The sequence below is a fragment of the Silurus meridionalis genome, chromosome 7 (genome assembly GCF_014805685.1).
Source record: "Silurus meridionalis isolate SWU-2019-XX chromosome 7, ASM1480568v1, whole genome shotgun sequence".
NCBI lineage: Eukaryota > Metazoa > Chordata > Actinopteri > Siluriformes > Siluridae > Silurus > Silurus meridionalis.
The window spans coordinates 15,827,796-15,899,884 of record NC_060890.1 but is presented as its reverse complement, the minus strand read 5'-3'; the positions used below and the strand labels follow the sequence as shown (position 1 = coordinate 15,899,884).

The following is a 72,089-nucleotide window of genomic DNA, read 5'->3' as shown; positions in this document are numbered from 1 at the left end:
GTGTAAGTTTGTCCCCCTTTTTCAAATGCTGAAGAGAGAATATTGAACACAATGCAAGTTACAAAATCAATGTTTTTTAACATATGCAGAAATATGTTGGTGATGATATTATATATGATTTGAGGGATGGAAAAAAATCTAAACTGATTTAATTAGATTGGAATTTCAATGTAGCATAGTTTACATTCACAAAGATTAAAATGTGTGTTTGAATAATGTAAGCATACAGTGTTTCCTCAAAATAGCAAACATTCTGCATCAATGCTGACTTCAGAGACCACACAAAACCTACCGGCTCTCAGTTGTCTTTTTGTTTTAATAAGTATTTTAATTACACAATGTTTTCTTGGTATAATTATTTCTAATTCCTCTATTAAAGGCAAAGAAAGCAGTGCTAGAAAAAAGAACCACCCTGTTCAAGTTTATTAAAGATCTATTGCATTTCATGTGCACCTTCTCAATCACAGCTGATTATATTTTCAAATATGTGTCAGCAAAGTGACTTGAAATAAATTATCCCCAGTGTGAACAAGTGTAAGCCCTCAAAACAACTGTCAGAGAAGATGTGTGAATCTACAGAATTCAGTGATGCTATTTCTCTTGGTTCCTCAAAATGTAAAAAAGCAATCCACTTTAAATAATTTGTCTACAGAAAATAAGACAAAATTATTGCCAAAAACTAACCCTAATATTATCCTAAAAAAAAAAGGGAGGGCCATTTAAAGCAGCTAGCCCTGTGTGCATGGAAACTGATGTCAACTGTAGCTGCTTGCTTTTGGATCAGTGACATATAAGCACTTACCTACACTATAAGGCATTGGGACACAGAGTAATCCGGTGCTGTATGTGCCAGTTTCTGGACAGGGCATTACATTTAACATAAAGAGGATTACAGAGTTCCACAAAAAGCAGAATTAAAAACACATTGTTGTGCTTTCATTCAAAGAGAAATAATTCTTGAGTGAACGTTTATTATCTTCAGAAGCTGCATGAAAGTTTTGAGATGTTATTATTTTTTATCATTTTTGAAATAATTGATTATCTCTAAATGGAACTGGAGTAAACATTGGTGCTATAGATCGAAAAGATTCCTCCAGTATTTAGAGAGAAAATCATGGATTTTGTCCCCTAGACATCTCCAATTGAGATTTGGCATCCAACAGATAAAATTTGATTTGAATAAGATTTAAAAAAGTGTGAAAACATCAACCCTGATATTTCAAAATTGTGAAAGTGATTTCTTCCCCCCTTTCATGGTTCTGAAATATACACTACATACAATATACATATGATGAGAATTCTGTTTAACATCAACATTGTTTTTTTTATAAACCCAGATTAGAGCAAATAAATAATGAAATAAAAAATTCATGAATTAAATCTACATAGTGCAGTAAAACGTCTTTCTGCCTTACTCTTCATGCCTACGTGTTCATGTGTTATCAATAATTGAGCATTCAGCAACGTGCATAAACAAATCCTGAAAATCACTTGACATTTCATTACTACTAAAGAAAGAGCAACGTTTTTGTTCTCCCCCTTTTTTTTTTATTCTTTCTAAATAACACATGAGAAAGCTCCCCAGTCTTCAACTCATCATGGTAGAGAACACCTCACGCATCAATCACAGTGCTGGCAGTGCCGGCACTGCACACTGAGCTCTGGCTGTGTAAACCACAGCTCATTGATGCCAGATCTGGCAGGGGAGCACTAGAGCAGCGCCAACATGTGGTTCTGATAGAGGTAGAACTGATATGAATTACACACCGTCTCATCTCCCTTTTTGGAAGGGGTCAAAGGCTAGGACCTATCGTGGACTTTTGTAATGAACGTTAATTGAGGATTAGAGTGGTCTGATGTAAGGGCTTTAGCCTTTTCCAAGTCCCAGAGCTTAGTACATAACTCTAAATGATAGAGAGATCTAAGCTAGTTTTTTTTTTACTTCTACATTTACCTTAAGTTCTCTGTAAGGTAGATTGCATCATAAGTTAGTAGTTCCTCACTGCTGTTGGATTCTTCATTTTGATTGGTTAGAAGGTGCTGATTACATTTTCCAACCACATGGCTTGGACTCATGGGTTCATATTAACATACTTTGTGTAATACATCATTCTGTTTAAAGTAACATCACATGCACTTAACTGTATGGTATCCATGTGAAAAGACTATGAGATACATTTTTTTGTGATACACTGTTTATAGGTTGTTTTTATTTTGTTTTTTTTCAGTGTTTTTCAAAACTGGAACATCTTCAGCACAGTAGATTAATACCTACAGTAGATTAATAGTTTCTCTGCAAGTTGATTTTTTTGTCCTATTAACTTTGGAGGAGATGTTTTAGTAGCACTGAGGTTATATATTAAACACATCAAAGATTTTGCACACTGTATCACTATTGCAGTAAACAGTAGGGTGTACTGTAATTATTAGGTATTAATCTACTGTGCTAAAGATGTTCCTGTTTTGAAAAACACTGAAAAAAAAACAAACATATATAATAATATTAATATTATAACTGTTTGTTCTGTAATCATTTGCTTTTCTGAGGTAAATTTTTCTGCTACATTTGATCATTTTGGCCATGTCTGTCTTTCATCGCCAAATACTTGGTTTGATTAATTTGTCAGAAAACAAGATTTTCTCATTTCTAAGTAACAGTGCATTTGTTTCTATGGAGTTATAACAGCTGTCTGAATTCGGTCTGTGCTTCACATTTTCAAGTTACCTGTATCAAATTACACAATCTATTCTAATAGTACGTTCTGTCGTTTCCCTGCATTACGTTGACTCCTTGTGTGCACAATAAACCCCCATGTAATGATGAAGCTGCCAACGTGAATCTAAAATACTCTGTGAATAACAGAGAGAGAGAACTTGACTCCAGAGGCTGAAGCACCTCCCGCTTGGCACACAAGGTGAGCTCACCCATTCTACTTCTTCATTCTTACCCACTCTGGCACTGTACATACAGGGGGTGAGAAATGTACACACCCACCGGTGCGTGCTATAGCAAAAGCGCACTATCCCCTAAAAACAAAGGCAGTTTTTCAGTAGGCAAGAGACTCACTTCTTTGACTGGACGCTTCTTTTACTTTCCAAGCAAATCAGCATTATATTAGCATTTTATTCTTTCTCATGCAGCAGCATTGAATCAAAAACCTTACCAGGCACAGGTTTTGGCCCAGCAGACATATCCAGAAAGGAAAGCTGGAAGAGAGATCCAGACCTCTTACGTTAGCATGAGTTGAACAGATATCTGACAATGAATAAACAATCTCCCTCCTGCTGCTCACACACCTGAAGTTGCCTCTAAGCAAAGAGGAAGGTATTTGTTTTTCCTATTTGTTTTTTTTTGGACTTGGACTATTGAATCTGTCATGAGGAAACTAAATCTTATTTTTGTCCTCAAGTCAAACCCTTCTAAAAGCTCATTTAAGAGGTTCAAATAAATATAGAAATGTGATGCAGTGTAGAATGAATTTGTCCAAACATGATAAAAAAAAATTGTGTTCAAACCCTGGTGCACTGTATAAAGCATTATGCAAGCTCACAGTTATGTGAGCTTACACGGGCCATTGATCTAGGCGTGATTAGCTACAATAATAGTGCAGACTTAGTCAATATTAATAAATCACACAAATTTGGCTAAATGATCAATTTTCCAAAGGCTTACACGTGATACAATTTGATATGGCTGAAAGAAACAAAGGAACAACTCTGCTGCCACAATCTTTTACCATTTAACAACAGATCACTCATAAAATGCACTGTCCAAACAGATATCACTGTGAATATAAAAAAACACATCTCTACACAAAGTTTTATACCATCTTCCAACCTGGCTTTCATTTCCTGGCCCCAGGAGAAGGGTGTGTGTATGCGTGTGTACCTGGAAGTCTACACGGACATCATCACATGGTTCTGATTTAGGTAGAAAATCAAACCCAGTTGTGTGCAGGCTCTGATTTAACCAAAATAGGCACTTTAATCATTTTTATGGACAGTGGGAGTTTACAGCATTTGTATTTATTTATGTACTAGAGGCCTAGGAGAGGAAGTAAGTCACTGAGGAGGGGAGAGGAGAATGTGATGCGAACCATAAACCCGAATTAAGATAAACCCGAACACTGACCAGCCTTGCCATTTCAGTTATAAAACTTGGCAATAGGTTTGAATGATCACACCGTATGTACTATTTAAGTAATATATCGCATTAGACATGCAGGTACAGACAGATTTGACAGTTAACCTCATTAATAGGCAATCTGACTTTGTTTAGACAAAAGATAAGGCTTCATTAGCCTCATTTATTAAACAATAATTAGGGCAGTAGACAAGGACCAGATGTTAGCACGTTCTGCTTTCACCCCAGCTGGCAGGACAATAAAAAGGACACCTTTTGTCACCTGATGGTGTGTTGTAAATGAATCTTCCATTTATTTCTCTTCCTTTAAGACACAGATCGTTTTTTCTGCTTAATATGCAATCTGCTCACAGACTATTTCGAAATGTAAACTTTAGAGGTTGAGTCTAAAACAGGCCAGGTCTCCAAGCTGTAAACCTGATTTGGGAATGTTGTTTTTTTGTTGCCTTGGCTTTGGCTGCTCTGTGGAGAGCTCTCAGAGAATTGATCACATCTGAGTCACTGCCTCCGCCTGGTTACATTGTGTTTCTGTTTGTCTCCCTGCTCGGTCGTTCATCTAAACAGCTACACCTAACCCCTTTCCCTTCATGCAAACCCTCACTTATTCACTCACTCTCTGTATCCCTGAAGCCAACACTGTCAAATCACTGTAACAGCACACAATTACTTTCCCTTGCAACATCGGCTGAAACAGATCCATTCCAATGGCCAATCTATTCCATCAATAAACTCAAACAGCAGCCAATGGATTTCATGTCTCTACTAAACTTATGTTAGGAAAAGGCCGAGCTTAAAGTGCAGAAAAAGGCAATAAGACACAATGTAGAAAGACTTAGGAACTGATCATGCCAGGCTAGCGAAGAGAAAAGTGGCATTGTTAGAAGTAGCGGAGAGGAGAAAATACATGGGAGGAATGGTGGCAGTTCACGTGATGTGTTTATAGATGTTGATTAGTTCATCAGACCTGATAATGATGCCAGCTGGTAAGGACACGTGAGTGGGGTGACTGAAAGCTAAAGTAGGAGGAATTATAATACACAAATAACTGAAAACAGCATATCTGAAGTATATGCACATGGTTCAGATATTTTGTATAGAATATGTAGAAATAATTATGATTCATAATGGGGTCACTGATTAGAATAGCTGCTGATTATTCCACTAATTAAGCCATTTTTGCTCATACAATCAACATGTCCTATGTTATAGGATGGAAAAAAAACAAAAACACTTCATTTCATTTTTATTTGTGAATACAGTCATAGGCATTAAAAGCAGTCATTATCAAAATATTTTTTCAATACTGGCTATTTTGTGTGTAGCCTGATGATGACAGATTGATCAGTTATACTTCCTTAGCATGTTTTATTCATCTGTTTCTAAGAAGATTTTTAAGCCATAAAATCTTGCTAAAATCAATTGTGTACAATAATAATAAAAAAAATCAATCAGCAATTTAAAGCCAGCTTCAATTATGATTATGTTCTGCTTTCGAAAGTGTATTCCTTTAGCACATTGGGAGTAAAATGAATAGTGCAGATGTAAGAGATTGTTTCTATAAAGATATTTAGTCAACTAACTAGCTAATAATGCATTTAACAAAAATGTATTAAATAAATAAACATAAAATAAACACTGCATTTGTCTCTTCAGATTTAAGAAAAAAGACCGAAGGCCCTATGATTAGAAATTAATCCGAATGGAAGTTGCTACCACGTATTCGCCATATGACATCATATTGGCATGACCACTCACATTGTAAAAGTATCACTTCCCTACTTTTAAATGAGATTATAGCAGATCAATCAATATACAGAGGCATTAGATGGTTAAATCAATAGCACTGACCTTGCAGATTGCAGTATAAAATAAAAAAAAGGTAAATACATCCCACACTTTGAAGATTAATTATATTAAAAACATTAGCTGTGAGTCTGTTTTAGATAAGCTTAAATAGATGGATTTGTTTTACTTTAGAAAAATTTCAGTTTACATTTCCTAGTTTTGTTAAGAGGTAAAAGGGTTTATTTTAATTGCATAAGATTACAATTGAGAGATCAAAAAAAAAAAATATGAACAGCCTACATTAAAAAGTTCTATTTTCTTATAATGTAAATAATTGGTGTTTGTGGACGTCATTTTCTTCATTCAGCTTTGAATCGTACTGTAAGGTGATCATTGGGGCCTGACCATAGATTATATCCACAAATCCTCTATGGAGCTGACTCACAAATTTTAAGTGGTCTGATTGACTATACAGCCAAGAAATATCAATTTTTGGTTTCATATCGGATCGTCTGTGGAAATTTCTCAGCGAGATTTTGAAGATGTAGTAAGGTCAAATTTAAAGTTGCCAAAAAAATAATATTTTCAAAACCCATTTAATAATAGTGTAAAGTTATTCCATTTTATTACCACACACACCACTGCTTTCCATACCAATGCATGGAAAGAACATGGTAACTTTTGTGCAAACGTTGTATCTGCAATTGTAAAGAAGATAGGTTTAATTAAAATATAAGTTTGTGCAAGAAGTTACCACTCTTAGTCTACAAGCAGGCAAAGTGGTATGTCAGTTTATTTTCTGTTTTTTGTCTAAATGTAATGTTTTTCTTTGTAACTGAATGTATTTTGTATATTTATCCTTTTTATTCAGTTCTACGGTGTAAATTCTACGGTGTTGATGTCGGTGTTGCTGTCAAGCTTAATAAACATCAGTAAAAGAACCTCGGCCTTCGGATTGTGACTAAGGGCGGCATAAACATAACAACCGGGGAAATAAACCTGGGTTAATATAAGCAGATAGCAGCGATAAGCCAAAGAGAGAGTGTAACAACAAAATCAAATTAAGAAACAGTTCAAATAAAAAGGGGAAATTATAATTCAATTAATCATTTTAGCTTTTGGCCATCACTAGTGGGTTATTACATATTTGGGTAGGAAAAGTTGAGCTCAAGATTTTTCCAGGAGAGAGAGAGAAAGAGAAAGAGAGAGAGAAAAAGAGAGAGAGACATGGCAACTGCAAAGAAAATAAAAGAGTAAAAAGAAAGACCTGTCTCAAACTGATATACAGTTGTACTTGTATAATATGTAGAATACTACAATCTGACATATTAACATTTACCGGAATTAAAGTCAGTACAGAGGGGTCTTGTGACTCCTGCTATCCTAATCCTCCACAACTCTAATACTTACAGCTTAATTCAGTTCATTCAGCAGTAGGCAGGAGAATGGCAGCACGGTGGCCATTAGCCAAGCCTGCTAACTGTGCGGCCAGGGACTGCATCGCCTTCACTCAGCCAGACTGTGGTGAATTTAACACACTAATCAGAAACATTATGTTCTTGGGGAGCAAGCAGGAGATTGGCAGATGGCTAAGAGCATTAGAAAGATACCTGCCAAACGTCAGCCTGCTTGCTCGTCCTGCTGTGCTCGCCTTTGTGCACACAACAGACGTGCATCTCCTGGTGAATACGTGACATATGGCAGAGTAAATATTGACTTGTATTCTTTATACTTCTAGTGTAATCTAATAATTCATCACAAACAAACATACCCCCACTAGGGTGATAATGTTGCTGAAAAGTCTCTCTGTCTGCTGTCATTCTTGTGTCTGGCTTTCCTTTACTGTTACACAGTTATTGTAATGGTGTTGTAAGCAATTCTATTTCAGTAGTTTCATAGTAGTTATCTGGAGTCATTAATTAAAATCATTTTATTTATATTATTCATTAGCTTGAATCACTTCAGTAATTGTTCCACAAAATGTGATGAATTTAATGACATTTGCCTCAGTCTAATTATCTGCTGACGTCATGAAAATAGAGGCTGAGAAAAAAACTTCATTTGTTTATTTTTATTAACTGCTTTTTCCTTGAGCCAGGGCCTACCCTCCTGTGTGGAATGATTCATCATCATCATCATCATCATCATCATCAAACCCCTTAGGATTACAGGCCCTTGTAGGGCTTCATGCACTCATATAGTATGTTCACAAACCCTTTCACCCCCAGGAACAATTTAAAGAATCTATCCACATATATGTTTTTGGGAGAAGGGGAGAAACCTGAGAGCCTGGATTAAACTTCTCACTGTCAGTAACAGAGCTCAAAATCAAACCATGGTTACCTTTAGTACCTGAGGTACTAATCCTCCACCCACTGTGCTGCCACACATCGGAGAAAAATAATATGAAACCCAAATATAATAACGTTTCACCTCCTGCACCCTCAGATGTGATAAAGCAAAAAACGCTGAGCCTTTAAATACAAACAATTGATTTCCATTTCTTGTTTTCTTTAACATTATAGATTAGTAAGGCTACAGATAACTTTTAAATACAAACCCAGTATCTTGTAGATAGAAAACAAACCTCCATCATTTAAACAACCCAAGAGAGAACAACTCTTACTGTAGATCATTTTAATAGTGGTTAAAGACTTGTTGAAGAATGAGCGACTCTGAAATTACAAATCCTTTCACCCAGATTCTGCTTCTGATGAGTGATTCTTGGAAACACTGCAGTTTTCTTTGCCTCTGTATTGAACCACGAGGAGTCCAAAAGTCAGGCTCTTAATCAGACCTGCTTTCTATTCATGTTCTATTCCTTTTTCTTTCACACATGAATATATGCAAGAATGCAGTAGTGAAATGGGAAATATGCAGAGGAGGCAGGGAGGTAGAAGAAACCTTTCATTGTGAAGAGAGGCTACAGACTTTTCCATTTGCCCAACTTCTGATATCAGCTGAATCTGATAAGTCATGTGAATGGGACACACACACACACACACACACACACACACACACACACACACACACACACACACACACACACACCTTTATTGCTAAAAACAAATAGAGAAATGGGTTTAAGATTACATGATATTTATTTTGTTATCCGTGAGACAATATCACAGTTATGACGTTTTCTGGAATTCAACTGAATACCTCACATGTATATGAATAGATTTTTATTAAAAAATATACCACAAATAGGGCAATACCAAAGCAATTTGGCAATATATTTGGCTATTAGTAAAACACATTATTACTGATGGTGCAATCTAGATGAATGTTTATCAATAAATATAATCATTTGTATATTCACAAAAATAATGCAGTGTATAAGCACAGTGCTGACATGCCAAAAGGATCCCACGAGCCCTCAGTAGTACAGTAGTTTACAGTGGATCTCTTCTCACCAACACACAGTCTGGTCATGTACTGATTTCCATTTCAAATAGGACAGTTATCATTTTCAGCCATTTAAATACTTCCCAAGTCAAAATGGCATGTGCCACCCACACAAACATTTGACATTTAAACAGAATTGCCTGCATACATAAAACCCAAACAGACTGCAGATGAATGGTGGGCTTACTGACTAGGAACTGAGAGAATTGTAACAGGTTTCCTTGCCGTACTGCTAAACAAGTTTACAATGCTTTCGCCTAAAAATGTATTTAAAAAATGTATTCTGTCTTACAGAGTTTACTTTATTATATAATGAACAAATGTTGCACACATTTATTGCTAAAAGACAACAGATAATATGAACGGGTAATATTATTATTATTATTATTATTATTACTATTATTATTATTATTAATAATAATAATAATAATAAAAATAAAAATAATAATAATAATAATAATAATAATAAAGCCTTTTTCCCTGTTACATATCGCCCCCTGCTGGACATGTCATATAAAACATGTTAGATTTACAACGTGTACATACAGTGAGGAAAATAAGTATTTGAACACCCTGCTATTTTCAAGTTCTCCCACTTAGAAATCATGGAGGGGTCTGAAATTGTCATCGTAGGTGCATGTCCACTGTGAGAGACATAATCTAAAAAAAAAAAATCCAGAAATCTCAATATATGATTTTTAAACTATTTATTTGTATGATACAGCTGCAAATAAGTATTTGAACACCTGTCTATCAGCTAGAATTCTGACCCTCAAAGACCTGTTAGTCTGCCTTTAAAATGTCCACCTCCACTACATTTATTATCCTAAATTAGATGCACCTGTTTGAGGTCGTTAGCTGCATAAAGACACCTGTCCACCCCATACAATCAGTAAGAATCCAACTACTAACATGGCCAAGACCAAAGAGCTGTCCAAAGACACTAGAGACAAAATTGCACAACTCCACAAGGCTGGAAAGGGCTACGGGGAAATTGCCCAAAAACAGCTTGGTGAAAAAAGGTCCACTGTTGGAGCAATCATTAGAAAATGGAAGAAGCAAAAGATGACTGTCAATCGCCCTCGGACTGGGTCTCCATGCAAGATCTCACCTCGTGGGGTCTCAATGATCCTAAGGAAGGTGAGAAATCAGCACAGAACTACACGGGAGGAGCTGGTCAATGACCTGAAAAGAGCTGGGACCACCGTTTCCAAGGTTACTGTTGGTAATACACTAAAACGTCAGGGTTTGAAATCATGCATGGCACGGAAGGTTCCCCTGCTTAAACCAGCACATGTTCAGGCACGTCTTAAGTTCGCCAATGACCATTTGGATGATCCAGAGGAGTCATGGGAGAAAGTCATGTGATCAGATGAGACCAAAATAGAACTTTTGGGTCATAATTCCACTAAACGTGTTTGGAGGAAGAAGAATGATGAGTAACATTCCAAGAACACCATCCCTACTGTGAAGCATGAGGGTGGTAGCATCATGCTTTGGGGGTGTTTTTCTGCACATGGGACAGGGCGACTGCACTGTATTAAGGAGAGGATGACCGGGGCCATGTATTGCGAGATTTTGGGGAATAACCTCCTTCCCTCAGTTAGAGCATTGAAGATGGGTCGAGGCTGGGTCTTCCAACATGACAATGACCTGAAGCACATAGCCAGGATAACCAAGGAGTGGCTCTGTAAGAAGCATATAAAGGTTCTGGTGGGCCTAGCCAGTCTCCAGACCTAAACCCAATAGAGAATCTTTGGAGCGAGCTCAAACTCCGTGTTTTTCAGCGACAGGCCAGAAACCTGACTGATCTAGAGAAGATCTGTGTGGAGGAGTGGGCCAAAATCCCTCCTGCAGTGTGTGCAAACCTGGTGAAAAACTACAGGAAACGTTTGACCTCTGTAATTGCGATTTTTGGATTTTTTTTTTTTTTGATGATGATGTCTCTCACAGTGGACATGCACCTACGATGACAATTTCAGACCCCTCCATGATTTCTAAGTGGGAGAACTTGCAAAATAGCAGGATGTTCAAATACTTATTTTCCTCACTGTATATATAAATTCCGAGTACATACTACATATGATTCTGTGCTTTAAAATGAGGAATAAATGACCTTTTGTATCACATGAAGTAATCTTACATTCAATCTTACATAGAATCTAATGGTAAAGTTATAAACTTACCAATAATAAGTGCTTCGTAATCCAACATAATTTTCCCTTTAAAAAATACTGTACATAAATAACAAAGTAAGAAGAATAAGTAAGAAACAAATGTTCTACATTCTATTTTCAAATGATTTGATTGTGAGGCCCCTGTAGGCAAAGATGATTTTATATATTTTATCTATAGAATATCTATAAAAATTATATATATATATATATATATATATATATATATATATATATATATATATATATATATATATATATATATAAATTATTTTTTCAATGCATTTAGATTCTAAGAAAAGTACACAGAGAATAAAAAAAAACAGCTATTAAATATACACAGATAATATTTGATGTCAATAAAACTGGCAGTGTTGTTGATTCTGAAGGTCTCATGGCCAATTTCTTTGACCCCCCCCCTTTGAGGGTTGAAATATTATTGGAAAGAGACTCTAATAAACATACATAACTGGAAGCAGCACAAAGAGAGAACAGACTATTGAGAAAAATTAAATATATCTGCATATGGGAAAAAAATTTAATGTCAGTGATTGAGTGTTTAGGCCACCAGAGAAGAGCTTGCTGGACCTGATGGCCCACCACGGAAACAAATGATATAATGCTATATAAGTGTTTTATTCACAGCTATTTGAGAGTCAAATACAAAACTGTTTTAAGCACTTGTGAAAAATACTGTAAAGTAAAATTACTATTACAAGTTATAACATTGAAAGTATTGTTTTAATTAACAAAATAGAAAGTAAATGAACAAAAGTAAAATCTAAACTAAATTAATATTTAGTGTGACCACCTTTTGCCTTCAAAACAACAAAAATTCTTCAAGGTATACAGGAGGTGGAGTTGGAGGTAGCAGAGCTGAAGATATTGAGGTTTTCGTTGGGAGTGAGGAGGATGAACAGGATTAGAAATTAGTTTATTAGAGGGACAGCGCATGTAGGATGTTTTGGAGACAAGGTGAGGGAGGTGTGATTGAGATGGTTTGGACATGTGCAGAGGAGGGATATGACGTATGCCGTGTAGGTAGGAGAATGCTGAGGATGGAGCAACCAGGAAGAAGGAAAAGAGGAAGGCCAAGAAGGAAGTTTCTAGCTGTGGAGAAGAAAGACATGCAGGTAGTTGGTTTGAAAGAGGCAGATGTAGAGGACAGAATAGTATGGAGACAGATGATCCACTGTGGTGACCGCTAATGGGAGCAGTCGGAAGATGAAGATGTAACTTGCATGCAGTTTTTAAATGAAATTGGCAGGTGGGTTGTAAATATCTTGGAGAACCAACCACATCATCTGTGGATCTAGACTGCCTCAAATCCTTTTGTCTCTTCATGTAATTCTATACAGACTCGATAATGTTGAGATCAGAGCTCTGTGTGTGCAAAAACTATTACTTCCAGGACTCCTTGTTCTTCTCTACACTGAAAATAGTTCTTAATGACATTGACTGTATGTTTTGCAGTTGCTGTCCTGCTGCAGAATAAGTTGGATGAATTAGTATCAGCCTGAATTTCTCAGCATTAATTCTGACCAAATTACCCAACTCCATTTACAGAAACTTGCAAGGAACCTCCACAATGCCACACTTTTTTTTTTTTTTTTAAAGCAGTTACACTGTACAGCATTTTTTTTTTCCAAAACTGCCTAAAACATTTGCACAGTATTGTAAGTTTATTTTAGGTGGTGACTGATGTAATTACAATACATGTGCATTTACTGAATTCTTACATTACCTACACAGTGTGTACAGCACTTTCCACTTCATATCTTTATAGCACTGGGCATTGGGCACTGTGTGTATTTCTTAGGATTTTACTACATTAAAGATCCCACAAAAAGTTTATAAAAGTCATTGCTCACAGAGCTGAAATAAAAAGTAAATGACAAAAAAAAAAAAAAGTTGTTTTTCCCCTCTCATGTCTAGGCCAGTAAAATATGAATTGAAGTTAGCTGAAAACAATTTGTCTGAAATGAACGGGGAAAATGATCATTTACAAATAAATGTGTTCATATGAAGCCTATTATAGGTATCTGATATTAAAAATTTCTGTTAGTAATTTTTGTTACCTTTTCCAGATTTGGATCGAGTTGCTGGTTTCTACCCCTTTTGTTGCTTTTGTGCTTTGTATCCTCATTCCAGCTGGTTCTTCTACCATCTTCCTCTTCATTTGGAGTTCCTGTAAAATCATCTTATCCAGTTCAAAATAGCCACCACCATTACTTGCAATAACCTCATCAATCTTCTCAAACAGTTCAGAAACCAGAGAACAGTCATCCTTTGTGTCGTTGTTGGAAACTTGGTACCTGTTGTAGCATTTCTGCACTAGCCACTGGAGAGCGTCACCTTCACTCTCAATAAACGTCTACATTTTTGGTTTCTTTAAGAAAGTGTTCACATGTGAACAGCACCAAGGTGTATCTTCAAACATTCTCACCAAAAAGCTGTAGGTGGCCCTAGGTTGCTTGCCTGATGTTTTCAGTAAAAAAAAAAAAAAAAAAAGTGTCTGGGCAGACAAGCACAAGCAAAACATAGGGGCCTGGTAGACACCAAGTTTAGTCCTGCTTGCACATCTCAGAAGTATGTTTGACTTGGTGAATTTTCCATCATCCTGGACTATCCACTAGGGTGATATGCCTTCATTGAACATCTCCTTGGCTTATTGAACACTTGGTGATCTTCTCTAAGGAAAATGCCTCCCGTGACAGAATTGTGTTTCCTGTTGAGCTCTTTCCAGAACACTGATAGCCTTTCAGCAGAATTCTGTGCTCAGAAAAGTGACCTGTGCTTCCTATAAAACTTAAGAGCAAAGAGGGTTCAAGACAATCTAAACTTTTTTACTAATTCTTAGTAGAGTTTATTAGAAAATTATTCTGGAATCATAAGGAAACACTACATGACAATTGGTTTCTTTTATTTTACCTTAAAACTACAGAGTACAAGTCATTTTCAAAGCAGTACTGTGAGAAAACAGCATGTTATTTTAAATAATTCTATTTCAGCCAGCTTGCTTTGTGGGCTCCACAGTGTTCACCGATTCCTGTGAAGGAGTAGAGTTACACTGCAGGATTGTTAATTTAGTGATTAATTAAATATAATTAAATGCATATCATCTGTAAATGCAAATTGTTAAGCTGCTTTCTTTCAGTTTCTTTTTTTTTAAATGTAATAGTAGTCACTATAATCAATATTTCTTTTAATCTCAGCATCTTTCTCTAAATCTGTCTTCAGCAGCCCTTTATCTGCCTGCTCGTCATCTTCATCCCTACACTTCTGTACGTTTATCTTCCTATAGATCTGTTATATGCAAATGTTATTTTCTATCTACAACGTCTATTTTCTTTAGTAGCTGTTACCTGAATGCTTTCACCACTGTTGTTGAGTGCATGATATCTGTGTCCACAATTATGTGCAATCTGCTAAAAAGCATTTCCTGCACTCTTAATACATTCTTCATGCTAATATTATTGCATGTCCCCAAACATAATGACCAAGTTCTGTGTGTTCCTCCATCGACTCAGCCACATACTTTGGAATCGCCTCATCACCAATGACTATAACGATAGCATGAGGTACGACAGACAAGCATGCTGAGCATTAGCTCCTTCTCATCACGCTCTGTTTTGTCAATCACTGGAAGTTTGGACCAGCAATTAGGTGTGACTACCACTGTTATTTTTCTACCAGCTATCACTCCAACCCCCATTTTGCACTTGTTACTTCATTAAGAGCCGAACGTTGTTGTCCCAACGATGGTGTTTCCAAATGAAGCCATGTCAACACCACTGGGTCCAATTAGTATAATCCTCAGATCTGAGGGCGATGTAAAATATAAAGTCAGGAACAGCATGTAATAATGTGTCAAACACATGCATTTGGCTTATAGACTTGTGCATGTGCATAGAGCAAAATACTTGCAAAAGTATTCACCCTTCATTGATTTATTTTATTAGCTGGAATAACAAATAACCTTTTTTTCCTATCAGTATTCTCATTGCAAACTCATGCTCTTATAAAGGACATTTCACAGCAAAATAAACAAACAAAACCCTTATTTTAGAAGAACCATTTGTAAAGGAGTTATTTATTGAAAATGTGGCTTTTTTTTTTCTCTTTTTTTTTTTTAAAATGGTGTCTATAAATAAATTATATAATAATCCCTACAGCAAAATATGCTTAGTAGCATCATGCTATACTTTTTATTCTTAAATGGGGATTTTGTCAAAATTGAAAAGAGAACGAATAAAAAAAAAAATACAAGGGGATAAAAAGGTCATCTTTAGACCTTATTCAGCTTAATTAACTAAAACAAGCCTACTTTTGCCATTTAGGCCATTTTTTATTATTTGCCAGGAATGTGGTCATGTCACTAACATGGAAACGATATATAAAGTTTGCTGACGTCTTGGGGGAAAAAAGAAAAGAAAAAAGGAGCAGTTCAGTTACTACATATGTTCATAGTTCACTGTTTATTTCCCTCTGATATAATTTTATATATATATATATTCACAAAAATATTCAAATTGCATACTATTATTTTTCATTATATAAACTGTACATGAAAGCAAAGGCACTATACACTGTAGAATCTGAGTGAGGAGATTTAATTAACCTCTGGTTCAATCTTATTTAATTAACAACGTATTTCATTTTGTAACACACACTACACCCTCACACATTATTCAGTTACACTCACACCTTTCAGCACCTGTATAATAACAGGGGAACTTGTGATGGCATGTTGATCAAGCTTTGAGAGATATTTGACAGGATGTTTAGTACATTATTATCTTTGTAAAAACATTTTCTGCAACAAAATCGCTGTAAAGTGCAAGATAATTGTGAGCACTAAAGCAAAAACACTCTGCTGGTGTGATGTGGTCACTGTGCTACTCAAATTATACTAGGTCTTTTGTATTTACAGAAAACTGTAATCGCAGCTTGACCTCTGCTACGTTGACATGTAGTGGAATGAACAAAAAAGCGGGAAAACACAAAACCTCAGTCAAACAAACATTACACATACAGTATTTTACATCTTTTTTTTTTTTACAATTTTAACAAACTGAAAAAGGGAATAGGAAGAGATTTGCTTCAAGAGGCTGGTAAACCTCCGCTGATCTCTGTCCATATTCACTACTCCTTTCTGTACTTTTTACATCCCCTTCCAGTGCACTTACACCAGCACCTCCACACAGGTATATACAGGTATAAAGTTCAGGTAATAAGGGAGGGTCGGATGCACCACATGCATGTTCCATCTCTTTCTGCTCTGCAACAGCGATTACCGGCCCATCCATGCATCTTCATACTCTTAAACCCACTAGAACAATCCTTTGGCTTTCTTCAAATTCACCTGCTTCCATCCTGGCAAAGCTTCATACTCCGTCCTTGTCATCTCTAGTGCTTTCTGCAAAAGCGACAGACACACAAAAACACAGTATTTGAGGAGACATACTAAGCTGATTAGATGCTTAAAAAAAAAAAGCCCTACGTAATAGCAGCGGGGGGCGGGGGGAGGGTGGGGGGGATTTGGAGCAAAACACCCACACACGATCAAAACTGAAATACTCACTGACACCGAATGGGAAAATGTTCCCTATTTTGATTTTACTTTGTACGCAGCATTTGCACAGTTATAAAATATGCCCTATAGATACACTCAATGGTCCTTTTAATCAGCTCCAGTTACCATATAGATGTCTTGCTAGGTGTAAAGATACTAAGCGCAGTCTGTCTGTTGATATGCAGGCCTTTACCATTCTCCAACACTCATATTTTAATCATATGGAATACACATGCTAGTGTCAGTGTGCTAGTGCTAGGGTAAGTGCTGTGCTGGTTCATTCCCACTGTTAAAGGAAACTTACAAATTGTACAATAACAGTGATTAATTTACCTACAAAGTCCCTTAAATGATAAGTGTAGCTGATAAACAAAACAGTGTGAACTGTGGTCTAAATACAGTTAGCACAAGTTGACTTTTCATTGTTTGTGCATCACAAAGACTTCTCTATTTAATATAAGAGCGCAGTTGTGGCATGGGCTGAACATTTAAGAGATCAACTGCCAACAGAATTGTGTGAACTACCGTATTTTCCGGACTATAAGCCGCTACTTTTTTCCCCTACGCTTTAAACCCCGCGGCGTAAACAATGAAGCGGCTAATTCATGGATTTTTCCTGGGTTTTTCCGGTTTCACAAGCATCATGCCAAAAAAACTGAGCCCCATAACATTAGACCAATGAAATTGCCGAACGGGTTCAGGTGAGCCAATGAAAATCTTTATATTAAATCAGATGCCCTCACCACATCATAAATATGGATGAGGTTCCTCTGACGTTTGACCTGCTGCTCACTCGGACTGTCTACAGGAAATGCGAATCATTCGTCACGCTGAAAACAACCGGGCATGAAAAAACGCACTTCACCTGTGTTCTGAGCTGCACGGCATCGGGAGAAAAGCTTCCCCGATGGTCATTTTTTTTAAGAGCACGACGATGCCTAAAGAAAAACTCTCGAAAGAAAAATTGTTGTGAAAGGAAGGAGGTAGACAGTGAACAATGACTTTCTTGGTAGGCTACTGTTTAGATACAAGCCGTGTAACAGACACTGTCTTTCATTAAAGCCTGTGTAAAGTTCATTAGTTTCAATGTAGACACCTGCAGCTTATAGACAGGTGCGGCGTATTTATGTTCAAAATAAAAATCTTTGTAAAATTCAGGGGGTGCGGCTTATGTTTGGGTGCATTTAATAGTCCGGAAATTACGGTAGTTGTGTATTATATGTGTAATCAATGTTTTAATATAAGACCTGTGATAATACCACGTAACACGTGTTAGTATTATAAATATGTAGTTACATTTGGATTTTTAGTGTGCAGATATAGTATATCTGCAGTACTCTAGTCAGAAGTGCATGTTTAATTTCAGTGCAGTTCCTTTGTCACATTTGTGTTCAGTTTGTTGGCTAGTATTTGGCATCATTCAATATTAATAGGTGAAGATAATTTCAGCATCTGAAGTTACAGTGTTTAATAGCAGGGCTGGCACACAGGTACTTAATCAATGGACATTGCTGTACATATAGCAGTAAACATGTGTACAATACCAGAAGGGCACTCTTGATGAAAACAAATGAATCCATTCAATAAGAGAAACGCATGCATTAAATAAAAACGTGTGTTATGCTGTGTGGCAGGTCAAAAACCCACACCAAGGTTATACAGAAGATATGCTTTGGTGAGAGTTGGTGAAACAAGCAGGTGAACAACTTATTGATTGAGTTTAAATACAAGCATTGTGCGAATGTGAGGAACACCAGCAGTCTGTAAAAACTCACCTTCCCATAGGCCCCCACACCCTAAGGGTGAAAGGAAAACGTAACCACATGAGACTATGCCACTACAAGAGACATATGGCAAGGAGGAAAATCACTAGGGAAGACATGACTTTACACAAGTGGGTGAGGAATAAGGATGTAAAGTAGATTATAAGAAAGGCAAAGAAACACAAACCAGAATGGAACAAACATGCATCTTAATATAATATGGAATAATATGGAACATCTGGAAGGTTTTTACCTTCATTAAAGGTGTGGTGATTAAACTTACTGACTACTGCAATTTCTCATTACAACTAGACACCGAGTCCCATTAGAGACCAATTGGAGTTGAAATTAGTGACATTTTGATATGAACAAAATAAATAAAAATATTTTCAAGATTTTAATTTGTCACAAGCATGATTACATACAAAATATCCAACTTGCAGTGAAAGGTAAAACCTTTACACCTGATCAGCAGTGCATGTTTTCAGAATGATCAATTTAGTTTTCTCAACAGAGGTTGGGATCTCACTTGAAAGTCTTCATCTGAAAGGTAGAGCTCCAGGTGCAGAGGGTCAACACCTTCAGGTAAAGGCCTGGCCAGGAGATCATTGAGTGGATAGGTGGTTTTGCAGAGTCTGGCCAACACATCTTCCACTAGAATGATCTGATTACATACTTCTGCTTCCTAGACCATAAAATAAGTACAAATAAGGGCAATTAATAGCTCATTTTTTTTTATACATCATCTATTCAGACATTTTATTCCATGTGTCTTTTTAGACTCTGTGAGTGCTCTTGAAACTGTCTATTCTAAGAATGTATAAAGTGAAAAACCTTCTCTGTGATCTCAGCGATGTCCTCTCTGTGCTCCCAGCAGGGAAACATGTTAGTAAATGTAAGTGGTTCCAGTCCTGCATGAATCAGGTAGGCTTTTGGAGGCTTCTTCTCATTTTTCTCTGCACAGATACAAAAATACAGAACGCAAAGTGTCAAAAGAGCACAACCATCTCTTTTGAACACTTTCCATTTCGGCAGCGGATTTATACAGATCTTGTGATCTCAAAGCTTATTTTATAAGAAAAAGTGGTTAGGAAGTCATTTTCCGTTCACAAAGTTAAAAATGTCTTTTTACATTTGTGTTGATATATGATGTTTCTCAAGTTCAAATCCAAGTACGGTGTACCACCTGGGACCTTGAACAATCCCCTTAACCTTCAACTGTAAGTTGTATAAATGAGACAAATCTTAAATTTTTTATATAAAGCAGTACTTGAGTATTAGTGCCAATATTTCACTACCTTTCATTTGCTCATGCTTTTATTGTCATCATAACAAAATTTCAGTTAACTATTAACATTCAACCAACCTGAAACTGAAGCAGATCTGCCAGATATAATGAATAACAGTATTCAAACTTTGTAGGAATTTACCCATAGCTCTTCTAGCACCAAAAGATGATTCTACAAGTAGCATTTTTCAGTTTTTCTTTTTTTTTTTTAAATCATTGTACTATATTGCATTGTAGGACATTTTCCCATACCCACTCTCTTAATTTAAAAAAAGTATTTCTTACCTCTGCAGTACTGGAGCACAGTCTCCATGGCACACTTCCTGTCTAAGTCCCATCGGATACGAGCAGAGCCTGTGTTTTCACTGTCCTCAGACCACCAGCCCTGCCACAGGTATACCTCATGATGATTGTCTACCAAAAACAGAGCTGTAACAGAAAACAGAATTTATATGCATGGACCTGTGCAGGAGCTCCTCATAATTCCATGCTTATTTAGTTTTATTTCTTTTTTCTCCCCCCACTGTTTTGCTGGTTCACCTGATTTGGGCTCACTTTCTTGATAATACAATATTGCATAAGCAAGAGACTAGATAAGAATAGAAAAGCTATATTATAGTATAGTAGTGCTAGAGCAGGGGTCACCAACATAGTAGCCCGCAAGGACCACATGAGTAGCCCGCGGGCCTTTTCTAAAAATAGCTGTTTCCTACTTTGTTAAATTGTTGCTAATTATTGTGAGAAATTATTAACATGATCAGTGTCTTCACATAGATGAATATCATTAATTATTAATAATAACATGATAAAAGGTAAATTGAGCAAACTGACAACTGTGTGTAAACTGGTAGCCCTTCACATTAAATCGATACCCAAGAAGTAGCTCTCAGTTTCAAAAAGGTTGGTGACCACTGAGCTAGATGGTGTGTAGCAATATGATGTATGTATGTATGTATGTATAATATTATATCTATCTATCTATCTATCTATCTATCTATCTATCTATCTATCTATCTATATATATATATAGAGAGAGAGAGAGAGAGAGAGAGAGAGAGAGAGAGAGAGAGAGAGAGAGATATTTATAGGAGTGAAACACCAGATACAGTGGGTAAAATAAGTATTGAACATCACAATTTTTCTTCTCAGTAAATATATGCTATTGACATGAAATTTTTACCAAATGTTGGTAACAACCCATGCAATCCAAACAAACACATAAGAAGTCAAACCATACATGTCTATAAAAGAAGTTATGTGTAATAATGTGAAACGTCACAGGGAAAAAGTATTGAACACATTAAGAAAGCGAGGTGCAAAAAGGCGTGGAAAACCAAGACACCAGCTGAAATCAATCAGTAATTAGAAAGCAATCCTGCCCCTCATCAGTGCAAATTAATATCAGCCCCAACTAATGGCCTATATAAAGGTGTCCCATTACCAAGGTGTCCCACAAGAAACATCTCATGATGGGTAAAAGCAAATAGCGCTCTCAAGACCTTCACAACCTTATTGTTGCAAAACATACCGAAGGCATTGGTTACAGAAGGATTTCTAATCTTCTGAATGTTCCAGTGAGCACCGTTGGGGCCATAATCCAGAAGAGGCAGGAACATTTCACCATAAACCGGCCATGACCAGGTGCTCCTCGAAAGATTTCTGACAGAGGAGTGAAAAGAATATCAGAAGAGTTGTCCAAGAGCTAAAGACCACTTGTGGAGAGCTTCAGAAAATACCTGGAATTAGCAGGTATAATTGTTGCAAAGAAAACAATAAGTAATACATTAAACCGCTATGACCTGTTTGCACACTCACCACACAAAACTCATTTTTTGAAGAAAAGCATGTTGAAGCTCATTTAAAGCTGCACTACATTTGGACAAGCCTGTAAAATACTAGGAGAATATCGCCTGGTCAGATGAGACCAAAATTGAGCTCTTTGGATGCCATAATACACACCATGTTTGGAGGACAAATAGCACTGCACATCACCCCAGAAACACCATACCACCAGTGAAGTTTGGAGGTGGGAACATCATGGTGTGGGGCTGTTTTTCAGCATGTAATACTGGCAAACTTCATATAATTGAAGGAAGTATGACTGGAAAAATGTACCAAGATAAAATCTGCTGCCATCTACCAGGATGATGAAGATGAAACATGGTGGACATTTCAGCAAGACAATGACCCCAAACACACAGTCAAGGAAACTCTCTACTGGTTTCAGAGAAAGAAAATAAAGCTGCTAGAATGGTCCATAAAAAAAAAAAAAAAATCTATAGAAAGATCAGAGTTCAAAGAAGAGGCCATGGAACCTTCAAGATTTGATGACGGATCGTGTGTAAGAATGGGCCAAAAATCACTACAACTATTGCGACTAGTTTCTCCATAATGGAAGCATCTTGAAGTCGTCATTACCAACAAAGGCTTTTGTACGAAGTATTAAATACATCGTGTTCAATACTTTGTCCCTGTGACATTTCACCTTATTACACAATTTATGGACATGCATGGTTTGATTTCTTTCTTTCATGTCAATAGCACCTTTAGAAATACTTATTTTACCCGCTTTATTATTTTATTCATGTGATTATAATCAGCATAAAGTTAAAGCAAAAGTTAGTAAGCCCTTTAAGTTGTATATACAACTATACATCTTTGTTCCACTATATAGAATGGGATTTAATGCACAGTATTCAATACAAGCATGACAGTTTGAGCACAGTCAGCTTGTATGGGTGGGTGGGTGTGTGTACTGCACCTGGCTGAGTGACATTATACAGATCTTCCTGGTGGAAAGGCATCGAGGTGACCAGGTTCGGCTCTCTGGATGGACAAATCAGCTCCACAGCAGCAAACTCTCCTGATGCACTGCTTAAGTGGTATAACCGCGGCGTAAAGTTAAACTTCCCCAAATCTGAAACACAAACCCCCGCACGTCTTTACAATACGCACACACAAACATGCACACATAGAGCAGTGAAACCTGACTTACCATGAATCATACAGTCATATGCTTTGCGGTCACGTCTCCCAAGAGCTTCCCAGAATCCTAGTGGTTCAGTGCCTTCCTCACACTCTTGGATGGTCAATTTGCTACTGCTGTGAAGTCCTGCCTCGAGAGGACACCTGAAAATAAAACAGCAACATGGCACACAGTGTGTGTGGTTAAACTAATCACTTTTGTCAAAGAAATACTTTGACCATTAAGATCAGGTAATTTTCTTTTCTTTTTTTATTCCAAAAAATTAACCTTATTTGAAAAGTTAAAGGAAGGCCTACTTAAAAAGGAAATAACATTAGATGTAAACGTTAACATTTAACTCTAGTAATAAACAATAACAAAATCCAGATAACACATTGGGTGCATGTTGTATCTGAATTGTATCCTGATAAAACTTTAAAACACTTTCACTTGTGGTCAAATGCAATTTTTAGTGGGTCAAACTAAAATCTGATATTTTTCATTTGTTTAATAGATCATTACACTCAAAAACTATTTTGCAGTATTGTCTCTGACTTTTTCATTTGGTTATATTTCATGATGATATTCTTGCTGATGATTTTTTTCCCAACATAATAAAATAAGGAGAAGACTGGGATATAGAAAGTGTTACACTATTACAATGTGTGTCTGAGGACACCTGCTGAAGCAGCTTGAGGAATCAAATGTAACTTTGTTGCAAATATGTCCTAAAAGTAAAAAAATTAAATAGCACTTTCATATCGATCATGATATAATGCTCAATATGCATACCATTACTAAGTATAAAACATGTTGAAACATGATAATCTCAGTGTGTGTTTTTAGTCATATTCACTCACTGCTCTTTGATCTTGTTAGCAGCGGTGTGGCCCACGTCCCTCGTGTGTGCTTGGGCCTTGCACCCGTGCCACAGGTACATGCTGGCTTTCGGGACGTTGAGCAGAATCATGGAGGTCCGAGAGCGCAAGCTGCTGCAGTGACACACCACCTCCAGCAGGTGGCCCTCTACTGGCTTCTCTCCTCTCACACAGTACAACCTCCAGTCATCTGTACACAATGGGAATAAAATTAGCAGAGAAGAGATTAGAATTAGATTAGAATTAGAAGAGATATCACACAAGACAAAAGTAAAAATAAAACTTCTACAAAACAAATCACTGTAAGATGCTAAGACATTATAAATACAATTATGGATCTAATCTAAAAAGCTATGTTTTGATCTAATTTAAACATGTTGTTTTGTTTTGCTTATGTACTTTATTTTCTATACTGTCAAAACAAGCCAGTGGAACTTAATGCCATGATATCGACTGCAAAACAATCTGCTCTAAATCCCCAGGGGAAATGTGACTATCTGCTCTTCACAGCATTTTCCTGTTTTTCCCCCCATTTTCTATTCACCCTGGTCATGACTGACAGGCAGGAAATAGGATTGTTATATGGAGACAAACATTTCTTTGAAAGTTAATGATGATGGTTAGAGTTCTGTCAGTCTACTCAGAATAAACTTGTACCAAATTAAGTAGGACCACCTAACTTAAATTTACTGTTGTTTCCTTTTTATTAGGTAAACACATATATAGGCAAGTTTGCAAATATACCCATATACTACTGTCACTCTGGAGACAGTCAGCACCTCATCACAATAAACAACCCTAACAGCCCACCACAGGACCTCCACTAACTACATATTATTTGGGTGGCAGATCATAGTGCAACAGTGACTGACATGGTGGTGTGTGTGATGCACTGGTACAAAAGATCTTCCAAACACTGAATAATAAATAAATACCTATCAAAGTGCATGTCAATATTATTATAAGTCAAGGTCTTTTAAATGCCCCTTAAAATTAAAAAAATGGCTTTGGTTCCCTTTCGAAAATAAATTCAAATCAAATTAGATTTTACATAATAAGCTTCTCTAGAATTTACCAAAAAAATTTGCAAAGACTGGATAAACCTTTATCCCATTCATACTAATGTCTCAATGCAGGCTAATAGAAACCTTAAGACTTAGCATACTCTGTGTGTTCTCTTCTTCCTCTTCTCTTTTTCCTGCATGAATCATCATGCCTCCATTAAAACACTGAAGGAAACAGGGGGGTTCCTTCCCCTGCTGCACCTGGACCTGAAACACACAGAGTGACATCATAGTACCATAAAAGAAGTTCCTGGTTTCCTAATAATAATAATTACATAACAATTGTGAGGTGGGGTTTAAGTTAGAGGAAAGACCTGTGCTCCTCTCTCCTCGTCCAGCTCCACGGTCATGAGAGCCGACGTTCCTTTCTCACTAACAGTAGCGTTACGCCCCTGCCAGAAGAAGTATGCACACCTCTCCTTACCCGGGCCAACAGTCCGCTCCGAATTCAGCCTTCTTCCAACTGATAACACACACTTCATTTTTACATTATATCCAACAGTTCTGATTATGAATGCATCATGAATATAATCCCTTAATGAAGTCTTCCACACAAATGTCGCTGTATCAAGGCAGAGATACTCACCTGCTGCACTGACCATGTACTTCCATTTAACTACATATGTGTCTCCCTCATGGAACTGCCCGATGCTCTGCTTAGGCAGCCGACTATATCAGGGACACATGTCCGAAATATTAATACACATTCAGGGATCATTCAAATCACATTAAGTATTTATATACTGCCTACATAGATGAAAAATAGGATCTGTTCTGTACCTGTAGTCAAACTCCAGGATATGCCACACATCCACAGACAGAGTGCTAATCTCAAAGTTCCTCCCGTCATCTCCCGCCAACATTCCATAACCTCGACCCACGTCCATGCCATCCAGAACAGTCCGAATGGGGACATTGGACACCGGCAACATCCGAGATACATCATAAGACTGGCATTCACCACTCTGCACCTCCTACAACACACAAATAAAAAAATATTTGTGTAAAAAAACCTGAAATCATTGTAAAGTTTCATTGCTAACATATTTTAATCTGCAGCAGTTTTTTTTCTTTGTTTTTTTATATGTAAATTGAAGACCTTGTTGATGCACTACCTTGGATTCAAGAGCTTGTGTGTCATCATTCTTCTTTGAAGCCAACTTGGAGTCGCTCCAGTCTAGAAACTTTTCCTTAAACAGTGTAGTCTCATTGTGCTGGGTTACCCTGCCAAATATAGCCCAGTCTGGCCGGCCTTGCCCTTTCCTAATTCAAACACACAGCATAAATATTACATAAGACAAACTATACATATTCTATATTCAGTTTTTTTATACATGGAATTGGAGGCACATTCCAGAGTGACAGACAGACAGACAGACAGGTGAAGAGATGTGGCACTTGTGTTTGGTTCAGGCCCCTTAATGGCTACACCATGTGTCATGTTTATTAACAGTAAAATTCTTGGCAGAAGTCTGAACAAGAGTTTAGCATTGCATAACAACAACAAAACAGGAGTCAGGTCTTCAAGAAGAACTTAAATTTTTACCTTTCTCAATTTTTACAAATAAGCCATAATCCAAAGATATTTATAAATTAAGCTGCACCTGTGGGTAATAACTTCTAGTTAATGTATAGCATTTCAAACAATGAAGATTTTAATCATGTACAAGTACTATATACTAAGAGAAGTTAAAAACTTGGAATTACCATGACGTTCTCCATTGTTTTGTTTGTAATTGATCGTAACAGGTTTACCCCATGTTTCTAATGTGTTGACATTAGAAAAAAGTAATAGAGTATTTATTTGTTATACTCTGAATAACACTACAGAAGCAAAAGATTTACAGGAATATGAAGCAGACTGCCTGTCTGTGTCGAAAGCCTGATGTAAAGAACTGTAAAATCCCCAATATGCTTGTACAGACCTGGGGATAAGTGTGTTGCACTCTCCTGGGTCTAGTGGATTGATATCACAGGTTGTGTAGTCAAATGTTCCATTCCATAGGTGCTTTGCCAGCTGAAATGCTACTTTTCTTTGTGCCAGGGTCACCTCTTTACCATGCCACACATACACCTCACTGCCAAAATCAAACACCAGCACCTGCAAACACGCACAAAGAAATCAGAAATCTTTGGCTCCTACAGTACAATATACATGTAACAACCAGGGAAACCACTTAGAACTTTGTTTAGTAGATATATTGGGGAAATATTACAGGAATTCTTGTCACAGCCATTTTAAAAACATGACCTGATTATGAACTGAAAAAAAAAAAAAAAAAAAGATTGAAGCTTATGTTCATTTCTCTACAGCATGTAACCGCATTCTTTTTTTAGCTATTCTTTGTCTGTCTGCCAGACTTCCATCATGGTGACTTTTCGGTTTCCTTTAGCCTGCCCCACATACATGTACATAACGTGTTGCTACAGGGTAATTGTGGTTAACCAGCATGGCTTCACCTCTGTAGGGCCGAGCATGGAGCAGCGTGGTGTTCGGCCCCAGAAATCATCGTTAGGCACCAGCTTGTCCTCGTGAAGCCTGTAGACACAGTTTGTCTCCACTATGGCTGTTTCATAAAACTCATCCTCCTCTGGAGTCCCTGCAGCTGTGATAAGTAGAAAAAATGCATTATATACTAAATACTGGCTTTCACCATTTAAAAACAAAAAAGTAAATGTATAAGTAGAATTCTAACAAGCACGTTATGCAGAGAAGCTTATGATCAAATGCAACAATGAGACCCATCACCTTGGTAGCTGGTCTGCCCTCCCAGAATCTTCCAGAACTCTTTGGATGCATGGCTGTGGGTATTAATACCCTCCTCTATGGTGTGAACATAAGAGGATCTGCATCCAAGGTCGTGCTTGGTCTGAATGAACGTGGCCAACTCTGCAGCCTGTAAAGATAAAGATGATTTAATAACAAACACTAAACTTCGTTTTAGTGATGACCTCTTAATAATCATTTCGGCTTCAATATACAATACAAAGTGAAACAGACTTCTCTGTGAAAAACACATAAGCTACTATTCATGAACCAAACTACTAAATACATTTTAGTAGTGTTCACAATGTACACTGTGAACTTGGGAATTTCTGAAGTAGGTCAAATACATCTCCAGATAAGAGTTCAATGACCTCTCTTGTTTTGAACAACATGATGTTTTGGGTCTGTGTGACGATGCTCACACGTTAAAATGATTTCTGTCTTTTACAACAGACTTCCTGTTCCTTGTATGAGGGTAAACCCTTTCTGTGGTTAGTTCTGCTGACTTTCTGCACGTGGGGAAGCTTATCAAGAAACAAACGCATAGTATTCAGACTGATTGCTCTCTCTGTCCTAAAATATCTCTGAAATGTGCATGTGTGATTGCCTACACACCTGCCACAAACACACATGCAAACACTTACTTTGGCTTTCTCAATCACATTTGCAAACTCTCCCATCCAGATAAAGCAGTACTGGGGTGTAACCAGGAGGAAACAATCACCACTGTTCAGAGAGGAAGCTCTCGGCTCGACCAACCTTGTCTGGACGTGCCGGCGGCCTAGTTCATTTGAAAAAGAAGAAAACGTTAATTTCCCTCATTGTTTTCTCTGCAACACACTGTCTGTTTGACTTATGGACAAGACAACTGATAAAAACCTATAAGCTCATGCCTTATGTGGAAAAGTCTTCCACAGCCAATATAAATTCACCACCATTAACAATCTCTGTAACAAAAGCAACATGTCTCTTGAACAATGTAAAATAAACGTCCTGCAACACTAAACCTTAACAAGTGCTTATATGTGCAGATACAAAAGAGATCCCATCATACAGTATGTTTAGTATATGAAACATAATATACAGCTGCCAACTATGTCTAATTTGTCTGCTACTGCTTTAGATATATGTAAGGAAAGTAAAAGTACAGGGCATATTAAACATGTCCTTTACACTAGAGATCTGCACTCCTTATTTCTGACCTTTGACCTGCATGAGCATGATGGCCTTGTAAGGCATGGCACTGTTGTGAGAGCTTTGCTCTGAGGTCTTCACACTCCGCAGATTCACACTGCTGAAGTTCTCCTTGCTAGCCAAGCCTGCCAGAGCCACAGCAGAGAACCCACTGCTCTTACACACTAAAAAGAAAAAGAAACAGGAAGGGAGAAAAAGAGACACACAGACAGTTGTGGCTTCTAAACACAAGCAAAAAAAACTGTAAAAGCCATTCTTAGATGTACATAACACTTCTAATATGTGTGAGCTGCTGCATCATGATAATCGTATAAAGAAACACAACCTGACTTCTTTGTCAGTAACAGCATATTTAAGCTGCCATTTCAACAATTCTCACACAGCCCCTCCCTCAAACACTCACTCTTTTCCTGAGTGATCCTCTTGCTCTCAAGGACACCAATGTTAAGTCTCTGCTCTGTGTACTCATGTCTGATGTCTTCACGTGCTGCTAGTATCTTCAGAGGGTTTCTAGAGGCCTGCACGTTTCGGGCTGGACGTACTGCACGCTTATGCTGCACCATCTCTGAGGTCAGCCTTAAAAATCATGGGTCAAAGGTCACAATGTACTATAAACATTTTCAGAATTGAATCATATTTATTTTCTTTCTAATCTACTTCAGATACATTACATTATCACATAAAACAATACCATACAAAATCTTTAATAAACAGTTAAACAAAGATTTAAAGCCTTCAAAGCCATTAACGTAATTTAGGGCAAGGTCTTACTTTGGCATCTGAGATCCAAAGATGGCATCAAAGTCTTGATCAATCTCAATTTTACTGGTAATACTGGCCAGTTCCTGAGTGTGCTTGTAGAACTTATCAAAACACCCATCATCCAGATTCATGACCTCTTTAACCTTCTTTTCTGTTACTGTAATAGTGGACTCTGGAAGACCACCCACTGAATCAAAGACAGAAACAAACTAGTAGTTACATATTTTATTTAAAAAAAAAAAATGAATAAACAAATGCAATATAGTTACTAAGCTTGTACTTTATGCGAAATATTTATAGTCAGCTGAACTCTCTCACCTTTACTGTTGAGTCTACCCAAGAAGGACTCCAACTTCTCCAGCTTCTTGTCTGACTCAAGTTTTATATCATCTCTGACCTCGATCTCTGCCAAAGCAATATAACAAAAGAAATGCTGTTAATTCTGGAGTGAAAAGACATGAAACACACATACAACCAGACAGGTCACAAGGTAATAACCTTAACCACTGCTCTCATTTGTTTTGTTTCTATTATAGGATTAGAAGTGTAAATGACAACAGCATATGACTTAAATAAGTCGTACATTTATTCTGTTAAAGCTACAAAAACAGTCTTTCACTCAAATGATGAAATATGCAGCAGTGCATCATCATAGCCATTGCTATTCATTAAAACACAGCATACACTTAAAGTATATAAAATATTTTTCTTTTTTTTTTACCCTAATTAACTGAAAAGATATATTAGGAGTTTTTACCTTCCTGAGGTTTGGAGATGGCATTTTTATTTTTGTATGACGCAGGACTAAATACTGGTTTTGTAAGCACCATGGGGGCTGCAAGACCTGAAACAGAACACCAATTCAAAAATCTGTAATAATCTGTATAGTCTCTGTGCTTAAAAGCATTATAGTCACTTGCAACACATTAAATATTAATGATAATTTAACCTTTTCTCTTACACAAATCCTTTATTCTTGCTAAGATTGAAGATCAAGGCAAGATTAAAGAACACGATTAATAGTTCTACAGGAGTATTTGAATAGAACTTCACAAAACTGACTAATACAAGTGTCTCTATTACACATGTACAAACTGAGTTTGTGTACATGTATTGTGTGTATTAAAATAAGTACAGTATGCGACACTCACTGACCTTTCTTGACCATACGACCCGCCACGGTAAACTGTGTGGAATCATTGGCAGCTCCTCGACCTTTGGCCTTCCAGGCATCCTCTTGAGTTGTGATGAGCTGCTTCCGTTCTTGGATGGACATCTCAATGCGCTCGATTTTCTGATCCTCCACTACTGCTTCTCCTATCCTCTACACAAAACAGATAGCAAACACTAATCAAATATCTTCACATACACACACAAACTGAAATATTAATTTAACTGTACTTCGGGAATTTCTATTTAAAGTGCTGTTATTATAATTAGGACATATCAAAGTAATATTTAAGAATAAGCCACAGAAATGAAATGGCACAAAGGGTATGTAACAATTCAATTCTAATCCGCTTTTTTGTTAAAACGTTTCAACCACTGATCTACAGATGCAATACATTTACAGAAAACCAGAAATGCATCATTATTGAGAGATCCGATAAAGTGCACAACTATTGTGTGTGTATTTATATGAGCACCTTGCGTCTCCAAGGGTGGCGTTCATCTGCTTGCATAAGCGTGGGTTGTGTCTTCACAGAATGAAGGGAAGAAGAGTGAGGAAAAGACGCAGAAGTGACAAAAGAGAGGAAAGGGAAGATAAGAGATGAAAGGATGTAGCGTAGACCAGAGACTTTCCTAACTGTAGTAAAGGCAACATGTTTACTCGTCATTTAAACTCTGACCTTAAGCTATTATCAGCCAATTTTGAGCAGCACATCGCATTTACATACATACTGCAACTAGACAAATGTACAACTGCATCTCATTTAAACTGGACTGTAGTAAGAACACTAAATAGAAATAAATAGAATAAAGGAAAACCCCAATAAAACAAAAATGGATCTAAATATAATAGAACAGTGCAGAAGAGAAAACAATAGAACATGAAATATACTTAAATGGAACAGACTAGAATTGAATATAACACAAGTAAAGTGAAGTGAGCACAAAATAGAATAGATTATTAAATTTAAGAGGGGATTATACAATTGTATAGATCACAATAGGACAAAAAAATGAATAGAAAAAAAAAATTGAACAAAGAATAAAATGAAACAAACAGAACAAAACAGAATAGAATGAAAAACAAACCCAACTAGATGAGAAATGATTAGAATAGAATAGCTTTGTTGTCAGTGGATAAAGAGGAAAACTAGTTGGAGCTATGCACTCAGTATGGGGGTTTTAAGAGTGTTATGTGGCAAGTTCTACCAATAACCTCTCACACAGCAGCAGAAAATTAAAACCACAGGCTGTAATTAGTGCTATAGAAACCAAATTCTTCTATTGCAATGAAATGCGTGTGCAATTAGATGAAGAAAGACAAAGCGTGATAACGGAGGAGTGGAGGAGCGTGTGGCAAAGTTCAGAAGAGGAAGCACATGAGAAAATTGTTATTCATAACTAGAGTTGTGCTTAAAATGAAAAAATAAAAACCTTCGGAACAATACCACTAATATTTTATAATAAAAGAGAAAAGTGTTAGTTTGAAGAGGCGTAGGAGGAAAAGACGGAGAGCAAAACTCTTTGATGTGCACTACTGTGAGTACATAAGTAATATTTATTTAAAAAGTGATGATTGCTTTTACACAGGAATAAGAGAAGTAGAGAATCGGAGAAGCTATTTTTGAAGGGTTTCGGTTATGCAGGAGATTGTGTTTTCTCTCTCTCACCTGGGAGAAGGCTTCGATGGGATCCTGAGCCTCGGAGCCACTCGCAGGCACAGAGGAAAAAGTGGTAGAAAAGACAGGATCCTACAGCAGGCAGCAAAAATGGGAGGAAGCGACAGGACAGAAACAAACACATTGGAGAAATGTAAGACAGAATAGAAAAGGCAGACAGCATAGAGAATTGTTTTGGTAAAGGAAAAAAAGCTTATTTATAAAACATGCTGTATGTATTAGAAGGGATGCAGGACCAGTCCGTCCTAACAAGTGAACTACGTGTATTAACACCATGCCTATGGAGTCAGCTGAATGTCACGTGGTTATAATATTGCATTTTCTCTAGCCTTGACACTAATCCTTCATTAGAGTGTCAATTGGATTATTATTGCACAAAAGCAAAATAATAAACCACACTATAAGGACAAAGGTTTGTGGACACCTGCCCAGATTCATAATTGTACATTTCACATTTAGTCCCCACTTGCTGTTAAGATAACCTCTACTCTACTCTTCTCTGAAAATGTTTTTCGATTTTGGAGTGTCTTTGTGCTAATTCAGTCACAAGACTCTGTTCAACAGGGTTGAGGTAAGGGCTCTATTGCAGACCACTAAAGATCTTCCACTCCAATCCATGTAAACCATATCTTTATGAAGTTCGGTTTGTGTCTGGGTCTCCTAGTTCAAATAATGGAAAAATTTCAATGATCCTAAACAACATCCTACATCCTATACAACTGTGTGCCTCCAACACTGAGGTAACAGTTTGGGAAGAACAAAATATGGCTGGAAAGTTGAGCTTTTGTACATAGAGAAATACAGACTTGCATAAGAAAGATTTTTTTTTAACTATTCACATATAAAAACAGAGGAGTTTGGCTACGTTCTTTCTTGGCACCTAATATATTAAAGTGTACATATAGGTGATTGATACTGCAGAAGAGAGGTGATTATCTTGTGACACCCAATACGACAGTCCTAACTTGCATAAATAAATAAATAAATAAATAAATAAAAATAAAAAAAATAAATAAAAGAGAGAAAATAGGACAACACTTCTAAGGTCATCTAAAATATATTTATTATGCTTTTTATTTTTAAGGTTAAGGAATTATAATAATCTTTGCACATTATCTTCAAAGAAAGACAAGCAGAGACTATAAATACAAAGCGTTAATCATACCTAAATTAACACTGTAACTAGGTAACTTTGCCATGAAGTTATCTATGCATGCTGTATTCTTGTTCAGCAAGAAGATAAAGCGAAATATTTTTTTAAAATAATTTTAATATTACTTATTTTCAGAAGTTAGCAAGACAGACCTCTAACTCCTGCAACCCCGTATTAAGGTTAAAATCGGTTTCATATACTAAAGGTTATAATTTATATCCTACACAACATTTAAAAATAGACAAATAATGGTCTAAGATCAGTACAATTATAAAACAGCAATATATTAATAATCAGACCAAAAGCAAAAATCATAGTGTGGTCATATTGGTAGCACAGAGAGAATTGCCAGTAAAACCACCACCACAAGCAATGCAAACACAGGTCATCACATGTCACTGTAAAAATACCAGCTCAGCACACCCATTAGCCATCACCCATCACCATGAGATGAAACACAAACACACACAGCATGTGCTCTCCACCAGACACATACACTAAAGACCATATCAGTGAGCAGTCTTACCCAGAGCTGATCAGAGACCGCTAACTCATCTATTATTCCATTGCCCTGGAGAAAGGAATAATGTACTCTTAGGAAATTCATTAGAATTCTTCACTTGTCCTTTGTGGGAATCCTTGAATAAGTTTTTTTTATCTACAATACAATTTTTTTTTTTTTGGAAACTGAGAATCTGTATTTATCAAGTGAACATGTAAACAACCCTCAAAGGACCTTTTTTTCTAAGAGTGTATGACCGTTTTTGACCCTGCCAGAATCTTGCTGATAAAAACATTGAAAAACACATGCTGATAGACTAAAATAAAGAAGAGAATACATGTCGAATGGTCTATAAATTCCACAAGGACATCCATCAGATATTGCAGACATGGCAAAACTAAAAAAAAAATAGGAGTGAAAGAATAGTTAACTGTGCATCCCCTGTCTGTTTCAACTTCTGGGAAGTTATTGATGAACAAAGAAATATATGATTAACTAATATTTAGTAAATTGTTTTTGCAGAATACGAGTTAACTGCATTCACACTGCAAACACAAAACATTCATTTGAACTTTAATACCTTTGGCTGTTTGGCCAAGTAAGGAGTAAAGTTTTCAGGGTTCAGGTTTACCTTCTTTTTAAAGGTCTGTTCCACCTCCCACAGCTGAGCATGTCTCTCTGAAATAGCCACTTTAACAACATCCTGCTTCTTATTGATCCTGTTCCTCCAGTCTTCCTCACCACTCTTCCTCAGCAGAGCCAGCCTGCACACACACACACACACACATCGATATATACACCATTTCAAAACAAGCAGTAGAACAGCAAGGTTTACAAAAACAATGATAGACGAGATGAGTAGTCCGTTTAATACAGAATATATATGTAATAATATGGACAATAGCATTAAATATTTAGGCCATTGGCGCATCACTAATTTTGCACAACATGCAAGCAAAAAAACAGCCACATTCAAATGTGAATTTAAATATGCCAAAATTTGATTGTGATTTAATTCCTTGATGACACCATGTCCAGGCAAAATAAAACTTTTTTTTTTTTACTTCTTAGATAGCCAGAAAGCTCAGAAAATGAGTGAAAACAGTGTGATTGGTTATACTTTGTGTTTCTGCAATATCAATATTAATAAGTTATTAGTTATTGTGAAAATGTATTTAATATTGAATATTGAATAATTTTCCAATAATATGCAACTAAACATTTTTGTATTTTTCATTTAAGTCAGTTCATTAAAGCAATAAACAATAAAAACAATTCTGGTAAAAAATAAAAAAACTTTTCTTAGCACGTTTTTTGGTGGATTACACTTTTTTTTTTTTTAAACATTAAAACCAGTCTTTGTTTTATTCCCTATTTTAAATATTAATTTCTCTCTGTATGTGGAACACCTTCTCTCCAGTTCCCCAAAAACTATGGCACACTCACGCTTATACACTGACATGCTTTCGTCTCTTCCAGAACATAGTAATCTAAAGCAGTCTGCAGAGTCGACATCCTGTAAACATTGTAGTTATTATTCTCTGACTGATTAACTGTGTTACTGAGATGCTGCCTTTTATAGAAATGTCCAAGTGTCCTGGCTCCTGTCAAATCTTATTAGTATGCATTTCAATGTTCCTTTTAAGCAGAACTCAGTCATTGTAACTTATTGTATCTTACTGTAAAATTGTACAATTATTTAATTTATATGCATGAATAAGTATCATGTATGATGTAATCTATAAATTCCATCACCAGTGTTTTTAATATGTACACACACAAGCTGTATTCTCTTCATTTCAAGCTTAAATCTGCATTCCAAATACACATCAATGAATATGCAACAGGTTTAAATGTACGTGCACGCACACACGTAAAGAGCGACTTCTTACCTCTCTCTGATAGATATCTGCCTCGCTGACATGATGTCAGAAATCTCCTCTGCCAATTCTGCTTCTTGTTCTCTTTCTCTGGTCCTCCAGTCCTCGGAGATGTCCTCTCTGCCGGACTCCAGCAACTGCTGAGTGTGTGTGCACTGCGGGAGAGAAGAGCTCCTGTTCAAAGCTTGAGATGTATTTACTTCTGCTGCGGTGCTCACTGAAACAGTCTGCTCAGGAAGACCTGTGGCAGAAACATAAACACAGACACACACACAGGAAGCTGTTAGGACAGCCCCAGTCCAGTGACTAGAAAACAGACAGACAAAAACACACCAGGACTGGTTGTGTGATTTTCTCCTGACATGTCCTATTGTGGAGAGATTAACATGGAGTCCAAGTGAGCTCAATGATGTGTAAATGAATTTACATTAAGTGGAGGTGTAAGAGTTACAAATGTCTTCATATTCAGATACAGGAAATCTGCTGAACCACAAGTTTGTGTTGGAAACCGCACTGACAGCAGGAAGTGTGTTCTTTCAGTGTAACATTCATGGGGTTTAAAGTCAAATGCAGGCATCAAATTGTACTTCAATCATTGGACTCAATACAATATGGTATTAGCAACTGTTGTAGAGTCATTTCCTTTGGCTCTTGATCTCACAGCTTGTTTTGCTTAAACTGTTCATAGGATGTGTTTGGTAAATTTAGAAATAGAAACCTTTATTTCACCTAATGCATATTAAGAATATTAGAATGAAGAGAAGGAAAATGTTCCCCTGCAAAGGCTGCAAGAAGTAAGTTAAAACTAAAGGTGGACCGACTGTTCAGCTGGCCGATTTTTGACTTTTTATTTTTATTTTATTAATTTACTTCAGCCGATTAATTGGCTTCGGCTTTTGTGAGAGAACATAACTCTCCCTTACAAGCAGGTGGCAGTAGTCTAGAGCTAGAACTGTAAATATATAAAGCAAACATCGTTTCTACCCACCGCAATCATTACTAACTGATCCGCGTAGCTTTTTCCAATCATGTCTTCCAAGTTGCAAAGACAACAGCAAGAATGACAAGCGTGTTTCGTTTTTCTGCGTGCGCATTCGCTAAGCTAATCGGATTCTCTTTCTCGCCGACGAGTTCCGCCGCTGATCTGACAGAGAATCAGCTGAAAAACAGCTGATTCAGTCCAACAAGAGCCAACGGAAAAAACACAACTAAAGCCGACCGACTTACTTATACAAAATGCTTTCAACAGTAGTTTACTCAATCGTAGCTAAGATGAACTAGAAGCAAGGGGCATGATCATTAAAGAATTCATTACATACTGTAAGTACAGATCTATACAGAATCTTTTAAATCAGTGATCGCATAACTGTTGTTGTTTCAAAGTTGCACAGGAAAATACTGGTAAACCACGTAAACCACACCGTCACGTAAAAACTGCAAAAAAGCATGAAAATGTTTTGCAACGTTCCCTTAAAGATAACGCACTAAACAACCCTACCTGCTGCTCCCGATCTTGAACTCAGATGTCCGTCTGTCTCCTGGAGGTCATATGAAGTTAGTGCCTCTTTGTTGATTTGCTGATCTCGCTTTACAGTGTTCAGTTTCCTCATATCTACACCCAAGCTGGACTCCCCTCGCTCACCTCCAGGTAGTTCAGAGGGACCCATGTTGCCCTGAAGTGCTGAAAGAGGTTGCGATTGGTGCCAAGGAGGCACATCTCGTTCATTACGGATTTTGGATTGGGCCAGATGGATATCGCCTGCATGAACTGTAGAAACGGTGGTTGATTTTTCAGCAGAGGATGATAAAGGGGTGAAATGAGAGCCACCTCCATCCTGCAGGCAAACAGAAAAATGCTAAATCAAAACACGTATTGATTATGGTGACAAACGGGACAAAGGGAAGAGTCAAAAGTGAAGAGTCTTGTAACTGCAAGTCTTTACACAAGTGCAGAACTACAAACACGTTCAGTTACAACTACAAGATGCACCAAATGCATGCGCTTACAGTTTTCTTCTTCCAACATACAAAAAAATGCCTCTTTCAACAATTCTTATTAAAATCTCAACACCTTTTCACAAGAGAAAAATGCATAAAACAGTGTGACATTCAACCCATGAGCAGTGTCAGTTTCATCCAAAGAAAAGAAGAAAAAAAAAAACATTCCAGCAAACAAAATAATCAACACATACACCTTTGACTTTAAAGCAACACCTTTATCATCATTTAACATCAACAATGATCCTAAAAAAAATCACACACAATGAATTTATAAAAATATGCACAGTGCCAAATTACTATATGAAACCTACACTATTCTCTTACATATTACTAGCAGCATGTTGGACAATAGTCTACAAAGTACCACTGACACACAACAGCACACTGCAAGTCTATGGGTTTTACTGCAAGCTAGGCAAAAATAAAGCAAATGAGAAGAACCACACAGCTCTCTCACATGGTCCAGATCACTCAGTCCATCTGAGTGCCCCATCTCCTCCTCATAAAGATCACAGTCCGAGTCATCCTGCACCAAACAGAACCATCAAGCACTGAACTGTACGTGTGTCTGCATGCAGAGTGAAAGTAGTAGTAGTAGTGAAAGTAGTAGACGATACAGTGGTTGAACACCACATTTCATTAAATCTTTTTAAATTATATAAAGCGATTTTTATACCTATAGTATACATTAATTATTTAATAAGACATGGTCAAAGTTTTTTTAGAAAGAAGACAATCCTTGAGTCTAATAATTTATTAATAAAAATTAAATTTTGCCACTTTAAGAAACAAATACTGTGTTCAATGACATGGTGTGCCATATCACAAAAAACCTTTGCAAAAATAAGAGGCTGTTGGTCCAGAGTGCTTAAGAGGCATTAGTATCACAATAAGTTGCAGTAATGGCAAATTTTGTGGACACAATTGCACCTATAAGTGATTCCTCCCTAAACTGCTGCCACAAAGTTAGAAGAGAACGGTTCTATATAATGCCTTCGAATGTTGTAGCATAAAGGTTTCCCAGCACTGAAAAAAGGAGTTTAACCCTAAACTTTTCCAGCACGACACAAAGCAAGCATTAGAAGACATGATTTGACAATGCTGGAGTGGAAATCTTGAATGTCCTACCCAGAGCCCTGACCTTAACCCCACTGAACACCTATAGGATGAACTGGAACAGCCTTCCATACCTTCCTCTCCCAACATCACTCCCTGATCATACTAATGCTCTTCCAGCTGAATGGGTAAACCCACACAGCCACACTATGAAATGTAGACTAAAAGTCTTCCCAGATGAGTGGAGCTTAAAATAACAGCAAACAAGAACTAAATCTGGAATAGGGTGTTCATAAAGCATGTATGAGTGTGATAATTGTGTGTTTACGTACGTCAGACTACAGTGTATAGTGTAGCTTCAAACTCTGTATAAAAATTCTTTCCACAAACCCTCAAATAGTTGTGGGAACACAAACACTATTGTTTTGCAATGACCATCTCTGGGTTAGAAACATGTACATAGCAACTAAAAGGGGCTTTAGGAATGTAGAAAAACTAGGAATATAAAGAAGCTTCATGATTTTGCAGAAGTATTAGCACCCCTAGGAATTAAAGAAAGTGTTAATCTCTTTCCAGGGGTGGCATCACAATGAATATAGATTTTAAGATTAATACTAATTAAAGTAAATATTAAAAAATATTTACATAGTCAATTATTTTAATGAAGGGTGCCAATAATTCTGAAGGGTGCCAGTTATTCTCACCCAACAGAATTTTAGACTGTTGGTATTCTTAGTCTGTGTAATAATTTAATCAGCATCAGAAAGTATTTATTAATTCAGATTTAAAAGATCTTTTTGTTGTTTTGAATATATTCGTTTGCCAAATTCTTTAAATGGAAAAATGTACATGAATTATTAATGTTTAATAAATTGTAAAGGAATGTAAAAATTCTCCACACCTGCTCCACATCTCCAGGTATGATAGGCTGGGTCTGGTAACGGGCATTATTGCGCCGTGTCCGAGTGTCTCTGTGGCGGACAGGGTTCATGCCGGACTGCTGTGTGAGTTTGTTAAAAATAGCCATTTTCTCCGCCAGGCTGAGAGTGGACAGGTCCGGCTCCTCCTGGCCTCCCTCAATATGACGACCCTTTTCTGCCTCTGCTTTTTCCTGCTCCGAGCGGGCTTCTCGTGCCTGTTCCCTCGCAACAGAGCTAAGAAAGGAATTACAGAATCAGGATGAGGTGATAGTGGAATAAAGAACAAAAAGGACAGATGATTAAAAAAAAAAATTATAAAAAATGGGGAAACTATAATACAGCATATAATTAACAAGGATGTTTCATAAATATATTTCATAAATAAATATAAAGTAACTATATATACACACACACACACACACACACACACACACAGGGTTACTCAAAAGAATGAACCGACATCATGACGCATTGCTTCTGTTCTTAAGCATAGTCATGGAATGAATCAGTGATGATTTGAAAGAGGAGATAACTACGTTTTGAATGGCTGCCACAGGGGCGATGTAGTCAAGTCATTCTTCCGGAAACTTTCAGTTGTTATATTACATAATAAAATCAATAATTTATATTTTATATATATATATATATATATATATATATATATATATATATATATATATATATATATATATATATATATATATATACACACACACACACATACACACACACACACACATACACACACACACACACACACACAGAGAGAGAGAGAGAGAGAGAGAGAGAGAGAGAGAGAGAGAGAGAGAGAGAGAGCACATTAGTTATTGACATTGGCATCAACTGCAGCAGACAAGAAACCCCCCCCAAAAAATAAAAACTGGGACAGCATCCACAGTGCAATGTAATATGATCAAAAATAAAGCTATAATCACACAATCTTTATGTACACTTTTTACTCAGGACACTCTGCTTTCACAATGTACTCGATGTAAAAGATGAATGATGGATGAATAGTGCAGGAATGATACAGTGGCACATGTTCAGTGTAGCAGATGTATATGGAATGTCACAGCACAGCCATGCATGGCATACGAGAGCGGGGGTGGGGGTGGGGGTTTTGAGTGGGTGGTGTGGCTACCAAAGCAGGACATCGTCACAGCACAGTGACGTGTTAAGGATGTGTTCATTCTACCAAATATCTACCGCAACTCTGCATTGTTGAAAGATAACACAAAATATGATTATTCTTACAAACCTTTAGTTTCTCCAGTCTCTTTTATATATAAGTGCTTTTACCATAATGTCTGACCCTTATTTCTGTGGTTAGGGGCAGCATGTACGCACTGCTGAATGAAAGGATTATAATTCATAAAGCTGGGACCTACAAACAACAAATGTAAATCTGCTCATCCATCAGCCATGAACATTCACTTTTAAACAGAAGAGGAAAATGTGTGAATTCATTGCTAAATATAATAACAAAAATAATAATAGTGAGCAAAAAAAAACCCCAGATTGTACTGAATATTACAGTACAATAATATTTATGATGATAAATTAATGGGCAAGTAAGGAGTTATCTGATGTCTATGCAATCTCATTATAGCGTTGTTTTTTTTGTATTAATATATTTTGCATAAAGACCAGCCTTCACTATGGACTTTCCAGAAGCAACATCACATTTAAATGTTCAAAAATGACAATACTTGTTTAGTCCACATGGGGGAGCACTACACCTTAACATATTTCACACTGCGTATGTAAAAATAAAACCGTACTCAACCAAGCTTCCGGACCTCAAGGTTGTCTAGTTCACATTACAGAGCATGTGTGTTAACTAGTGTGCTATCTACAAGCTTAATGTGATGACATTTAGACACATTAGTATCCATTAGAGTGACCATGCCTCTTCTACACACACATGCACACATGCTTGTGTGTGCGTGAGCACTAGAGAGACGACCAGGTACCTGCGTTGGGTGACTGTGCTGTTGATTACAGTGGGACTAGGAGCACATGTTACTGAAGAATGAACAGGTACAGTCTGTGACAAGGGAACAGGGGAACTTCACAGGACAAGAGGGAAAAAGAACAAGAAAATAAAAAGGGGGAAAGAGAAAGAGAGAGAGAAATCAGAAATAAGTAAAATGGGATTTGACTAGAAGATTTGCCCAAATGATGGAACGGCACATATAAACGGGTGACAATCAATAACAAAGTAATTCAATAACTACCTGGTAAGACTAATTCCTGTCAAGTAATGCTTATGATCACAACAGAGTGAAGGGCCATTTATAAAACAAGTCTTAGGATAATTATACTGTTAAGAAAGCCATGAAGTCACAGTAATGTGAATATAAAAGTACACAATCTTTGAATAATACAAATCTGGCCATTAGCAGATCTTAAAATTAAGTAAATATAACCTCAGATGAACAGAATATGACATATTACGCTGTCATTATTTAGTTTTTTTTTTAAATAAAGAGAAAATGAAAATCCATGTGTAAATACTAAGTACATCTTTACTGCTTCCACAGGCTTTAAGAGGCTAAGTAGCAACCAGGTGCTGCAAACAAATGCCCTCGATAAATCGATAATTAGAAAGTGTGACCATGTCTATAAAAGCTTTTAGCATTAAAAAGTTGCCATGAGAAAGCCTCTTCTTTTTAAAAAAAATAAAATTAAAATAAAAAAAGAACATGGCATTACAGCTTAGGTTTACAAAGTTGCATCTGAACATACCACAAGACTTCTGGAACATGTCCTTTGAACAGATTGGACCAAAATGGAGATGTTTGGCCATAAAACCCAGTGCCAAGCACAGTGGTGGACAGGTGATTATTTGGGCTTGTTTTGCAGTCACAGGACTTGAGCAACTTGCAGTCATTAAGCTGACCATGAACTGCTCTGCATACCAAATTATCCTCAAGTCAAATGTGAGGCCATTTGTCTGACAGCTAAAGCTTGGCTGAAATTGGGTCAGGCAACAGGATAGGGATCCCAAGCACACCAGCAGATCTACAACGGAATGGCTGGAAAAAAACAAAATCAAGGTGTTCCAATGGCCAAGTCAAAGTCCCGACCTCAACTTTTTTAAAGTGCTGTGGCAGGACCTTAAGAGAGCTGTGCATAAACCTGTGCAAAAAACATCCGGAAACATCAATGAAGCACTGTTGTAAAGAAGAGTGGTCCAATAATTCTCCATAACAATGTGAAACACTGAGTCATACAGAACATGAATACTTAAAGTTATTGGAGCTAAAGATTTTGCTATCTACAATGTATTGCTATTTGTATTTACAAGCTAATAAATCATAGGATGTACTTAGTTTTTCCTCACATGGTTTCTCACATGGTATATTTTATTCTTTATCTTTTATTCGTGCTGTTCATCTGTTTTAACCTAATTTGAAAACCTGACAAGGACAAGATTAATGTTGCTTTGACTCTGTTTTTGCAAACTACTGCATAAAAAATGTCTTCAAGAATCGCAATATGATCTCAGAACCTTACATGACGGACACACAGGCTTGTTGAGAGGCATAAAAGAAAGTGTGTGTGCTCAAGTTTGTCTTCTTACGTAGCAGCAATGACAACTTCGTCTGATGTGATGGGCTGGGTACGGTAGCGGTCCCCACCTCTTCTCAGTCTGCGTGCTAAAGCAGCATTTTTGTTTTGTGCCTTTAAAGCTGCGCCATCCACACTTTTCTCCAGCTCCTAAAGCAAAGAAAAACTTCCACATGAAAAAATGAAAGAGAAATACCTTCCCATTGCTCATACAAACATACACCATCACTGCAAATTTTTTATGCAGCTGGAAGTCTGAGTAGTGCTGCAAAAATCTGTGCATACTTCTGAGCATACCAACACACACATTCACACACATACCCTGAAGAGAGAGCGTTTGGCAGCAACACTCATCTTTGCTTTTTCGTCCAACTTCTCCTCATCCACTGGGAAAAGAAAGAGAATGACCAAGGAAGAAAAAAAAAAAAAAAAAAAAAGAGAGAAAGTTGGAAGGAATATTCGTGAGAACAGCCTTTTCAAAGCAAATACCTCACAGAAGCAATACAAAAAGTGCAGCACACATGTCGAAAAGATTTCAACGCATTCTTGCTTTCCACTCTCGAACCAATTACAGGCAAATTATTTTTGTTGTCAACAAGTAGAGCCCTTCTAATTAGGTCACTGGCCACAACCAGCTGCATGGAGGCTGCAGGCTACTGCAACTTAATTTGGACAAGATCTCTGGCCAACAGGTGGGACGATACTGTAGTTCTGACATCATCTGTAAAGAATGGTTATCTGACACAGCCTTAAGCTATGGGAAGGAACATTTGTTCAGCTTTAGCTAGGAGAGCTTGTCTGCTGCGAATAAATTGCAGATTTATATTCTAATATTCATCTCTTTATTCTAGAACTGATAAGATTAGTAAAGATTTAAAAACACTAAAACTACAAATTATCACACTTTTGTTGGAAGATTGGAATTTTGAAAACTCTAGGTCAATACTGACCATTTTTAGAATTGAGTCAGATGTTGACAATACCTAGTTTGACCCTACTGCTGTTTGACATCTATCAAAGCTCTTTTGCTTTCTTGTCTGTCTCTCAATCACAGTATCAGCATTTAAAATGATTGTGGTTTATTTCAGGCTTGAGCTTCTCATAACTAAAGAACAGCTGTAAGTCTCTAAATATGCAGGTACAAAATCATGATGCTGGGAGTGCCATTAATTTGCACATAGATTTGAAGTACAAGCACACTTCTTGACTTTCCACGGCCTGTTATTGGGCTTCGTTGTTACGCCTGAACATATCCCACCCCGTTTGCGCCCACTGTTAACAAGTATTAAGAATGAATTTTAAGATGTAATTAGGAACTGCTGTGCAAATAGAGAGTGAAGGAAAAAAAAAGAACAGCAGTTTCAGTAAAAACAACAGTAAATTACCTTCATTGATTTGTGGTTCTGGGATTGGGCAACACCTGTGAAAGCAGAAACACAATCTTAGGAATCAAACCCATAAGGTAAAATAGACTAGAAGTAGCAAGCGCATAATCAATAAGCAAAAAGAAGATCGAAACCTGGACAACAACAGTGTAAGTGGTGAAGTGAGCAATCAGCAAGCTTTATACTGACAGAGAGGGAAAGCGGGCGAAAGGTAGATTAAAAGCATGAGCAATAGATGTTAAGCAAATCACATTAAAGAAGAATTCAGGAGTACCACTGGAGTACCATGATGACTATTTTACTTTACAAAAAGCACTAAACTGTCATGTAAAAGAAAATGTTATAATGATCAGTGCATGTGTATTTGATTTAATTCACTAACGTGTGTGCCTAGTGTTGCATTTAAGAAGAATATTATTACTAATAATAAAGGGGTTGGGGGTTGGGGGGGGATCAGTCTAATATTTTCTGGACACACCCAAACCACTCAATAAAATTCAAGCAATGTACAAACCAAATTTTGTGCAACATTCTTTTTTGCTCATGCATGATCAGTTCTTTCATCGACTCTACCTATCAGGCTCCTGCCTCTCGGCTGACGTGATTGGCTGAGTTCTAAACCTCTCAGAAGTCTTTCTAGTCTCTTTCTCATGGGGCAATATGTATCGCAGAGGGCGACGGGAAGCTCTTCCACCACCTCGCTCGCTTCTCCAGGGCACTTCAGTAGACGCAGGAAAGTGCTCTATCCTACTGCAAATAGGATGAAGTAAGCAAAGAGCCATATTGGAAAACGGGCAGGCAAGAATCAAATCAGTGCTGCTTTAAGATGTCCAGAAAAGGCTCAAAGGTTACCAGACAGAGGGTAAATGATTAATACGACACTCATTTTTCTGGCTCCAGGAGAAAAAAAAAAAATAAATGCCTCAAGCGATACTGCAAGACTGCAAAGAGTTGTTATTGACAGACTAATAAAGATACCATCAATGGTTAGAATGACTGCAGTTAGAATAATAGGCAGTTAAATTCAGAATTATTGGAGTCTCTTCTTTCTTAATCAAAGCCATTTAAGGTTTAGTCAAGGTTAGTCCTGGAAGGATAAAATGCATGATAAGGAATCACATACTGTTCAGGTTTTTTGGTACTTGTTGCACTCTCAAGGTAGGAATGCCGCAACTGAGCCACAGAGACTCTCATGTCCACTGGAGAGTGGTCTGTGGTGGCCCTGGTCTCCTGAGGAACAACCTCTCTTCTGTGAATGACTTCCTGGTTAGCATTTGCAAGAGTGGCTTGGGGTTTTCCAGAGTCTGACATGTACTGACTAATTTGCTTGGTTGGATCTGCGGCTGATCTATTACTTGACACTACAGTAGAGCCTTGGGCGCCTGATGGCAGATAGCTGGTTCCATGTTGGTTATACCAGCCATTGGGTTCTCTCTCCTGGGCTTGCCTGGCTCTTGCAAACATTTCTTCAGTTGCTTGAAGTCGAGATACATGTTCAGTATACTCCTCCCTCCTTGACCATCGCCCCTGCCTTGCTCTTGGCTCTCCTACCAGGATTTCCTCTTTGTTTGGTGCAGCATGGTGGTGTGGGGTCAGATCTGTATTATTAGATCTTCCATGGTGGATGTCGTCGACACTTCTCTCTCTCCGTCTGACCTCAGATGGCAAAACTGCTTTCCCGATCCCCAAGATCCCATCTGCAAATGCCTGACTATCGGTTTTCTCCCTTTGCACTTCAGCTTCTTGCCAAACTTGAGGGCAAGCAAGCTCAGTGCCAGTGGAAAGATAGCCATGACATCTATGGTCCTGATGCTCAAAATGCCCAGTACGGGAATGGTGCAGACGAGATGAACTGTATGGAAAGTGGGATTTTGGATGATTATGACTGTGGTACACAGGGAATTCTGATCCAGAACCAAGTTCTGCACGCCGGTCTGACGGCTCATCACGAGCCAGTCTCTCCCTGACTCTGATTCTTCAGAAGGAGAAACAAAAGAGTTAAGTTAGGGAATGAAGGAATTGAAAGAAAAGACTGCACAAGTTAGGCAGTGATGAATTCTTGTTGCCCTTCTTGTCATCTAAATTGTATTATATGTATTAAGACTTAGCTGCATTTGGATGTAGTTAAACGGTTACGCTGATAATCTATGGGAAAACATTTAGACACTAATATGATATCAAGAGTTCATCATCCTTGTGGCAGCAGTAACGAGAAACATGTGCTAGAGCTGAAATAATCCCCAGATGTACTGTAATGAATACTTGAAGATGAAATAGTAAATGTGGATTTACTGACAACTGGCAGCAGTAAAGCCAGAATTTTGTAGTCTATTCATTGCGTATAACTCATTTTGAGTATCGTACACCTAAACTGTGTTTTACAGAAGAGTTTCAGGTTTGTCTAATGGGCTGGACATTAACCAACACTATTTTGCATAAATGAATCATTCTATACTAAACTTTGCATTAATGTTTGATTATTAAGCTTTTATGTTAAGGAGAACACTCCAAAACAAAGTAATCCCCAAAAGTGGTGAAACAGATGGCAAAACACTTTTACACAATTTTGTACCCTAAATCATAATTTTACAATGCATGGAAAAAATGTGAAAAATTCCTTTTCGGTGTGCTGCTTTAATATTATTATTTTTTGCATCACTGGACTTGGAACCCTGCAAACGCCCAATATTTAGTTTGTCTCTATGAGCACGACACCTTTCATCCTACCACAACATTCCTCCATCTGTTTGCAACCATCAAAGCTAAAAACTTCAACTCAACCAGGTTGTATAATATTGTCCAGAGAGAAGTCGTTGGCTCTGCCAGTATCAGACTTCAACTGCTTGTACTTTTACACTCTCAAAGTTAATAAAAGCTGCCTTTTCTCTTTTAAGCATAAGGTAATGCCCATCTGCAGGAGTTGATTATTTACAGTCACACATGGACTGGAACCATAAATTCTCTTTTGTACAGTTTTGCTCAACGGGGCAAATATGCATGATTTTTACCTCCTCAATGCCTTTAAACTGATATCACAATTAACTGCCTTAAAAGCCATTTCAAAATTCATATAATAAATTCAAAATCTAGGATGGGAAACTGATCAGGAGAACCTGCTCAGACTTACATAATCATTAATAAGCTTGACAAAGTGGCACTAAATATACCACAGGACTCTCAAAAGAGAACCATAAACCAATTAGGAGTCTTGTTACAAACAGATGAGACCAAAGAAAATGGAGCTATTTTAGATACAGAAGAAAAATCTTTTTCTTAAAGAATACTTTATAGAGCTTTTCTGACATATTGCATCTAAAAAGAGAGGAGTCTGCACCAATGACTGTACTTGACTGTTGAAATACATTGTGAACCTTTCACCCTGCTTGCTTTTTGGGATTGGCTAAAACAGCATTTAAATAAAATACGAGTACCTCTAAAACCATGCTTGCTGGACTAATGGATAAAAACCAGGAACACAATTTGTCTATGAAATGAGCATTGGATCTTAAAATTGATCAAGTTGACTTCTGCAGATTTTAAACATCTCTTATAAACCAGGTAAACAAAAAAGTTATTCAACTGACATACAAAACAGCTCGAACACAATACATATGGTTATATCAAAGAACCACAATGACACTGAAATTCTAGGAAACAACGATCAATTAATACTTGTTTGATTAACTGGTGTATTAGGAAAATTAGTGCTAAAAATAATTTACACACTAAATGATACAAAAAAAGCCAACAATACAGGGGTCTGATGGAAAAACTTATGTCAGGTATGGCGATGGTTAAAGCAATTAGAGGCCCAGTTAAAATGTTTTCAATCCAAACCCTTCTCGTAGAGCTTACTTGCTAGTTTCAAGTGACTGAATATGTATGCAAATATTACATAATACTGAAAATAATAACTATTATCATCATCATCACCACCACCATTTAACAATATGCAAATAATTTTATAGGTGGATAAGGCATTTGTCTGTCCTTTACTAACTTCCTTGGTTTATTCTGAGACTAACTTTTTATTTGTAATGCTATGAACCTACCAAGGTAGGTTTATAGGTGAACATTGGTAGATCTAAGAGAAGGGCCTAAAATCTTTTAAACCGGGTCGCTCTTGTTAAAAGCAGTGGAAATTAATGTAGGCGTATCTGACACACCCAATCCACCCAAATGGGCGGTACCTGGAGGGCCAGTTGATTGGGGAAATGGTGTCCCCTTCTGAATCAGTCTGGAGTGACCATTGACTATAGGAGCTACAGTAAATGTAAAAAAAAAAAAAAAAAAAAGTGAATGAGCTACTCAGTGCAATGAAGAGCCATTGAACTCCACATTCTAATGCATACAAGATGTTCATGACTTTTTAAAGCAAAATGCAATACGCAAAAGCACAAAAATCTGTGTGTAGATTAATATGGTCAAAGCTCATATACACTTGTAGCATAAAATACTGATTCAACATAAAAGCACAGATTGTCTCATACAGATGTTTAGCTTTAGCCAAGTTGTTTCACTTAAGCCAAATCCAGCACCCAATATTGTGTTTATGCATCTGAATTTTTAACAGAAATAATGATAATTCCATTCAATGACAAGGATATGATGTAAGCAGAAAATGTCTCTCTCACAGCAACCAACCCTTCAGCAATGTCAGTAATACGACACTAACATGACAACATGGGATAAGAAGCCCTGCCGAGTTATGAAATCCGACCCAATGCTGTTGTGAATGTTTTAAGGTCACGTCCGAAACTTCACCCAAATGAATCACAGCATAGGAGCGATGACTTAACTGCAGCAGGGATCAAAACATGTTGCCTCAAAAATAAAAATAAAAAAAAGGAGTAAGAAACAAAAGGAGGATTTTTAAAGTGAATAAAATCCTACGGTGATTGAAAAAGCCAACATGAAAGTTGAAATATAGAAAAACGTGTACAAAATCAATTTCAATATTCATTTTAAAATCAGTCTATATCCAGGATCCCAGTTCACTAAACGAAAATGCATTTATTTGAATATTCCAAAAACAAAAATACAAATGCATAAGCTTTACTTATAAGGGGATTAACTTGTAAACACTACAAAAAGGATTTTAAAATTAGGAAAAAAATAAAAGTGTTAAAGTTTTATAGAATATATTTATAAATCAAAGTTTACCACTGTTTACTACTCATGTTACTGAACTTGTACTGAGCTGCGTTTACTTTTCCAGCCTTTTGTTGCCCCGTCCCTACATTTTAGAGATATGTTGCAATCATCAAAAAAAAAGAAAAGAAAAATTGCTTAATTTTTTTCAACATTTTCTACCTTCATCATGAATAAAAATATGGGTTTCTATTATTTGCAAATCGTTGCATTCTGTTTTTATTTACATTTTTCAAATAATTTTAAAAGTGACAATACAGACATCTGATTGCATAGGCTTGGTGAGGTGCTGACTGTATCAATGCTGTACACGCTAAACCAAACACAAAAAAAATGGTGTTTTTAACTATACTATTATTTCTATTACTTTTCATATCTCCAGGTACGTATACAGATCAATTTCAATGTGCGATTTAATGAAAAGCAATTCGATACCAACTCACTTAAAGCTTTGCCTCATCTCTAAAATAAGCATAAGCAATGTACATCGCTCTGGATAAGGGCGTCTGCTAAATGCCATACTGCAGGTACAGTACAGTAGGACAGTTCCTTGATCTATTGAACATGAATATGAGAAACAAAAATATGAGAAACAAAAAGGCATCCATTGGCTAGCTAAAACATTACCTCCTTTCAAAAACTCTTTTTACTTCAAAATATCCACTATCCAATCTTACTATTAGAAAAGCTGTTGAGTTCATGATAATCCTAATGATGGTAATGCATCAATACTAGCAAAGTTTGGAACAATACCATTGAAGAATGTACTGAAATCTTTGTGCATTCAATATTTAAATCAAAACAGATTGGATTCAATTATTTGATATTTTCATGATCCCTCACTCAAGATCCAAAATTCTGTCCACTGAAAATTGGCAGTATAAACCATATCCATTAAAGGAAAAATAAATAGTGAAAACTGAAATGCCAAAGAAAAACAACTAAAAAACAAATGATGAATGACAGTGCTCTGCTTACCCTTGCTTGCTGTGGAAATTCTGGTCACTAAGTAAATCCTCAGGTGAAGCCACTTGCTTTGCAGGTCGGCTTGCCTTGGGAGAGCCGGTCACCCCGTGTTCCCTTAAGATTCTGGCCTCCCCTGAAGTGTCTATGTAAGGGGCAGATTGGTCTGAAGCTACTCCTTCTCCATATATTCTTCCTTGATCATGGGCCCTTTTCTGGTTTTCCAGATTCATCCTCTTCTCATGTTCAGAGAACATCTCAGCCTGCTCCTTGCTGTACTCCTGCTCCATGTTGGCCTGAGCAGTGATTCTACCTGTTTGAACATTCACGGTGTTGGCATTATGTTCCACCTCATCTTTTCCCTCCACCTGCCCCCTGTACTGGCGCTCAGACCCCTCAGGGTCCCGTCGCATTCTTGAGTGCTGGCTGGCATGGTCAGTGTCAATATCTTCATCCAGTAAAATGCGGTAACGCTCACAGAGCTGGCGTCTGCGTTCAGCCTTGTAGCGGGCGATGCGCTCAGCTTTAGATTCCTGCTCGGCTGTTACAGCAGAGCCGGGGTTGCAGCTGGGCTCAGTTTTGGCTACGTGCGTATCCATTCGGCTTTGGTGCAGTGACACACTCTCAGAGCTGTAAGGGGCTGACAGACCAGACTCATCTTTGCTAAAGTGCTGAACAGGAACTAAATGACAAAGTGAATTACAGAATGGTATTAACCTCATTTTAAACATCGAAACAGGATGAACACAAGGGTTATTATGAACTATTTTATTTAAGCTTGCACATTACAAATGTTCTGGGTTGCCAGGTCTGCCTTCTAAAAAACTAGCTCAAGCATAATAACACCAAATTGACCCACCAAAAATCTGTAATAATGTATAATATATTAAAACAATAACAAAGTAACACCTAGTCATTTTCATACTTTTTGTTTTGGGAGCCTGGGCCATTTGCTCCACGAATTCAGTAAATTTTTTGAAGTGTGAAATCTGTTTTCAAGCCCAGGAGCTGTCCAAAGATCTAATCTCAAAGAACATAACCTTGCATTTGCTTCAGTTGAATGGCAAGTTGCATGCTGAATACAGCGATTGGTTCACCATATAATGTTACTTGCTGTACTATTTCCAGTTTCATGGAGAAAGGGTTTTTATGGTCAGTTTAAAAAAATAATAATAATAAATAAATAAATAAAGATGTATGCATTGAAGTGCAAACAGACACAATGCTTGCATTATAAAATAAATATGTGAGTAGCATATTTGTGGTAGGAGTTCTTACACTGAGAACACCATAAACTTTCCACAATAGCCTCCATAGGTAAATATTCCAGCTACAAAAATGCTCACTTGTTTGCATGTGTACAAGTAATCTTGCCCAATGACATGCCATGCATCCAAAAATGAATTGGCTTGAGCACAATAGAATCCAATGGGATTGTACAATTCATTTACCATTTAGAAAACACTGCATTTAAAAAAAAAAAAAAAAAAGGAAAGGGAATATACAATGTCAAAATAACAAACCTGGCAACCCTTATATTGATTAAAGTTGTTTTTGATAATCACTACAATTGCATAATCTTTTTTAAAACCTTTAATACAATGGACGTTTTGTACCTGGGCATGGTTCACACAAGTCTGTGGCACGAGTGTATCTGGGAGTGTCCTCCTCCAAAAGCCGATTGGTCACCAGACCAGCGCTTACTGAAAACTGAAGGTCATTGTCAATTCCTTCCAGCCGGCGTGCAATTCGCTCTTTCCTAAAAGGAGTAGGAGAGATGGATATAACAGCTCTTTGGCATGAAACGACAGTCGTGCAAATACAGACAGGCTTGCAATATAAATCTTTGTAGCCCTCTAAATTTATTAACATGAGCACCATGTCCATAAACACAGGCTCATTGGAATAACAGTTAATTAAAATCTCTCACCTGTTCATGTCCCAGCAGTCACTTTGACTATTACTGACACGCTCAAAACGTTTCCTTAACTCCGAGACTATAAAGAAAAAGAAATATTATCTTTGTAAAACGGAACACACAGATATAGATGAAGTAACAGATACTATGAATACACAGATCAGAAAAAAATAAACAAGAATACAGAACCATACCCGAGTTTAAGGATAAAATGAAATTCCTTTAATGACCTTTTATTCAAGTTGGGACTAGCTCGAAATCTCAACAAGGAAAACATTTTTGTTTAGTTCAGTTATGAAACAAATAATTTACCTTCAGAGTAAATCAGCCTGAGACTAAAAGAAACATTCTGAATACAGAATCTTCCAAAAGCTCAGACTTTCCTGGCCTTTACACTCACAGCTGCTGAAATAAAGCTACAAGAGTGCCAAACCTTTCTACCAAACAAATGCTTCATTTAATAGATTTAAGGCAGCAAAATGTGTTTCAAATGGAATCACTTGGTTAAAGTGTGGCAAATGTTGTGTTTAAGCTGTAACCAGAGTGCATCCAGGCAAGGAAAAAGGCTTCATATTATTTTCTAGACTCTGACATGGGACTAAACCCATGCTTCAGTAAGGTACATGATCCCATCTAAAACATGGGCTACATGCCTAACCATAGATAATGTAATTAACAACAGAACTAAAAGGATTAAAGCATATGATTCAGTACAACAGTCTAGGCTTGTCAGTCCAACACTTACTGCATTTCATCCGTTTAATCATCAGCAATTTAGATTTAGCTTGAAAGCACATTTTCTCAATTGTAAACTAAACAGCAACACATTCAATCATGACTTCAGTCCTTACCTGATGGTGCGCTTGTGACAATTCACCCAAATTCTGTTCTATGGTTATTAAACATACATGCTTTAGACTTGCCTAACACAATATGCCTGTGCAGAACAACAGATGGCTCCCAGCCAACCAAAAATAGACCATCATCCTACATGAAGCTCAACCCCCAACCCTGCCCCAACCTTGTGTCCAACAAACTCTGGATACATACTGAAAGACTTGGTTGTGATACTGTTTCCATGGACCTTGAGTGGTAGAGCTCAGAAACAAAAAGGTACTAAACTGTTCTTTCGATTGTCATTGGGAAAGAACCATAGGTAAAAGATATGAAAAATTATTTGAGGTAAATAACTGGACCTTTAGGACCACCATCAAGCTTTACCCATTGGTGACACCACCCCAGTAACAAGGAAAAGTATGTCTGGTATCTTCATTTATAAGTGCATTTTCAAAAATTACAACCAGTTGGATCATACAGTAATGAATAATAAAAAAATCAAACATGGCTTATTTCACGCTTTCAAAACTGTAATTATGCCTTTGTGTAGAGATACCTTTGGGTAGAGAGACAATATGATTGACATCGACAGCTTTTGTGGTCTGGGCAATGTCGTCTTTAACCTCGGATGAGAACTGTTTATGAAGGCTGCAATGACAGAAACAGGAGAAGAAAAAAAAAAGAGAATAAACTGTTTAAGCTAAAAGTCACACATGCTAACAGAAATACAAGGCAGCAAAAACTGAATGTCAGCACAAAATTTGAACTGGATAAAAAATAAAAATTAAAAAACCATTGTTGTAGTTTTACTGCAAAAATCAGCACAACCATGACCTGGCAGAAAAGGTACATTTCAGATCTGAGCACTATGGAATTCTACATCACAGCTAGCAAGAGTGCAATTTCTCCAACTACTATAAGCACCACAGTGACAGCAAATGAGGTCACAGGCATGCTGCAATGTTCAGGATTGGACAGGGATAAAAAAAAAAAAAAAAAATATATATATATATATATATATATATATATATATATATATATATATATATATATATATATATAAATAAACAAACAAAAAAACAAGAACTATTTACAAGAGCAAAAGGTATTATATCCTGCATATGAGCTTACAATTATGTCCAAAAACATTTTCAAGTAAATGTGAAAAACACAAGAAAGCTTGGCTAGAGGTTACAAAGGTAATTATGAGAATGCATTTCTTTTAGTTTAATCTCTTACTATCAGATTATCTTTGTTTATCTTAGCCATGTTATACAAAAAAAAAAAAAAAAAGACAACATGGCAATTTTGGTAATGCTGAACAAGGAGTTTTACATGATCAAAGCATTTATCAGGATTAGCAGAAAGGACAAAAGGTAATCCAAGGCATTTATCTGATCTAGCAGAGTCTTAGCCACATCAATACTATGAAACAAGAGTGAATCAATAACTAATTATTTTTTACTGATGATTGCACAAATGTTCAAAATGCATCCTAATATTAGAAATTTAAATAGAATTATTATAGTAGAATAATTACATGGTTTAGAGCCTTAAAACCTTGGAAGATGCAGATATACAGTACTAAAAAACAGCTCTATTGTTAAATATTTTATGTTCTTTGTTGGTTCTTTGGTGTGACAACACAAAAAATAGCATCTTCTTAGATTATTACCAAAATAAGCCAATCAGAGTAATCATGTTTTTTATAAAAAAGAGCAATCATGTTTGTTATAGACTGATTAGGGAAACTGAGGTAACCCAGTGCCCTCATATTTCTGTGCTAGAGGCATAACTTTCAAATGCTACTAATACTCTAAACTATGCTAGAATAAAGAATTTGTTTATTCAATATTAATCTTTTAAATAAAATAAGTTCAAATACACTATATGGACAAAAGTTTGTGGACACCTGACCATAAGTTTGCATGTACTTTTTGAACATCTCATTCCACATTTAGTCTCCACTTGCTGTAATAACCTCCACTCTTCTGAGATGATGTTCCAATAGATTTCCTTGTGTGGTTGAGATTTCAAATCACACCCACAAGATCTTCCATTTAAACCAATGAAAAGCATGTCTTCATAGAGCTTGCTGTGTCTTGAAGTCTCCTGGTTCAAGGTAAAGTGAAGGTAAAACTTTGTTCTACTGCAACCAAAAGACATCCTATACAACTGTGTGCCTCCAACTTTATGGTAACAGTTTTTGGATGAACCACAAGGCTGGAAAATTCAACAGTTTCCCAAACTTGTTTACAAATTAGCATTTTAAAGCAATAAACATTTACCTAAATGCCCTTTGCTGTAGTTTGGGTCTGGAAACTTTGGTGATGGCCTCCCCTGTGATGCCTGTTGAGAAGAATAAAAAAAAAGGACCGTTTTTATTTAAAACAATACTGAAAGGACGATGACGGAGATGTTAAGTGAAAGCATATTTAACAACTAAATCAATCCACTAAAACAAAAAACAACCAGAACCAGGCAGAGAATGCTGTGACCCCATTCCTTAGACATATTGCAGACAGTTTTCACCTCATAAACACATGAAATACATAATGGTTCTATTTATTCTAGGAAATAGCAAATGTTGACAACAACAAAACAAAGAATTGCCCAACAAACAAGAATAATTCAATATCTGTACATAGCAAAACCCACATGTTTAGGAAAAGGCTGTAGCAAGAAGTCTATTGCTGTTCATGGGGACCTTAATAACTTTCACTATCCTTAAAATGGGGTTGCAGTAAACCAATCAACATTAGCTAAGATTATATTCCCCGTGCTTGATAGATTTTTATGATGACGTTTTTTACTTCCACATGAATGTTTTGTGTAGTTCTGTGCAATATAAAAAAAAAAATTCAGATTTAAATGGGGTTTGTTTAGAAAAATAGCAGGTATATAGTCTGGGTTTCTAGATGGAGTTTTGTGGCATCATTATAGGTGTTCTCAGTGTACCTCTTTCCTCTAAACCCTCAAAAAAGCATGTCAGTAGTTGGACTGGTTTACCGTAACTTGACCCTCGGCATCATGTGAATGTGTTGGGGGTTGGATTGTTATTGTGATACAATAATATCCTAATATGTCTAGACTAGTATACCATCCATGGTGCATTTCCGACTCATACCAGCATTTCCTAGATCAAACCACCACAACCTTGACCAGGAGAAAACCTTAAATGAAAGATGAATGAATGTCGGTACGGTGCACGTGTACCGAATGCAATTCTTGTTTTATGTGCAGAATATAGTTTAATATATATATATAATGTATATATATATATATATATATATATATACACACACACACACATACACACACACACACACATATACATACACACACACACACACTTATATATATATATATATATATATATATATATATATAGGTTCTAACAAACTACTACATTAAAAATTCCATTTATTTAATTTTATCAAATTACTCAATTTAATCAATACAATAAAAAAGTGTATTGCATTTATTATATATATATGAATTTTTTATTTATTTTTTTAACCCAAGCATTTTATTTACATTTTTTAAAACATTGTAAACTGCTGATGTTCACAAATGCTAGTACAATAAACAAGGTTAATTAAAAAAACAACAGCCAATTTTATGTTTGGCAACCATACAGAAAATTAAAACGATCTGTGACTTAAAAATCCGAGGTACATACTGAACCGTGAATTTTACGTACCATTACACCCCTACTAATCACAAAGTACACTAGTAAGATTTTAAAATGATACTGTGGTTTAAACAAGCATTGTACATGTTTAATTTATGTTTCTACAAAGGACATGAACAATCACCCAGATGTGGTGATACAACTAAAACAATAGCAATTCTTATAAAAGCAAAAGATGAATAATATACAAGCATCACATGACCGCTACACTGTCTTAATTCCAACCAGCACCCCCACAGACACCTCCACAATTCTTATTCCAAATCTACCCTTTCATATAAAAATCTTAAGCAATGATGGGCGGGTCATTGTTACAACTCCCTCACTTGTTATAAACATCATTTGAGATGGCAGAGTAAACGAGAGCTCTGGAGCTACTCTCAGTACTCTGTTATGTTTTGGTATCGAGAGTGTTTTCACAGCTGGGAAGAGTATCCCCTAAAAACATTCCTCACTGCCTAGAAATCTCCTTTCACCTCATGAAGCACAGCACCAGCTGATCAGGCAAAAATATGTAGAGAGATAGCAATGCTAAGAGACACAAAAAAAAACACACATGGTGCAAAAAGGAAAAAAAAATAATGAAAATTAAAGTTGTCGAAAGAAAACACATTCATTGTTTAATCATATTGGCTAAAATCAAGAGCTTGGAATCACACACTCACTACTAACAGTATCACAGCTTCACACCTTAATATTGATCAAGTAACAAAACAGATAACGACAGCAAACGACACCTGGCTCATCAGGCTTGTAGCCACCAGCAATCGTAATTTCAGACACTTATTCTCTCCAAGGAGTGACTCACTGATAATAAAGATGAATAAGCATCTTTCTCAATACTTTCATCTGTAATCTTTTTCACTGTCAGCCCCAAACTGATGCACACTCATGAAATAATATGCAGTCTTATTCAAAAGATTTAACACACAATATATTTTTTATCGTTTATTAACTCATTTTATAGATTGCAAAATATGCAAATTCGATCAATAGGGGTTTGTGCGCTAAAATAAAAAAATAATTGGATCTAAATCAAATGTAACCAGAAATGGATAAAATCCGTCACTAATTAGCCTCATGTAGCATACCTTATATTAAAACTGTCCGGTTTATACTAGAAGCAAACAATAGTAGTATCCAATCATGAGCTGCTTTCTAATGAAAGTGGCAGAGCTAAGCAGCTCTGGCTGACCCTATTTCCCTAACCTATTCTGGATTACTGATCGGAAGGTTGGGAGTTTGAATCTCGGTATTCCCAAGCTGCTGATTTTTGGCCCTTGAGCAAGGCCCTTAATCCTCTGTGCTCCAGAAGCGCTGTAACATGGCTGACCCTGTGCTCTGACCTCAGCTTCCTAACATCGCTGGGATATGAGAAGAAAGAATTTCAGTGCGCTGTAAAGTACCTGTGACAAGTCTAAAGCACCTTTCTCTCTTTTAATTTATTCTTGGATTATTAAAAACACCTCACAGAGGACATGCTCCTGCACATACTGCAATAAAATGTCAAATTCTTCAAGGCTGCATGAAATTACAATGCCTTTTGCCATGCTACAACAATATCCTTATAAAATATCACCATCTGTTCTCTTGGTGTGGGACTTGGACATGATTTTGTGAACATAGATCTAGTATCCTGGCTACAAACAAGGACAAGCAATGGCATGAAATTTTCAGTCGCATATTCAACGGAGAAGTAATATTTACAAGTTGTGCTTCAAGATCAATACTCAGATCTCCCTATTCAATTTTAGAATCTGCCACCCAAAAATCAGATTTACACCTGTACAGCAACGCTGTCATGGATCATGAACATTGTCAAAAGCTTTGGTATGGTGGAAATAAATGTCCTTCCAGACTTTTCAATTGTGTTCAATCAATACCCATGACATGCATATACATTATTTTTGTAATTACACTTGAAAAAGCAACTTGAAGTAACAAAATCCTGGAACCATCATTTCAGTTGAGAGCTGGCGGCTTCGTTGATAACTAAATGTAAGTGTGCCTAGAGACATGGCAAAGTTTAAAATAGTTTAACTTTATGCAAATATAGAATGAATTGGTGCATTGACTGTCAATAGGAGCAAAAATGATCTGTCTTGCTGTCAAAATTAAATTGCTAAAGTTAATCATAAAGCCAAAGGTAATTCAAGCAGATAAGAACATTTTGCAATTCCACATAAACAGTAGCCTCAGACTGGAAATGTCCTGGAAATCCTAGTTTTACTGTGGCAAACTAGTTGTAGCACCACTATGCCGCCCCGAAAATGAACAAATGCAGCCTTTAACCATGGTATATCAGAAGTGCACAAATATATTTAAATTTATTCACAATCCATAACATGAATTTAGGTGAGTGATAAGCATCAACAAGAACTATCATGAGGTATCATAAACAATGCTTTATAAACTACAAACATATTGCTACTAGTATATATCAGATAATGGCCGATCTGCTTGGCTTACAGCCATCATGGGGCCATAAGCTAATAATACAGTCTGGTGTGACAATTAATGGCATGCCTGCTATTCCACAGCTCCTCACTCACACGCACATACACACACTGCCACACCCATTCATTTCTGAAAGAGTTAAAACCCAGCCCTAATAGTAAAACTACGTGGCCGTGAAAAGAAAAATCCGGGCTATGTAATTCATTTGGCATAGTAATTTCTTTTATCATGAGATACAGCATTCAAGCTGCACACCTGTTTTAAAGAGCAGACAATGATAGATAATGTTCTGAAGTGGAGATAAGAGTGACAGAATGCACAAGTCATGCAGGCTTATGTGAAGTCATGCTACAATCATCTAGAGCCAATAAGCATGAGACAGAACATGTCACAACCTGGTTAGCAGCATATAATAATAAGGCTGTATTTATAACAAAAGTTCATTCATTTTGCAGTTAAGATTATTTGGCTCGCTGCAATTTGCCTTAAAGCAAAATGACAAAAACACAGTTCATAACAACAATGTTTTATTGTTGCAATATTAGTATAGTATTGATGGTAGTAAAGGAAAAAAAAAAAATTCAGAAGTTAGACATTTTGTAGATGAAATATTTTAAAATGGGGAACGCCTTCTAATTGAATTGCTGCGTTTCACTGCAAACTGTCAGGGTGGCATGGCAGCTGGGGTTCACTGCAGCGCATGGCACTGCTAATGAAGGATTAGATTTCTAGTGACATAGAATTACCCCAATAGGAAGTTTGTCGTTTCAATATCTATAACCAGTTACATCATGAGCCAAACTTATATTATGTGTGTCAAACTAAGCACATCTAAGAATACCTGGCTTCTTTAAAAACTACCCATGATGAAGGCCAGCGTGAGAGTTTGTGCAGCCACAGTTAAGCTGAAGAACATATGAACATATTAAACCCATTTTACTGTCTAATCACTTCAAGCCATTACTGTTTTATGGACACATTCAAGAGCGTGTTACACACTGACAAAAGGTTTAATAGTTAAGAGTGAGCCCGACAGTGCAACATTAACACTGTCCCACACGTGTTATGAATTTCCCTGCATTTAACCAACCAGAAGACCAACAAAACACAGCGGATAAACGAAGTCATGTCCCAAGCAAATATACACAGAGGCCAAAACAAAACCATAAACCTACAATTTGGCAGCTGAACAGTGAAAGCGCTTCATGCACTGTTAAAGTCAAACAGACGCTGCCACAGATATACCAGAAATACGCGCTTTTACATTTAACTACTGAATAAATTCCTATGAGAGAAAAAAGTGTCAAAGAGCCAAGATATTTGCACAAGGTTTCACTCTGTGTTTGTTGAAAGGTTTTTTTTTTTTTTTTTGCTTTCTTTTTCTTTCTTTCTATCACTTCTCTCTATCACTCCCAGAAAGTCTTTTGTTCTTAATCAGCATGTCCTTGGAGGCTACATCTCCTGCACAAATATTTCTAAAGCAGCCCTAATAAACAAAACAATGCAGAGTAACAGGACGGACCAATCACCAAACCTCTGCTCTCCTCTTACTCACCTTGACAGCACTTGACATGGCTGAGATAGTTGGCAATCCACACGTTCTGATACATTTTGGAAAAAAAGATAAAAAGAAGACTGGAATGAGGACAGATAGAGAGAGAGAGAGGGAAAAAAGGACAGAGATGGGAATAAAGGAGGACGTGAAAGAGGTGGTGGTGGAGGAGGAGGAGGAGGAGGAGAGCAAGAGAAGGACTGAAGGAGGAGTATGGAGGGAGGGGACTGCGGGGAGGCAGCAGCGAACTTCAAGGTGATGCAGACTCGCCTGCAGGAGTCCTCGGACAGTCAGCGCTCATGCAGGGTGGAGGAAGAGAGTGAGTGAGAGAAAGAAAGAGTGAAAGAAGGAAATGGAGAGATAAGGCAAAAGATAGCACAATGTGAAGAAAGCAAGAGAGGCTGAATATAAAGCAGAGAGAGTGATTAGCATTAGCATGACAGAGACAGGGCAGCAGGATGAACAACGTAGAGCAGCTCCTCTGAAAGTGCACTCGTTTAAGTGTTTCGTCCGTTAGAGCTGGCTTTGGACTGCATAGAGCTGGATCAGAGCCTACTGACTGCTGGCAGAAGAACAGCTAACAGGCTAATGCAGCACTGTGCTAAGCTGTTCAAATAATGCTAATCAGATTACTGAATTGAAAAGGGGAAGGGTGTGTGGGTGTGCGTGTGTTTATGCACTGTACTTTTAAACTCAAGCACAGCAGAGGAAGACTGAAGAAATAGAGAGAAAGGAAGGACCGCCCCACAGGAATGAGAAATTCCACTGAGCGATGACACATGGACAGCGCTAGTGCAGAATGAGAGCAAGAAAAAGGGGGAGAGATACTGATCATACAGCATAATGAACAGAACTACCTCTGATGTGTGCGAGTGTATGTTTGTGGGGTTTCACTTTACCTATACACAGAGCAAGTTCCTCCAAAAAGAACCCTGCATTCCTGTAGCAAATACCCCAGTAGTACAATAGTACAAGGATACTTGTCTAAATGAATTACAATGTAGTTAGTTCTCTATTCTTTCACATATACCACCTCACATTCAACACATCTGCTTCAACACTGATACCAAATTATATAGTGATGAAATATTTACTCTATTAGACCGGCTTTATCACTGGTGAAAAACCCTACATCAGCCCCTAAAGCATTCATCTAGTTAATTCTTTAATTTACAGACTACAGGACCTAAAATTTGATACCTCACACATAGCGACATGGAATGCATGATCAAAAGTATGTGAATACTTTATCACAGTTGTGTGCTTTTTTAACATCCTATTTCAAAGTTTGTCCTCTCCTCTGTTTTAATAACCTCAAATCCAATGGGACGGGTTTATCCTAGATTTTGCAACATGAATGTGGATATCTGCCCATTTACCCACTAGAGCATTAAAAAAAGGCAATGCTGTATATGTTTCATATACAGCATTTCATATACAGCAATTATACCATAGTCAGTTCAATGGGGTAGAGGTCAGGGCTTTGTGCAGGCCACCAAAGCGCTTACACTTTAACCTTGGCAAAACATGCTTTTGTACCTCGATTATTACATTTTTTATTATTTTTTATTATTTTTTTTTAAAATAAATTTTTATTTAAAAGACTTCATGTTGGAACAGGCTTCCCCTTAAGTTACAACTAAGGGAACTCACAAATCTACAGCATCCATATGATAAAATATTTTTGGCATGCAGCGTATTAAAAACAGTAAACAGTAATTTGAAATATTACCAACCAGTGACTACTGTAGAAACATATACAAAGTAATTCTCCTAGTCAAATTTTAATGTTAAACTGCTGCTCAAAGCTTCTCCATTGTCACTTCTGTTGCTAGTGTTTCTCACAATGGAGACGCCACATCATTCAAAGAACCCATTATTAAATATATGATATAATATTATAATCTAATGTTGCAGGTACTGCTACATGAATGGAAATGGACATAAGTCCTATCTGTGTTTAGAACACATTACCTATCCTTAGTAGAGATAATTTTGATTATTATTGTTATTTAGTTTGAAGATTATCTTTAAACTCATTTGCAGGAGGGCTTCATTAAAGCCAGCACAAATCCAGCCCTTTGAATAAATTGGTCAGAAAAAAAAAAAAGCATGATCAAGACAGAGGGGAAGAGGATCAAAGAGGAAAGACGTAGACATGCTAGAAAAAAGGTGGGTAGAGGGGGAGATATGGCCAGAGAAAGGGTTAGAACACCGTTGGTGAGAGGTCAAGGGCACATGCAGAATGGCATTTAGACTAGACTATTTCTGGCACATTATCCTGCCTTCAATGTTTCCACTGCAACACTTATCACTGAAACACGCTCTCATGCAGACACAGAACTCAGGAGAGAAATGAAGCAAAAATGAACATTGTCATTCAAATCCACATCGGCACTTCCCTTATAGCGTAAACCCTGCAAATCAGAATGATGTGAAGGCTGTGTAAGAGATCTAAAGCCCATTTTTCAGGAAACATTACAGAACACGAACTGACAAGATCAAAGACATTCCACAGCATGAGCTAATGCTCCAAATAATCAGCACTTGAGATGCTATAAGGTTGGGACTAAACCCCAACACTGACTATATGATGTCTGACTTCAACTGGAACCTACTAAGTGGTTTATTCATCTGTGGTGAGGGCTACACTTCTCATTAGACATAATAAACTGTATAAAATGGTCCTGTACGAGAACGTTTGTCTCAAGAGACGCATGGTATACGCATGACCTCATCCCATTATGTAAAGCGCATTGTTAAAGGTTGATGGCACATGCATGGGTGCCTGTGGGTGCACACAAGGGTACAGATTTTCAGCTTGGCCTGATGTTGCTTAAGTGATACTCCACAGGGAAGTAAATCTTTAAATAAGATCCAACTAAACTGGAGACAGTAAACTCAAGTACACTGCTTAAGAAGGATAAAGGTACAAGTTAAGACAAAGGTGACCTATTATGCTTTGTAACCTTGATTGCTTAACCCGATGACAATAAGTTAAAACATGTCTGAAAACGTGTGTGATTGCTGCCATTTTATTCTGGATTTTTAATTACATTGACGTTACTGAATCATAGTTTATAACTTGAAATCACTGAATTTGCACTACATTTCTCAAAGTGCTGTACATTACATCTACATTTGGTTTTCAAAGGGGAAAAAAAATATGGAATTCTTTTTATCAGATAAATTAGAGATTGAAAAGTAATATACGTAAAAAATCTAGAAATAAGTAAATAGATGTTTTCAAGTAAAATAAGAATGTCACATTCATACAAGAGAAGAAAACAAATGATGCATCTTAAGTTAAATTACATGCAAAAAAAAAAAAAAAAAAAAAAAAAAAGACAAGGACAAGGTCCAAGTTACTTAAATACCAGTGGCTAATAGTTTTAACTTGAAAACTGTTGTCAGGTTATTTTTTTCATATCCTGTTTTAACCAAATCTCAAAAATGGCATTTGCATCAACATAACTAAAGCAAGCATATGTGAGCATAGAGACATAAAATTTTCACTCTAATGCTATGTATGCAATGTTCACGAGTGGTAGCATTATTACAATTTGGCACTGAGGTACAGTAATGGAATTTTCAGAATGTGGAAAGTCTACGTATTCTCACCAGTCTAAAGAAACCTATCCGCATTTCCATTTGATTTGCATTGCAAGACCTTGCTTGTGTTTACATACACCATATAAATCATACACATGACGTGGGCTAGACTTAAAAAAGAGGTACATTTATATCTTATGTACTCTATATAGCGTAGAGTGGTAGAGGTTAGCTTGGTTGAAGTATGTTAATGTATGATGTGTGTTACAGAACACTTGAGTGACAGGTTTATACACGATTATGCAACATATGCTTGTGCCAGAATGTTGACAGAATGGTGCTGTGGATCGGCTCCATTAAAGTTTCTTTGAGACTAGGTTGCATATTTTATTTTTTACTTTCTCTATACTTTACAGTGCATGAACCACGTATCAAAAGATCAGTAATTCTTTCGTACTTAACTAGTAACAATGACTGCAACATTTTAGAAACCAACTTGTTATCTCTGAGAGAAAAAAAAATCTCACGTTATGAAATGTTACACTGTTATTATTTTTTTTATACAATATATTTTCAAAGCTTCTTAGCGACGTACTTTTATGTAAAAATGTCTGTATAAATCGTATCTTACTTTATCTTAAGTAATCAGTAAAGTAATCAAATGATAAAGATTGTTTTATATCTGGAAACTGTTGAAATATTAATATCACTAGAACATAAAACTAAAGGGACTATTAGCACACAGCTGGCACACAGCACACAAAGATTTCTGGACACCTGACCGTAAAAATTTGTATGTGCCTTTTGAACATCCTATTGCACATTTAGTTCCATTTGCTGCTGTAAAAACCTCCACTCTTCTGGGAAGATGTTCCACTAGATTTTGGAGTGTGCTTATGGAGATTGTGCTCATTTATCCACAAGGACATTAGTAAAATCAGGTCAGATGTGGGGTGAAGAAGCCTGGGATGCAGTCAGCGGTTCAATTCATTTCAAAGGTCTTGAATAGGATTGAGGTTGGCGCTTTATAGCAGGCCACCCAAAATCGTTCAATCCAACTTCTGTAAACCATATCTTCATGAAAAGTACTTGAGAGTGCAGAGAGGCATTGTCATGCTGGAACAGGTTTGCATCAAGTGACAAGTAAAAGGAAAATGTAATGCTGCTGCATTCAAAAGACATCCTACAACTGTGTGCCTCCAATTTTGTCGGAACAGTTTGGGAAAGAATTACATAAAATCTCCACAGATTTGTTCATTTGAAGTTTTCAGGTACCAGCTCCTTCCCCATTTGTGATATCAAATTAACACGGCAGTGTTTTAAATGAATTTATATTGCTTTAGATTAACGCATAGTCAAAGTGACCCGCTATATTTATAACACAGATGATACTAATTGCTGGTTTGGGAAGGTAATCAACAACTTTACAGTTATCAATGACATAAGCTGGCTTGCAACTAATATAATGCTAGAATTCACCAACTAGCTTAGTGTCCTCTATTCTGCAATTACAGCTGAAAATGTTGCATGAAATATGCAGTGTAATATATATACATATATATACATATGTATATACATATATACATATATACGTATGTATGTATGTATGTATGTGTGTGTGTGTGTGTGTGTGTGTGTGTGTGTGTGTGTGTGTGTGTGTGTGTGTGTGTGTGTTTGACAACACTGAACCAATAAGCACTATACTCTCAGATTTGGCCCATTTACTCTGTACAGACCATCATTCTGAAGAACGCAGAAAAGAAAAATCTGTCTTCAGATTGCATTCAGTTACAAAATGTTCAATTTACTTAGTACTGACCTTTAAATGGACTTTCATTGTTTTGGTTTAATAGCTATTCAAAAGGACAGGATGGAGCTGTGGGGTCTCCAACAGAGCTCTGGCTCTTTAGCAAACAGAGACACATTCCACCATCCAGAATGAGAGCTGACGAGGGAGATATTCTTACCGGAGCTTGTGGAAATCTGGACTCGGATCTTAGCTCCATATCACAGTGCGGTTCATCTGATCTTTCTAACATCAAAGTGAGTGCAGAGGGTATGGAAGGGGGCTGAGGTTACTTGAAGTCTGTAGAGTTGGAATGGGCAGCGTTGTGAGACTACAGATGAAAGGGTAACTTGACTAAACTCTAAATTAGGGTTGCTTGACAACTGCGTGATGATTTTCCTGCTCAAACACACCCGGGATTAAAGTGTTGCACTTCATTTCTAGAAGAAACTAATGACACATATAGTGAAAGTATCACAGTTTCATGTTATATAGTTGGAAAGTTACCTCATCATTGACTTACAAAATACAGATTAAAATGTGTTTCTGTATATTGCATTTGCCAGTTCGTGTTTCTCATCCATTTGAATCCAGCTGCAACTTTCGAAAACTTTTAAAATCCCCTCCCTTTGGCCTGCAAAAATCATTCTAGTGCCACCTCCGATTTCTCCACACACGGAATACACACTGCACTGAAAATCTTTGTGTAATCTGGTACTTTTGTAAACATTACATTGGTACCTCTGCTTGGATTACAAACATGCTAGGAGCATTAGCATAATGGTTTTCTAATGCACGGGAGCTTTTTACATTACTGACCATAGCTAAATGAAAACAACCATCTATTAAGGCTAAACAGTGCTGCACTCTGTTGCACTAAAGACAATGTAATATAATGACAAAGAAAACTTCGTGGAAGGAACATTTACAGGATTAGAATAGAGACTTTTACAGAACCATTAATAAATTTGTTTAACATTTTACCACTGACATGCATTTTGAAATCACCATGACTCCATGATATTTTTAGAGTTGGTTATCATACAGAAAAATGTTCAACCATCACAAACTATTCTGACTTTTTAGATTGTTTTACCACCTGTACTGGGGTACATATTGCAATCCTGACCATGGGCAACCTTTAGAGAATGTCTTGATATTGATTGCTAAATTTGGTTTAATAAGGGACGAAGAGTGGGCCAGCTGGCAGAATAACCATGCAGTTCTTATCAGTCTTTGTACTTCCAAAGAACCCTGGGAGAAAGTAAAAATTTTTTTTTTTTTTTGGCCACTTATTCGTCAGTACAAACCTGCTGTTAGCTCACCATAGCTATTGTCTAACTAGCAACCTAGTTGTGACAGTAATTTAACTCTGATGCACTATACAGAAAGTTGTGTAGCATATTCAGAACTTCAGTCCTAATGTGTCCTGTGGAAAAAAATTAATTCAACAAACAGTATAAGGTCAAAAAAAAAGCTTCACATTTCCTTAAAATAATCACAAACTGCTGCACACCTCTCTCTGCCCATTGCCCCAATAAGGACAGGTGTTTGCTGAGTGGCTGCTTTGCTCAAGAGTCCATTCTTTTCCCTAGCTGGAAGCTTGTGTTGGTCACTGATGTCAGTGCCCCCATGGGGTTACATGAGGCATGCGTGTGTGTTTGTGTATATTAGTCAGTGCCAGCAAAAGCACTGCTGACACAATGGCCATGCAACTCACCACATGGAATAGGATAGTATATCATTATGGAATATGTAGAGTGGAGTGTATAATAGTGCAAAAATTCCTTCCTAAATAAAAAGGTACATTTATATGGGTAACCTTTAAATTAAAAATGGGAGCAAATATACAATGAGACATGCCAAGGAAACAGAACTTGTAGATTCAACCTCTAGTGAAACAGAAAAACAAGAAAACATTCTACCAGAGGGTATATGAGTGAATGACAGGAGCTGGGAGGACAGTAGCTACACTAATCCGACACATGATAATGTGTTATAAATAAAATTGTGTGTAGTGATTTAGGTGCATCTCCAGTATCTGTGAGAGATTAACATTTATGCCATCTTTAACATTGTATAAATATGGCTGTTAGAGACACAGGAAAAGCTTTTGGCCTCTGTGTTACCCTTGACATTATCCTTAACTTGTTTATATATTAAGTAAAAAAAAAAAAATGGTTTTAACTCGATTGTAATCAAGTCTGAACTGATTCTGAGAAAACTGACAAAAAGAACATTGGCTTCTAATATACATGATGGTCAAATTCTCAGACATACAAAAACAGATTTGTATGTTTTGGCTACATGTGTGTTTGCAGTCAAATGTTTCAATTCCACATTGAGTGTGCTTTGGAAACAGTTTGTATACTGCATGTCTGACCAATGATCTTTACATAATTTCCTTCATACTTGTTAGTTTCGGTGCTGCATTTGCATGGAGGAGTGTAAATAGCTTGAGAATCTAGACAAGATACAGTATGGATAGATAAAGTTGTGCTACTGGTAAAAGTGATTACCAAATACAAGAATTTCACAAATACTAAGAATGGTAATTGGGAATTATAGAGGTCGCAAGACAATCAAATGGCTGCAGCATTCTTTAAATGCTATTTATAATTTTATCTACACAAAAACACTGAATGTATTTAGCGTTGATGAAAAGGTAAACTCAGACATTTCTTTAAAGTTCAGAAAGAGAAAGTTTCTGATCTGACATATAGGATAACTGACAAGGACCTACGGGTGTGTCTCTTAAAAATCCCTGAATGTTGGGGGGGTACAAAATCATTTGATATTCCTTTCAGTTACAGAGCTGGAAGCACCACACAGACTATTTTATTCACCCGCTGAAATAATTACAGAGAGAGAGAGAGAGAGAGAGAGAGAGAGAGAGAGAGAGAGAGAGAGAGAGAGAGAGAGAGAGAGAGAGAGAGAGAGAAACTTTCTCCAAATATTACACATGGTCCATCATTTGCCTTTACTCTCAGCAAATAAAAGTGACTTTGCTTCTAAAAATCAACTGCTCGTGTATACTTCAAGCTGCAGGGACAAAGGCTGGCGTGTGAAGTGTGTGGGAACGTGTGCGAGTTCTATTTTAGCTTCTATATTCTAAAGAGGAAAAAGCAGGTGGGGCTTAGAAGACAGCTGTAGAGGCTAGAGGATTAGTTAATCTGACACAACGGACATCCACAGAACCAGTCACACATTTATGAGGAAAACTTCATGCACCATATTCAGCTGCATTACTAAGTTTATACTGACTCACTAGGAGTCATTAACTGATGTAATTGTCTATTTAATACATGTATGACTACTGCAATCAGTTCTCTTATCATCAATACACAACCTCTTTAAATAGACATACACCAAATATAACATGAGAGAGCGTGTAAAAATCCTTTATGACAGAGTTTGCGCCAATTGTCAGACATTAAGCAACTTTGGTGGTAAACTTGTGTGATCTAAACTAGATGGATGGATGGACACTTGGATAAATAAATATTTTTAAATGCACACAAAGTAACAAACAAATAAATAAACAATCACAGCATAATTATAAAACAGACACTCGATACTCAGAAATGGGTATAATGGAAATGAATAGTAATAATGTACTGAAAAATACATCCTCATCATCCCTAACATAGCTGACAATACCAGCCAACCTTAAAGTAATTACTAGCAAAAAAAAAAAAAAAAAAAAACACTAACAGGAAGAAAAGAAAAAAGTAACAGTGAACTTACAGTAGGTCCCCGTGTTGTTGTTCTGTTAATTACACAAACCTTTATCAGAGAACAATTGACAGTTTTAAATTTGGAGCAAACACAGGCAAGTTGTGAGGTCCTTGTGAGAATGTCAGTCAAAGACAGAGTGACAGGAGAGCAAGGGGCCACGTATTGTAGACATGACATACATGAACCCCCCCTTAGCCCCCACCCAATCCAATCCACACACCCACCCATGAAGAAAAATGAGAAGCCACTAGCTCCACTCACTTCAGGGAGAAAATCAATGCACACAAATATAGCAACACGGTGCTTTCCCACCGCTGCTTCACCATGCCGGAGTGTGCCAACAACTACAGGCAGGCAATTTAAGGTGAGGGAGTGAGAAGTGCAAGCTGGAACATGAGATCAGACGAATGTAGGCCAGGGTCACACAAATGACCAAGTCTATGTCTAACCTCATCAAGTCTATGTGTGTGCTGCTGGTTAGAATATTAAAAAAGTTAAATCTAATTTAAATAAATTTAACATATATTCACTTGCACTGGACTGGCCCACCTCAGTGACACTTTAATACAGCACATGAACAACTGCCAAAATCTCAGTCATATCCATACCCACCCCTTTCTTACTTATTTTGTAGATATATTTTCAAGTTTTTTTTGTATATACATTATAGTTTATACCTTTGAAATATAATAAAATATAAAGTATTAAAGTATATTACATATACATTCATCCGTAGTGGACAGTCATAAAAAGCATTTCACTGCATGTCGTACTCTATCAATGTATTTGACAAATTCAAATTGATTTGATAAAAATCAAGCACAATACAAAGCCTATGTTGACTATGGTGACTGAAGAAAAAGTAACTGTGTAATACTTTAGCTCGAGCTTGTAATTTTATTTTTTATTTTGAGCACAATTGTTTTATTCATTCATTTTCAGTAACCACCAACACCAGTTCATCTCAGGGCACACCTCACTGATTCACTCCTACAATTTAGCATAGGCAATCAACCTACCAGCATATTTTTGGAGGCAGGAGGACACTGGAGAAGCTGGAGTAAACCCATGTTGGACACAGGGAGAGTTTGCAAAACTCTATACAGACAATATCCTGATCTCAAAAAATATACAATGATCCAGAGAGCTGTGAGACACAACTGTACACACTATACTACCAGTGTGGTTTTATGTGTGCTTGATAAACAGAATGGTCTCCAGTGCTAAAAATATCTATAGAAAAACATCCAAAGTACAATATTTTATGTAGAATAAAAAAATACATTTGTTATTGTTAAAACCATTGGTAATCATTACTGTAAGGAATGATTTTGATTGTTCAGTGTACAAAAATA

General features: G+C 36.9%; 1 protein-coding gene across 4 annotated transcripts; it reads right to left on the bottom strand.

Annotated features, from left to right (window-relative positions):
* Window positions 1-15,970: 15,970 nt before the first annotated feature.
* svila (supervillin a) lies at window positions 15,971-62,191 on the bottom strand. 4 transcript variants are annotated; one of them, XM_046853461.1, is made up of 44 exons: window positions 61,662-62,191; window positions 56,244-56,304; window positions 54,512-54,603; window positions 53,131-53,197; window positions 52,817-52,959; window positions 51,216-51,882; window positions 49,277-49,348; window positions 46,210-47,061; window positions 45,660-45,836; window positions 45,087-45,121; window positions 44,023-44,087; window positions 43,715-43,851; window positions 42,102-42,197; window positions 40,110-40,362; window positions 38,610-38,678; window positions 37,650-37,986; window positions 36,164-36,392; window positions 34,903-35,035; window positions 34,296-34,340; window positions 32,608-32,688; window positions 31,414-31,464; window positions 30,923-31,091; window positions 30,525-30,611; window positions 30,086-30,172; window positions 29,777-29,954; window positions 29,409-29,581; window positions 29,014-29,169; window positions 28,456-28,592; window positions 27,794-27,941; window positions 27,505-27,650; window positions 26,970-27,145; window positions 26,160-26,307; window positions 25,825-26,018; window positions 25,631-25,713; window positions 25,359-25,507; window positions 25,146-25,251; window positions 23,963-24,170; window positions 23,133-23,266; window positions 22,899-23,054; window positions 20,423-20,566; window positions 19,684-19,805; window positions 19,379-19,534; window positions 18,862-18,882; window positions 15,971-16,930 (listed from the first exon to the last, which is right to left on the bottom strand). In XM_046853461.1, the coding sequence occupies exons 1-44, from the start codon at window positions 61,714-61,716 to the stop codon at window positions 16,844-16,846; spliced, it is 6,882 nt and encodes a 2,293-aa protein (XP_046709417.1). In that variant the 5' UTR covers window positions 61,717-62,191; the 3' UTR covers window positions 15,971-16,843. The 4 variants fall into 4 exon arrangements, with proteins under 4 accessions (XP_046709417.1, XP_046709418.1, XP_046709419.1 ...); XM_046853462.1 differs by lacking the exon at window positions 38,610-38,678 and having other exon boundaries at window positions 61,662-62,190; XM_046853463.1 differs by lacking the exon at window positions 49,277-49,348 and having other exon boundaries at window positions 61,662-62,190.
* Window positions 62,192-72,089: the final 9,898 nt, after the last annotated feature.

Coding starts and splice junctions, on each gene's coding strand:
- svila (XM_046853461.1), bottom strand. CDS start 61,716: ATGTATCAGAACGTGTGGATTGCCAACTATCTCAGCCATGTCAAGTGC. Junction 54,604..56,243: donor CTACAGCAAAGGGCATTTAG/GTAAATGTTTAT, acceptor CTGTCATTGCAG/CCTTCATAAACAGTTCTCAT. Junction 51,883..52,816: donor CTTGTGTGAACCATGCCCAG/GTACAAAACGTC, acceptor TTTGTCATTTAG/TTCCTGTTCAGCACTTTAGC.